Raw genomic sequence first — 72089 nt, forward strand, 5'->3', positions numbered from 1 at the left:
AACTTTAAATCAAACACAAAGAAACTATTCCGCGACCGAGAGAGAGGCACTTGCAGTTCTGTTAGCAGTGCAAAAGTTCCGAGTCTATTTTGGAAAGGCGCCAATAACAGTGTATTCTGATCATGCAACGGTAACTAGATTGTACTCAGGGAAAAACTTATCCCCAAGGTTAATAAGATGGGCACTCAAGCTACAAGAATATAATCTGGTAATCAAGCATATCCCCGGAAAGGAAAATATCGTAGCAGATGCCCTATCAAGAATTAAAATAGATGAACAAGGTAATACTGTAAAGGTGGCAATGCTCACAGCATGTACAATAAATTTCCGAGAAACTGTAATAACCGAACTGGGTAAAGATCCTGAGTTTGGAAGCATTTATGAGTATTTAAAGGATCCTGAAAATTTTAGCCACCAAGATATTCTGGCGATAAGAAATAGGGCGGCCCATTACGAACTAATAGATGGTCTATTATTCTATACAAAAACTACGAATTCCAACAACGAATTTCGACTTGTTATCCCAGCTAGTCTTAGATTAAATATCCTGCAGGAGCTCCATGACAGCCCTTTAGCTTCTCATGCTGGTATTCGAAAAACTATCCAACGCGTACGCGAGGCAGTCTATTTTCCTGAACTGCAAAAGTTAACAAGGGCGTATGTCCAGTCCTGCCCGACATGTCAAGCAGTTAATTATATTAATTTCCGCCCGGCCGGGTTTCTAAATAGTATTAAATCCGAATTTTCAAATGAAATAATTGGCATCGATTTATTGGGCCCTTTCCCAAAAAGTCAGTTAAATAAAAGTCGTAAATAATAAAAGTCGTAATAAAGTAATAAATCTCCTTGTTATGGTTGATCATTTTAGTAAATGGACCGAAATTGTTCCCTTAAAACGAGCCTCCGCGAAATTAGTTACTGATTCTATTTTAAATAAATATATTTTAAAATAAGGGGCGCCCCTAAAAGTTATATCGGATAATGGTCCTCAATTTGTAAGTAATATATTTGAAGACATGTGCCAAAAACTGGGCATACGTCATTTAAAAATGGTCCCGTATCGGCCGCAATCAAATATAGCGGAACGGGTCAACAGAAATATAGTGAAAATTATCCGTAGTTATGTTAAAAATTTTCATAAAAGCTGGGATAACTATGTCAATGAATTTGCTTTCGCCCTTAGGACCGCAAAACATGATACAACGGGGAAAACTCCTGCTGAGTTATTTTTAGGCAGAAAGATTATAACGCCGTTAGATAAATTATTTTATGTGCAACAAAGAGCCCCAGAATTTAAAATGGGTGATACAGAAAAACTAATTAAGGAAGCAAAGAAGAATACTGAAGTAGCACAGAGAAAACAAAAACTCTACTATGACTTGAAACGACGGGGAGTAACTTATAAAGTAGGGGATGAAGTTTTAAAAGTTAAGCATTCACTTTCTTCAGCACCAGAAGATAAAACTGCCAAATTTTTCCACGATTTGAAGGACCATATGTTATAGAAAAAATAACTCACGCTGTAGTAGTGTTAAAAGCTAGAAATGGTGAAACCTGCTCCGCAAACATTGATCAAATCAAACCCTACTATGATCGTAATAAAATGCAAATATTTTCAGATCTTTTGCAGGATCCGGCACGGCAGACACCGCAGGCACAAGCTCCAGAGGTGGAAAAACGACAAGTACAAGGGCAAGCCATTAAGAGGCAGGAGCAAGTGAAAAGAAAGTTTCCCCGCGGAAAAATTGAAGGTGGCAAGAAAAAGAAGCCGTTCCACCGTCCAGAAAAGAGAGCTCACGAACACCCCCAGAATGAAGAAGGGAGAAGGACGACGTATGCAAAGAGAACCAGGAGAAATGACGGCAACTATAACCTGGCTCTAAAACGGAAGATCTACTCATCCGACAGGACTCTCCGCAGCAAATGTCACCGAACTGCGGAAGGGCCAACAGCGATGGAGGAAAAGTTACAAGGAAAATTTGAACGGCCAGCAACGAGGTCCAAGCAGGAACACGAAAGAAGTTTCCCTGTTCCGCCAAGACCAGCTGCCATCAAACGACCAAGACCACAGGCAGAAGCGAAAAAGAAGGTATTCAAGGGTGACCGAACTGGTGGAAAAAGGAAGCTTCTAGAGGAAGGCACTGAAGGGCGAGCCCGTACAAGAAGGAGGATAAATCAAACAACTATCTGCACTACCTTTAAGGACTGGGCCCAGAAAAGAATGTCCGAATATCACAAAGATAAGTAAAATTTTATGTTACTTTGCAAACTTAAGTTAATCTTTCATTCTTACTGCAAGTGGCAGATTTCAAGAAGTTTTATCTCATGCGAGGTCTACCTTTATCGCCAAAAGGGCGAGAAATGAGTTGTTACCGATTTTGGTATTATGTTTTTCAATTACTCGCGCGTAAAACTAAAGTTGATGTATAATAGCGTTGTGTAAAGACTTAAATATTGTAAAAAGTTATTGTATAAATATTATTTAAAACATTTTGGCAAGAAAGAAGTTTTAGCCTGAAAGACTTTTTGAAATGTATTATTTCAATGTAGAAAGAATTGGCATTTGCTTTGAAAAGAATAGAAGTTAACAATGTACTACTAATGTATGTTTTCAAATGTATAAAATTAACGGCATGTTAATATGTTCATATATACAATGTGAACTGTTATTTTAAATGTTAAGAAATACCGTGATATGGTAAAAGTGAAAGTAATGTTAAAATTTGTTTTATTCGTGTGACTGTAAAAAGACTAAATCATGGTGAATATGTGTTAAAGGTTGAATGATGTAGTTAGGCTCTCTGACGCTACAGTTCAGAGTTAGCCACTTTCAGAATAGTACCTCAGGGTTTAGAGTTGAAATTAGGGTGTGTTACGAGGTCTTGGTATGTTGAATTTTAACACGTTAGTGTTTTGATTGTAGGAGGAAGTGTTGAACACATAGACATAAACACATTCGTGTTTGGTATTCTTTTACAACACATGTCAGAGAGCACGGGGACAGATAATTAAAATAGTCAGGAATGAAATAAGAATGTTAAGAGAAATATAATTATACATGTTACTTGCCATTTCATTGTGTAACATTTCATTAAACTAGTTTTCCTTCCAGATCTCTGGAAGGAACCAGATTTGAATAAAAGCTCCTGTTTAGATGCAGTACAGATGAAAAAAAATTGTGTGTCCTGGGAGCTGCTATTGTAAAAACAAATTTCTTTCTTTTAAATTTCTAGTTTCTAGCGAAAAATGTTTGTAAAAGATTGGCCTCGCGTTAGATTCTAGAGCTAAAAGTTTTCAACAAGGTCGTTTTAGACCTCAGTTTCAAACTAATTAACTCTGGCGGGAAGTATGTAAGGATCTTAAGTTTTACTAACGTTTATTTTATTTTAAATCTTTACTATCACTTCTTATTTTCTACTTCCGGCCAGAATTATAAGCATTAAAGTATTTATGCAAAGTTTGTCTGGCGAACGCCAAGTATTTAAGTTGTGGCTTTTTGCCAAGCGAGAGAGAGGAAGCAGTTAGTCGAAGCAGGCCGCTTACCTTAGAAGTTTACTCAGTTGCTGGTTGCCTTCCAGGCTAGAGGTTTTAATCCTCTTGATAATTTTTAAACGTATTGTAGTGTTCACAGTTCTCTGTACTACATACGGCTTCCTGTTAATATAAGGCCAATCTTCCACGTTTATTATTTTAAAGTTAAATTAGAGTTTAGTTCTATTTTTATATTTTTACGTTAGACCCCAAGTAGCGGGTCTGTGTATTCCGAAGTACGGAAGTTATTGTAAATAGAGAAAAATAAAGGGTTTTGTATACCCTTCTTGTGTATCCTGTCTACTTCCCACAGTTTTGAACATAGCTTTAGTAAGCTCTCTGTTCCGAGTCAGGTCCTTGCATGTTCCCGAAGAAGGTAAGACGGAACATTGGACCTGATAGTGGCGCCCAACGAAGAAGAATAACCATGGCCGACTTTCAAGAAGAACCTGTGCTGCCTGCAGAAGCGGCTCAGAATTCAGAAATGCCAGCTGCCGCCCTGGAAGGATTTGGTTACATCGTCCAGAACATGCGCGCTTCGATGAAACCAGAAGCAACATTTAATGGAAACTCACCGGTAACCAGTTTTTTGGAAAAATTGGATGACCACTTCATGCTCTACCCCGTGCACGAATTTCAAAAAGTTACCTTAGCTACCAGCGCTTTGAGGGGCCAAGCGCTTAATTGGTTCAAGTGTATAGGGAGAAGTCTCTTGGGTCAAGCAGGAAGTCCCACCTATACTTACGAGAATTTCAAGACTGCCCTACTAAAAGCCTTCCCTGTCGTAAGGGATCGTGCGAAATTAGAAACGGAACTTTTCAGCATATATCAACAAAGAATCGAAAATCTCTCAAGTTTTATTTTAAGAAAAATTCACGTCTTCAAACTCTTGTATGGAAACCGTCCGGATCCTCAAATAATTCAAGTGATTTTGCCGAGGTTACTGCCCCAAGTGCAAGACTTTATTGAATTAGGAAATCCGACTACACTGGAAAAGTTATTTGAGCTAGCAATCCAGTTTGAAAGTAGAAGAACGGCGGACGTTGAAAGAAGACGCCAATATCAACAGCGAAACCAATTTGGTGCGCCAAGACTACAGCAAACTCAAGCACACGGCTACGGAAGCAAAGCGAATCAGTGGGCAAGGAAACCCGAGCATTCAAAAACAGCCGGCAAACGTCGACAGTTCAATAGCAATCCAGGAAAATAGTCTCAAGGCCAGTGGAAAAAGAAGGAAAGCACGGAAAGGAAAAATAATTTAAACTAAAACGGATTTCTGCTGATGAGAGGGTGCGGAAATCCGAAGGCCACGAAAACCCTCTTCCTTCAAGTTAAATACAGTAATGGTGAAAAATTTGACTCTTCCGAAGATTGAAGTGTTGGTGAATAATAATCCCAGCCACCGCACTCCTGGATACAGGCGCGCAGTGTTCCTGTGTGGCAGAAGATTTTTTTAGGAAGTATTTTCGGAAATACCGCATATATAATTCGGATAATACGACAGTGTTAGCGGCGCAAGGAGAACTATGTAAGTGTATAGGTAAAGTACCGCTATATGTCCGTATCAAGGACGAACAAGTAAAGGTGATGTTTTTTATAGTAAAGAATCTGCAAGCACATATAATCTTAGGAATAGATTTTCTTTCAGAGGCACAAGCAACGCTGGATTTTAATGAAGCGTCCCTTAAGCTGACGATGAAACCAGTTCGTGCAGAAAAGGCTGAACCGCCGATGTTAAATCTTGACCACCTGCCTAATGACGAGCAAGGAAGAATCCGACAAGTGGTAAGTGAATTTGCTTCGTTATTTAGTGATATTCCAGGATTTACTCAGGTTACTAACCATAGTATTGACACCGGAGATTCATTGCCAGTTCGCCACAAAGCATACCGGTATGATAAGAATAAGGAAAAAAATATAGACTGGCATATCACCGATATGCTACGTAAAGAGATCATAACGCCCATTTCAAGTAGTTATGCTAGCCCGGTGGTTTTATGTAAGAAAAATAATGACTATCCTTTGACACATCCAAAAAGGTGGAGATTCGCGATTGATTACCGTAAATTAAACTCCATAACTAAATATCCGGTATATCCGTTACCTATTATTGAGGAAATTCTAAGGAACATAACATCCACCAAATATATGACGACTTTAGATTTAACGACTGGTTATTTTCAAATAGGGGTTAGGCCTGAGGACGTGCCTAAGACTGCTTTTATAACCAAGTCTGGCACTTATGCATTTTTGCGTATGCCGTTTGGCCTTTCAGGGGCGCCGGCAACATTTCAGCGATGTATGGACATTGTGTTAAGACCTGTTCTTGGAAAGTCCACATTTATCTATTTAGACGATATCATTATTACTAGTGATAATCTCGACCAACATGTACAGGATTTAAGACAGGTGTTTTCTTTAATAAATGAGGCCGGTCTAAAAGTTAATGTCGAAAAGTGCAAATTTGCAGCCCCTGAATTAAAATATTTAGGTTACAAGATATCTCAGAAAGGAATAGAGAAAGACGAATCAAAAATAATCGCTGTACAAAAGTATCCGACTCCAAACACGGCAAAGAAGCTCTCTTCTTTTCTAGGACTTTGTTCATATTATAGGTCCTTTATAAAAGATTTTGCAGCTATCGCTGAGCCATTGTTAAAATTAAAAAGGAAAAAGGCAAGATTCTCGTGGACGGCCGAGGCCAATAGTGCTTTCGAAAAATTAAAACAAGCATTAACGCAAGCCCCTGTGTTGAAATTTCCTGAAAAGGATGAGAATTTAGAAATTTCAGCGGATGCTTCGGATTATGCGGTAGGAGCGGTACTTTCGCAAAATCAGCAGTCCGTGGCATTTTTTAGCCGAACTTTAAATCAAACACAAAGAAACTATTCCGCGACCGAGAGAGAGGCACTTGCAGTTCTGTTAGCAGTGCAAAAGTTCCGAGTCTATTTTGGAAAGGCGCCAATAACAGTGTATTCTGATCATGCAACGGTAACTAGATTGTACTCAGGGAAAAACTTATCCCCAAGGTTAATAAGATGGGCACTCAAGCTACAAGAATATAATCTGGTAATCAAGCATATCCCCGGAAAGGAAAATATCGTAGCAGATGCCCTATCAAGAATTAAAATAGATGAACAAGGTAATACTGTAAAGGTGGCAATGCTCACAGCATGTACAATAAATTTCCGAGAAACTGTAATAACCGAACTGGGTAAAGATCCTGAGTTTGGAAGCATTTATGAGTATTTAAAGGATCCTGAAAATTTTAGCCACCAAGATATTCTGGCGATAAGAAATAGGGCGGCCCATTACGAACTAATAGATGGTCTATTATTCTATACAAAAACTACGAATTCCAACAACGAATTTCGACTTGTTATCCCAGCTAGTCTTAGATTAAATATCCTGCAGGAGCTCCATGACAGCCCTTTAGCTTCTCATGCTGGTATTCGAAAAACTATCCAACGCGTACGCGAGGCAGTCTATTTTCCTGAACTGCAAAAGTTAACAAGGGCGTATGTCCAGTCCTGCCCGACATGTCAAGCAGTTAATTATATTAATTTCCGCCCGGCCGGGTTTCTAAATAGTATTAAATCCGAATTTTCAAATGAAATAATTGGCATCGATTTATTGGGCCCTTTCCCAAAAAGTCAGTTAAATAAAAGTCGTAAATAATAAAAGTCGTAATAAAGTAATAAATCTCCTTGTTATGGTTGATCATTTTAGTAAATGGACCGAAATTGTTCCCTTAAAACGAGCCTCCGCGAAATTAGTTACTGATTCTATTTTAAATAAATATATTTTAAAATAAGGGGCGCCCCTAAAAGTTATATCGGATAATGGTCCTCAATTTGTAAGTAATATATTTGAAGACATGTGCCAAAAACTGGGCATACGTCATTTAAAAATGGTCCCGTATCGGCCGCAATCAAATATAGCGGAACGGGTCAACAGAAATATAGTGAAAATTATCCGTAGTTATGTTAAAAATTTTCATAAAAGCTGGGATAACTATGTCAATGAATTTGCTTTCGCCCTTAGGACCGCAAAACATGATACAACGGGGAAAACTCCTGCTGAGTTATTTTTAGGCAGAAAGATTATAACGCCGTTAGATAAATTATTTTATGTGCAACAAAGAGCCCCAGAATTTAAAATGGGTGATACAGAAAAACTAATTAAGGAAGCAAAGAAGAATACTGAAGTAGCACAGAGAAAACAAAAACTCTACTATGACTTGAAACGACGGGGAGTAACTTATAAAGTAGGGGATGAAGTTTTAAAAGTTAAGCATTCACTTTCTTCAGCACCAGAAGATAAAACTGCCAAATTTTTCCACGATTTGAAGGACCATATGTTATAGAAAAAATAACTCACGCTGTAGTAGTGTTAAAAGCTAGAAATGGTGAAACCTGCTCCGCAAACATTGATCAAATCAAACCCTACTATGATCGTAATAAAATGCAAATATTTTCAGATCTTTTGCAGGATCCGGCACGGCAGACACCGCAGGCACAAGCTCCAGAGGTGGAAAAACGACAAGTACAAGGGCAAGCCATTAAGAGGCAGGAGCAAGTGAAAAGAAAGTTTCCCCGCGGAAAAATTGAAGGTGGCAAGAAAAAGAAGCCGTTCCACCGTCCAGAAAAGAGAGCTCACGAACACCCCCAGAATGAAGAAGGGAGAAGGACGACGTATGCAAAGAGAACCAGGAGAAATGACGGCAACTATAACCTGGCTCTAAAACGGAAGATCTACTCATCCGACAGGACTCTCCGCAGCAAATGTCACCGAACTGCGGAAGGGCCAACAGCGATGGAGGAAAAGTTACAAGGAAAATTTGAACGGCCAGCAACGAGGTCCAAGCAGGAACACGAAAGAAGTTTCCCGGTTCCGCCAAGACCAGCTGCCATCAAACGACCAAGACCACAGGCAGAAGCGAAAAAGAAGGTATTCAAGGGTGACCGAACTGGTGGAAAAAGGAAGCTTCTAGAGGAAGGCACTGAAGGGCGAGCCCGTACAAGAAGGAGGATAAATCAAACAACTATCTGCACTACCTTTAAGGACTGGGCCCAGAAAAGAATGTCCGAATATCACAAAGATAAGTAAAATTTTATGTTACTTTGCAAACTTAAGTTAATCTTTCATTCTTACTGCAAGTGGCAGATTTCAAGAAGTTTTATCTCATGCGAGGTCTACCTTTATCGCCAAAAGGGCGAGAAATGAGTTGTTACCGATTTTGGTATTATGTTTTTCAATTACTCGCGCGTAAAACTAAAGTTGATGTATAATAGCGTTGTGTAAAGACTTAAATATTGTAAAAAGTTATTGTATAAATATTATTTAAAACATTTTGGCAAGAAAGAAGTTTTAGCCTGAAAGACTTTTTGAAATGTATTATTTCAATGTAGAAAGAATTGGCATTTGCTTTGAAAAGAATAGAAGTTAACAATGTACTACTAATGTATGTTTTCAAATGTATAAAATTAACGGCATGTTAATATGTTCATATATACAATGTGAACTGTTATTTTAAATGTTAAGAAATACCGTGATATGGTAAAAGTGAAAGTAATGTTAAAATTTGTTTTATTCGTGTGACTGTAAAAAGACTAAATCATGGTGAATATGTGTTAAAGGTTGAATGATGTAGTTAGGCTCTCTGACGCTACAGTTCAGAGTTAGCCACTTTCAGAATAGTACCTCAGGGTTTAGAGTTGAAATTAGGGTGTGTTACGAGGTCTTGGTATGTTGAATTTTAACACGTTAGTGTTTTGATTGTAGGAGGAAGTGTTGAACACATAGACATAAACACATTCGTGTTTGGTATTCTTTTACAACACATGTCAGAGAGCACGGGGACAGATAATTAAAATAGTCAGGAATGAAATAAGAATGTTAAGAGAAATATAATTATACATGTTACTTGCCATTTCATTGTGTAACATTTCATTAAACTAGTTTTCCTTCCAGATCTCTGGAAGGAACCAGATTTGAATAAAAGCTCCTGTTTAGATGCAGTACAGATGAAAAAAAATTGTGTGTCCTGGGAGCTGCTATTGTAAAAACAAATTTCTTTCTTTTAAATTTCTAGTTTCTAGCAAAAAATGTTTGTAAAAGATTGGCCTCGCGTTAGATTCTAGAGCTAAAAGTTTTCAACAAGGTCGTTTTAGACCTCAGTTTCAAACTAATTAACTCTGGCGGGAAGTATGTAAGGATCTTAAGTTTTACTAACGTTTATTTTATTTTAAATCTTTACTATCACTTCTTATTTTCTACTTCCGGCCAGAATTATAAGCATTAAAGTATTTATGCAAAGTTTGTCTGGCGAACGCCAAGTATTTAAGTTGTGGCTTTTTGCCAAGCGAGAGAGAGGAAGCAGTTAGTCGAAGCAGGCCGCTTACTTTAGAAGTTTACTCAGTTGCTGGTTGCCTTCCAGGCTAGAGGTTTTAATCCTCTTGATAATTTTTAAACGTATTGTAGTGTTCACAGTTCTCTGTACTACATACGGCTTCCTGTTAATATAAGGCCAATCTTCCACGTTTATTATTTTAAAGTTAAATTAGAGTTTAGTTCTATTTTTATATTTTTACGTTAGACCCCAAGTAGCGGGTCTGTGTATTCCGAAGTACGGAAGTTATTGTAAATAGAGAAAAATAAAGGGTTTTGTATACCCTTCTTGTGTATCCTGTCTACTTCCCACAGTTTTGAACATAGCTTTAGTAAGCTCTCTGTTCCGAGTCAGGTCCTTGCATGTTCCCGAAGAAGGTAAGACGGAACATTGGACCTGATAAACTAACTGAATGTTTTGGTCACGACAAAGGTATCGCCAATCCTTCAAAGCAGTGTGTGGGGAAAACTGGTTAAGGCCTCTCTTTCTTACTACCACAATGGTAGAAGCTAATTTTTCATTTCTCCGACTTTTATGTTTAATTCAATACCCTGACACAACTAGTGCACTGCAAAAATCTAGTATAAAATGCGCATTCTACTGAGAATATTTTAGGTATGTAAGAGCTATTAAAATGTACTTGTAAATTAAAAAATGAGTTTTAAGATCAGTAAAAACAGCATTTTCGAAATGCACATAAAGCTTCAATAAACACAATCAGTATAAGAAAGCAAACTTATCAGAAAATCTACTGCTAATAACATTTATAGTATATTTATTTATTGTAAATTATAATAATTGCATAATATGATCAAAATTAAATTACAAAGCATCTTGTATTTCACACAGTTTGCACAAAATATAAAGCTAAAAAAGTATAACTCATCAGAACAGGTTTTTGGCAAATATTTATTTTTATCTCTTTTTTTATTAAACATTTTTTGATTTTTTCTCTCACATTTCGAAATTTAGGTTCATTCCAAATAAAATTTACCCCTTTTTTGTGTTTTATTTTTTAAATTTCTATTTTTGAATAATTTTTATAAATTTTTCGAAAAAAATTTTGAATTATAACCTATAAAATTTTTACCATCATCTTAAAGTAGGTATAATTTTAAGCATATCTGCAAAAAATTAGACTTTTTTATTCAACATTTTCTAAGATATACACAAATTTACATATTTTCTCGTTTTGAAATTTGGCATCTTTTTTTTTTGAGCGATAATAACGCCAAGGAGTTTGAACAATTATGTACAGACAAATGCCAAATGTTTACGGGAAAGTGTACTTTGCTGTGATTGGTTGGAGGGTTATCTTTTTCACGCCAAACTGGACACTGGCGCCAAATACGTAAATCTAGTAAAAATAGAAATCGTATTCCGCCATTTTCGTCGGTGAGTGTTTTTACTGCACGTGCTAATTCTTAATTTGATTTTGTTATTTGTATTATTTTTATTATGTCTTTGTCTAAGCAAACAGGAAAAATAAAAATACTTATAATCGGAGATTCGATGATAAAATATTTAAAAGAATATTTATTGCTGAATTTACTGGATTATGAAGTTCATTTTCATTGTTTTCTGGGTGCTGCGATTGAAAGGTTGACACGCAAGATAACCTTGATAGACAATCAATTTGAGTTAGTTTTGGTTCACGTTGGTACCAATAACTCTTGTGACACTTTGGATGATATTTATCATAAATATGATTGTCTGTATAAGGTTATTGAGTATTTAAACCCGAAGATCATTCTCTTTTCAGGTATCCTCCCGCGTGAACGAAATTTATTCGAAAATGGTTTCAACCCGTACAGTTTAAAGAAGCTGAACAGAAAATTAGCTCGGATAAACACTAATCTCTTCAAAGCATTCAAAGGCCGAGAAGCTTTTTCTTTTTGCAGATCTGGTGAGTACTATTGGAGTACTTGTCTGTCAAGAGACGGATTGCATCTGAACCGTAAGGGTAATGCACAGCTTGGGAGAATTTTTGTGAAGGACATAAAGAGCGTTTTGAATGCGAAATCCCTTCCAAAGGTAAGTGCTACATCTTTTTCCTCTGGCTATTGAGTTTCCAGCTTTATCCACTGTTTCAGGAAAACATCCTTCTGTACCTATCAAGATTGTGGATAATTATCCTCGTGCTTCTGTCATTTCAGATACTTCAAGTACTCACTCTAAACCTCTTTATTCAAGTGTTTTGAAACGGGTTTCTTCTGTTTGCAGCACTTTGGATAGTCATCCTGATACTTTAGGCTTATCAGATTCTAGTGTTTCAGTTTTGTGTGCTCCTTCAAGTGTTCCTTCGAAACCACTTTATTCAAGTGTTTTGAAACTTTCGCATGTCTGTACTACATTGGATAGTCGCCCTAATGCTTTAGCATTACCAGGTGTTTTGACTGATTTGGATAACCATCCCAGTATTTCAGTATTGTTGGATTCTCCTGATGTTCTTTCTAAACCTCTTTATTCAGATGTTTTAAAATATGGTTCTACCAACACGTCTTTGGATAATCATCCCAGTGGTTTCTTGTTATCGGATTTTCCAGTTCTTGAGCCTATAGCCGACACTGTTTCGAGTATTCTTGACATCGCTGCACCAGTTTCTCAGAATTCCAGTACTCCATCTGTTTCTCATTTTTCTGCTGATTCAAGTGTATCTGTTTCTCAGCTTTTTGGTTCTTTGTATCCTGTTACAGTTGCTTCTGAGCTTGCAATTAATTCCATTTCATCTGCTTTATCAGATTTTCCATTTCTTGAAAGTGCTGTTAACATTGGTCCAAATAATGTTGATGCCATTGCATCTGTTCCTCAATTTTCTGTTGCTTCTGTGCTCAATTCTGAATCTTCTGCTTTTCAGGTTCTCACCTATTCTAGTTCTCCTGTTTCAGACTCGGCTTCTTTCATCTCATCAGATCTTACAGTTGTTGATCTTCGATCTGTCGGCTGTTTTTCAACCATTTCATCGATTTCACTTTTTGAAGATGATAATGAATGTTCAAACTTTAAGTTTAGGGGTGCTAAGAGTCCAAATAAATCTGAAAATAACAATAAAATTGAACTCGTGAGTAATTATGATAAAGAAAATTGTGCTTCTAATGGAAAATCTAAGATTTGCCCTAAATGTAAGAAACCTTTTTCTTCTAAACAGTCCTTATCTAATCATAAACGTAACTGTAAAGGTATTGTAGAAATGAAATATCCCAGAGTGTGTGAAGTTTGCATGAAGTCGTACTCCACTAGACAATCATTTTCCAATCATAAAAAATGTTGCAAAGCACCATCAGCTGAATGTATTCCAAAGGCATATATTTGTGACCGGTGTGAGAGAGATTATAAAAGCCGCAGTAACCTTTTTCATCATAAAAAGATCTGTAGTATTAAAAATCCTACATCTAATAATTCTAAGCCATGTGTTATTCCTGATTGTAAGGAAACATTTTGTTCTGATAATGAATGTAATAAACATTTGGCTGAATATCATGATTATGAGATGGCTGTGCAAGAACTTACATTTTCATCAATAGGAGAATTTCAATTCTAGTTAGAATCGCATAGTAAGCAAGACATTCAGTTCTTATAAAAAGTCTGCTGGAAGTAGATGTAGGAATGATAAAACTTTTCATTATTACTGTTGTCAATTTAATGTAATGCATAAAAAGAAAGTTCCTGTTTCTAGTAGAAAAAATCTAAAAGCTACGTTACCTTTCAACTTTAAGTGTCCGTCAAAAATTTTAGTTTGTGAAGAATCGCACCTTGTCACAGCCATATTTTATTCGAATCATAATCATGAATTGTCTTTTGAAAATAGCAGGTTCCACCAACTTAGAGTTGCCGTAATAAAATTAAAGCTTATCCACAGTTCAAATTCAAGAATTTATCAGAGATGGAAGTGGACTGCGGGATAATAGGGAGGGCATATATGATAAAGATGTCTTTGTAACACGAAGAGTGATAAACACTTACAAAAAGCGGTTAGTATGTTCCTTTCCTGGTGATGATTCACTTTCAGTTGCCACAATAGCTGAAAAACTCAGGCAAGAATCATATGATCCAGTACTTATTTATAAACAACAAGGAAAGCCAACATTGTACGGTCCAAAAGGGCTTGATGAACTTTCTTCTACAAATGAGTCTTTTGCATTAGGATTGCAGACTAAACAGCAGAAAGTATGATGATTAAAGGTTGCTCCAGGATTTTATGTATTGATTCTACTCACAAAACAAATCAATATGATTTTTATTTATTAAATTTAATCGTTCCTGATGAGTTTGGTAGTGGTTATCCTGTAGCGCATTTCATTACAAAACAGTTAGACCAGGATACAATGTATAATTTATTCCTTAGTATCAAATGTGTAATACCGGAACTTTATGTCAATTGTCTTATGACAGATGATGATAAGACTACCCATCCTGCATTTGATAAAGCATTTGGTCCTGGTATTACACATTTGTTATGTAAATGGCATGTGCATTGTGCTTGGCAACGTAATTTGTGCCGAATGGTTTCTAATCAAAAACTTAAAGATGAAATCTATTTTAATATGGTAGTATTACTTGAAGAAACCAATTCTGCTCGATTCATAGTGATGATGGATAATTTCCTTCAGAAGTTTCGAACTATTGCACCATCTTTTATACAATATTTTGAAGAACATTACTATAGCCGTGCTATTGTTTGGTCAATGGCCCATAGAAACTTCCCTCATGCGTTCACAGATACCAATATGTATTGTGAATCATTTCATAATAAATTAAAAACAACATATTTTAGACGAAAATTTAACAGGCGTTTAGATAAATTAATTGAAGTACTTTTTAAAATTGAAGAGGATACATACATGGCTCACAGCTATAAAATTAAAACTAATTACAAGCAGAGTACTTGTCCACCAACATATAATAAGCGACATGATTCGGGAATAAAAATTTTAGATAGTGATGTAACAGGGGCTGGTTTTTTGTTGTGGACTGTAAAATCACAGACTTCTAATATTCAGTATACAGTTAAATGCTTATATGAGTTATGTCCTCAAACTGATCACTGTTACTCTAAATGTATTAGCTTATCTTGCCTTAATTTGTGTAGTCATTTATATAATTGTAATTGTCCAGATTTCAGTCCATTATGTAAACACATTCATAAAGTACATTCAGTCAGACAAAGAGATCCATCCTTCTTCGTAACAGATACTCATAAAAGCGAAAGCTGTTCATCAGCCATACAAACAGGTACAAAGTCTGTTATTTCGAATGCAGTAGCATGTAACTTAGAACATAAAATTGATAATTGTAAGACTTTAATATCTGAATTACAGGTTATGCTGCCTAATCCAACAGTTAAAAAAATATTGTTGCCTACTATAACAAAAAATTTGAAAGAAATTGTTTCTAATTGTAAAGGTGTAATAGAGTCGAACTATCTGAAAGAATTTCCTGACAAAATGCCATTTGTCAGTGTTCCCCCAAATTTAAAATTAGCCCGTCAGACTTTGTTTCGTACAACTGCTTCAAAAAGTGCAAAGCGTAAAATTTCAACTTATCTGAATATTCAGATTAAAAAAACCGTTAAAGAAGATTTATTAGGCATTTATTTAGCGTGCACAATTAATAAAAGTACTTTTACTCCCAAGCTTATTGATGAGGATATTCCAAAATGCATTTTATATGTTGGAGAAACACCGCTAACATTTTTGGATGTAAAATCTCTGGATCCATACATTCCATGTGAGGAAATTCAAACATTAAAATCTGCATCTTTAAATTTTCAGCCTGGTTGGCTCAGTGACAATGTTATTGATGCTTTCCTTTTTATTAGTCTTTGTGGTTCTTCTTCAGTAGCAGCCAAGTGTTATCATACACCTTTCTTTCAATCAGGTAGTAAAGATCAAACTATATGGCAAAAAGAGGATTTAGCTTCTGTTGATTTCTTTTTTATTCCAGTTCTTGTAAAAAATAATCATTGGGTTTTACTGGTAGCAAGAATTAAAGATAAAATGTTTCAATTTTATGATCCGCTTGGTTTTAACTCTGTTCAAAATTCAGTATCTTCATTAATTCAGCTGTGGCAAAAAGTCATAAATAGTATTTTAAACTTTAATGATAGTTGGTGTGTTTCATTTCCAAGTCACACTGTTCAAAATGATGGCATGAGTTGTGGGGTATTTATATGCTATTTTGTGCATCAACTTAGCCGACATTTGGATATTGATCAGCCTTTTAATACATATGATTTCAGAAAGTTTATTTATACTAGTTTAGGTGGGAAGATAAATGAAGGAAAGTAAGTTCGGGAAATAATTTTGCATGTTTTAATGATAAGACAAGATTTTTGAGTTTTTATTCCTACACCAAAGTACATTAGTCAGGTTATATGGTTTCATCTTACACAGTTTTAATCTGTTTCTTTTTTAATACCTTCATTATGTTCAAATAACAGTGGCTTTCTGAAGCTTCCCAAAATCTTCTGCAAGTCATGATTTAAAATGTTTAATGATTTTTTTTAGTACAATTTAATATTCATGTAATAAAGTTTGTTTTAAGAAAATTTATTTTTGCTTTATTTGTATAAAAATACTGTGTCTGTATAAAAAAAACCATGAATCTGTTTAACCGTAGTTCTATTGTTTGTAACCTTTGTTTATAAAATTTTAGTTTTTTGTAATTTTTTGCCAAGCCATTGGAAATGATAAAAAAAATTTAAAGATTGAAAACTCAAGTAAATGGATGTGTCTGAGATAATGAGAGCTAAAGTTTTAACTAGTCTGGTTTTGAATGATATATTTAGTGTATTTGTTTTTTAAAAATTTTAATTCTCTTGTAGTATTAAATTTATGTAAGTGATGTATTTTACCGTGTTTTTCATATTCAAAAAAATTAATATGTCCTAAACTTATTTTTTTGATTAGTATTTTATATCATTTAAGTAAACACTTTTTAAAAAATTTAAACAGCTTAATTTTTTTTTTTTTTTCCCTGAAACTTTCATTGTAATCCATCTCATGAAGTTAGTTTATTATAGGCCTTTAACAAACATTTTTACTTTGGCTAGCTACAAACTTTACTTTTAAAACCTAAATTATAGTAATTATGTAGAACTGAATGTAAAAATGCAAGTTTTGGGGAACCATTATGGTAACGAGCTGACACAGTACCTCCTGGGTGGCATGGAAACCTGTCTATTTTTATGCTATGCTATTTCTAAACATTAAATTTTGTAAGATCTATCTACTTTTCTACATACACTGACGTAGATCCTACAATGAACCTGGCAAATTATCACACAGGCGTGAAATAAATATAGAAGGGTGCAAAATAACCCTTTATTCACCTTCTAAAACTGGGCCGAAATTCTCATAAACCTTCAGACCGGCGTGATCCGAAACAGTTTTGCCTCCTCTTTGACATTTTCCTAATGAGAAAAGTCGTTAGTCCCCCTCCATGGATACAGTAAAATTTACATGTTTGTCGGACGCTGTCCCATAGTAGATGGGTTGCTAGATTTGTGATTTTTTCAATATTTATTTTGCTTTCATTTAAATGAAGTTCTAAATAAATATGCAGTACTGGATGCATATCTAGTGCACTATTTATTTAGAACAAAATGTATGCAATGTTTATATTTCACTCACTATTTCTGATCAATCTCGTAAATAATTTGTGAATTTTTTAACTTTGTTTTCACTCTTCATTTATATTCGCGTATTTTCGTATTAGAAATAAGAAAACAAGAGAAAAATTTAACAAAACATAATAAATACAAACTAGCTTTGTAAGTCTGCAGGCTGGAATGTGATTTTTAATAACATATTTTCGTTAACAAAATAATGGTAATGACTAATTTAATGAAATAATAATAATAATATTTATTACCATTAGACGATTAGAATGAGATTCAATACAGTTAGATTTTAAGATGAACTTACAGCAATAATAAAGCTTTACATAACAATAACAGAGCTTTAAATCTGCTTTTTTTCGATAATTTTGTTATTATAAATCACAGAATTCTAATTGGTGTGATACTAAACGGATAAGGCCAAAAGGCTTACTTGAGTGACCGCGAAATTACGAGACGTGTGCTAGGCTAGCGAAACACGCTCTGAATAAACTGATATAATCACACTTTTAAATAGCACTTCACTTAATTTTAAATTTATGTCCTGGCGAGAGAATGTGAAGGGAAATTTGAGAAGTTGTGAACAGGAAAACTTAAAATAAATATGTTATGCAAATTAAGAAAAACCCTACAATTTGGTACATTCAAAATATTATATATTGAAATTTAATAATTAAATTGCTGTGATGAATCTTGTTTCGATTTCATATTTAGGACTTGATGTCTGTCAGTGTTGGGACTGTTTCTAATGTTAATGATTATAAATAGTCTCCTAAAACTAGTTTAAATTTTTGTTTCAGGAGGGATTTTTTTTATAATCAATTTCTTTTTCTCTGTTAGCCATTAAAATCTCTGCTGACATTTTTTTATTATTAATATTGAAATAAGAGCTTACATGATGTTTTTGTGTCTGTTTAAAGATATAAATGTAAATTAATTTACATAGATTTCAATATAGTTTTGACCATATTTCATGAAATATCAATGGCACTTGCTTTTATGATTGTCTATGTAGTACATTTGGATAGCTTTCAAAAAATAAGTGCTTTTAGGATATTTTCAGATTTCCCTTTTGTGAAAATTAGGACATCTTAGTTCTATGTCTGGTGTCTGGACCCTCTTTAGGATAGCAAGTTCACCTATGCTCAGTTTTGCTTTATTATAGTTTTTCTTGATTGTTATTTTATCATCTGTTGATTATTATATGAAATAAAAATATTTTTTTAATATAATGATACAGTCAAAAGTCGTTAATTCGGACACCCATAATCCGAACCTCAAAGCTAAAAACTTTCTGCGCATGCGCCGCGTTGACACATGCGCATTGGCGTTTACGCGTGCGCGTAAGACCTTTACGCGCATATGCGTGTGTGCAAGTGCAGAATACGTTTTCGCGTGCGCGTTTAACGTATAACGGACGGTATATGCTAAAATTATACAATTATCTATTTCATTAATGTTGATGCTTGCGTTATTCCTTAATCTTCGAATTGGATGCAGCTTATTATTTTTTGCAGAGTGTAAGAGCAATTTTATAAAAGTAAACTTGAACTTTCGATTATGTCAATTTCCGATTCTGGAGCTCCCAAAGGATCTACAAAACGAAAGTATGTCTCGATGTCCGTCAAACAAAAAGTGGAATTGCTGCAAAAAATGGATAAAGACATGAAGGTGACAGAGAGGTTAGTGAAAACGAAAAAATTTCGATTGACAAGTTAGTCGGTATTCTCGACACAGCAATTACGGGACTTGAACAGCGGAGCTTTTTAACTGAACAAGAAATTATATCTGTTTATAGAATTAAAGAGAAAGTATTATCACATAAAACGAAACAACTTACATTGAAAGAAATGTTTAATAAAGTAAACAAATAAATATTAAGCTTCTTTTTTTTGTAAATTTTGATACCCTTTAGATCATAATTGTTCTTTATTTCCTAAAATACGGTTTCATATTTTTAATTTTAGAATTTGTGCATGCCATCTTACGAGATTTAAACTGATGATCTATAATCCGGAATCGCCGAAGTCTCGAAGAGTCCGGATTAACGACTTTTGACTGTATTTGTCAAACATTAGTTACACATGTGCATTTATTACTAACAACTGTGTTTTATAATGAAATTTTGGTACTGTTTTGTTACCGGGACTGGATTCAGAAATGTACATGTATACACACATACATTCATGTGTACATATATATATATGCATACATGAACACATACATTTCTGAATCTGATCCTGAAAATAGAACAGTACCGAAATTTTTGAAGGAATTGATTTTAACAGATGATAGACAAAAAAATATGTTAGTTTTTGCATGGGGTGAAAACAAAAAATGGAAATGTGTAATCACTACTTTCAATTAAAGTAGCACAAGGGAAACACTACATTTCAGGACATAAAAGAAATGGTAAGATTTATTTCATAATTATAATATGTTTTGAAAATTACATAATGCTTTTTTTTTTTTTTTTTTTTGACATTCTGACAAGGAATTGCAGATATTCCATTTTAAGTGAAGACAGTTTTTTTAAGATTGCTTGGATGTGATTTGCTGTGGATTTTTGAAAACCCTTTGGTAACAGCTGTTCTGACAAGAGAGATTGGATTGATGTGAAGGTGCTAAGATTCTTGGTGTAATGAAATGAATGGCTCAGGACATTATTAACTAAGGAATAATTTTTGTTGTACTAAACAATAGTCGCAATGTCCGAGTCTAGTTATAAAGAAAAAGTGAATCCTGTTGCAACTGTCGAATGTCGTATTGGTGATCAATATGATATTAATAGCCAGTCATCTAATTCGTGTAAAAGGTACAATGATGGCTTGCTGGTATGTGGCTGAAAAGCTGCAACTAATCACATTTCCCTGCTTTCCAGTTGCAAATTGCTGTTCTACAACAAGGTAGTGAAATAGCATCTAATGGAAAATATTTGTAGGAATTAATAAATTTCAAAATGTCTGGCATACTTTCTGTATAATATAGCAAATCACAATACATGCTTTTGATCAATTTGCATTAAAATCTGTCTTGTTCATTCACAAATGCTACATAATTTTTCCTTTTATTTCTTTCCTTTCTCTTTGAATAATTTTCCCCCTAAATTAATTGTTTTTAGAGCAGAAAATGCCTTAACTAACTACTCATTTTCCTATGCTATTATTTTTTGAAAGAACTGTTAGTTTTCCATCATTTGTTGAAAATCGTGAATATTTTTTTATTGGCTTCACAAAACTGCATTCTTCTGAGGCTTTATATATTGGGATGCACTGATACGCACCGGAGGAAAAGTTTCCCAAATTATTTTCATATTTGTAATGTAGTATAGTTAGACAGCTGCTGATAATTTATTGAAATATTGGGGAAAACAGCCTTAATTCATCTGCAAAATCTGATACATTTTGGTGCCATGTTTTTGTTTTTTTGTCTTTTATGACCAGGGTTTAGTTTCTAAAATGCCGAACCCCTATGCAAGACCATCAGGAAAGAGGAACAAAAGTAAATAAATAAATAAAATGGCTATGAGAATCATTAATAATTTAAAAACTAAGTAGTTATAATAATAATATAAAATAGCCCGGATAAGCTGGACCCAACCAGAATTTTTGGTTATAAATTTCGTTAGAAAAACTATAAATAGTTTTGTGGAAATAATCCACGCCTCTCACCTGCACATCCATGTCCATATTGTTTGTCTATATCAAATTTGCGGCTCCGGGTGGTAAGAGTGGGATGACAACTATAATGAGTCTTACATCAGGAAGCAGGCAGATGAATTAGACTACAGACAGTACCTTACCAAATATGTAACACGACACAAACATTATAAATAAATAATGGAGTGTGGACTGCCAGAAAAACAAAACGATAGATTACTGTACTGGTTTGCAAGATAGCAGATAGTAGTGAATAAGGTAAATTATTAGTAGTAGTACTAGCAGAGCTACCCGTTCTGAGAATGGATTTTATAGTATTCATCTTTAAAAGTTTTTTTTAAGTATATATATTTCATAAAAAGTATTGCTTCTTTTAATCTGGTTACAATAACTCCTTGTAAACTACATTTGTAATATGTTCTTTTGAATCTACGGGCAATGCGATTTTTAAATTGTATCTATTTCTTACTCTACTTAATGTGACAAAAGGTTCAGCTAAGTATATACCTACACTTTTTTGAATGATTGTCCTTGTGCTTTATGTGTAGTCATAGCAAATGCTGGTATAATTATTATTTTTTTTTTTTAAGAATACTGTTTATTTTTATATATATTTTTACAATAAAAATTAAAATTTTGTTTCATTTGTTATTGCTTCTCCTTGGATCTGCCAGTGCCAAGGCCCCCCCCCCCACATCCTCTGCGCACAGCGCCGGAAATGAGCTTAAACCAGCACTGAAATGTACAGAGATGAATTAAAATTTAATAAGCAATTTTTAATATAATTTTATTGCTAAAAATAAAATTTTCGAGACCATATTTCTACTGAAATTATTGTTCAGTTACATAGAAGTGCCGGAGCGTTCTTATTTAGGACTCCGGTGCGCTCCGTCTAGAATTATGATTCATCTCAAAAAACCAAGCTTATACAATTTTAGGTCTGTTTATGACTATATACTGTTGGTTAGTTGGTGGATATTTTGGCACATGACTATAATGGGCCAAAAGCATGATAATCTATTCTCTCCTTTAGAAATGGTACGAAATTATAAAAATCAGCTAACACATGTTGAAAATGCATTATGTAATGAGAAAAATGCAAAACAACATAAAAGCAACAAAATAATGAAACGCCTCGTAGTAAAACCATGATGTGAAGGGATGCATAAAATTTACAAGATCAAATAAAATATAAAGCCAAGTAAAATCTCTAATTATTAAAGTACATTAAAACGCTTTACAACCACTTCAGATTAAGGAATAAAACCCAGTCTCCCTTAAAAACTTAAATGGATTAATATCTGGTTAATGTTTTCATTAAAGTTAGGGAGAAAACATGAAACCAGTACCTTTAGTGCGGGCAGTAATCACTTCCCAAATCTATGATTTTCTGCCAAAGTTTTGGTAGTTTTTCGGCATAGAAACTTGTTGGCCGAGAATCCAAAAAACATCACCCTCATTTCAGACGTCCTGTGCAGAATGGAAGATAGCACCAGCAAGATGTAACTGCAGATGTGAAAAAAGGTAGAAATCCGAAGCAGCAATGTCAGGGCTATATGGGGGGGGTGACGAAAGATTCCATTCGAGTCCTTACAGAGTCCAGTCAGTGAAAGCAAACACATGTGGTCTTGTATTATCTTGATGGAACATTACCTCTTTACTCCGGAACTCAATTCGACGTTTGCCCTTAATAGCAGCGTCAACACAGACTAGCATCTCGCTCTTTATCTTTTTCCAGATACATATTGTAGATAATACCCCGGCAATCCCATCAGATACAAAGCATTATCTTTTTGTTAGCCAAATTGCCCTTTGCGATGCTGCCGATGGGCTCGTCGGGTGCAGACCAACCCCTCTTTTTGGCCTGTGTTGTTGAAGTCCACTTTTCATGACAAGTGATGATCCGGTACAGAATTTTATCCTTGCGTTGATATTCGAGCAGATTAGTGCAGGCCCAAACACGTCCGTCCTTATCTGCTTGAATCATCTCATGCGGCACCCAGCGATTCAACTTTAACGTCAAGTGTATGAGATGCATACTGCGACCAATGGACATGGCACTAACTCATTAACAAGCTCTCAATTGGTTGCATACTGCACTTCTTCCACATACTCTCGCAGGCGGACCTCATCAACATCAGTAGGCCGACTCGAATGCTCTGCCTCTTGAATGTCGTAATGCTTGTTTTTGAAATTTCGATACCAAACCTTCACCAGCACCAGATTTAGATTTGACGAGAGCCTAAGCTATTTGAGATATGGGGCCCTTTATGAGGGATATCAGTCAATTTTTTTTATATGGAATATGCTACAATATTTCGGAGGGCCCTAAGCTATGTTCACCTTATACATAAATCCGGCACTGACCTTAACAATGTCAAACATTAGTAGTACCTAAAGCTATACGAGGTTCGAATCCCGCGAACGGGCTGGCTGCATGGGTGTTTTCGTGGTTTTCCCCATGTGTAACATGTTTACGAGACAGTTTCCCTTAGAAAGTCCTCCACGAAGGCATTCCTCCCCTTAGGCAGATAGCCCTCGAGGCTTTGCCATAGTCACACACACACCTAAAGCTATACACACGATTTGGTGACATTCTGTAGCTGACTTTTTGCAATAAAACTGGAAGTAAATGATAGTTTAAATCTCGTAGCGTGATAGTTCCATTTCAGACATCTTGTACATAATAATAATGATATTTTTTTTACAAATTTCACAATACAGTGTTCTAAAGCAAGTCTCTTCCTTTCAAATGCCAAAAATCGTTTGACAAAATATGATTCAACACGTCAACGCGAACTATTTGCTCAAGCGATATTTGCGGTGGCAGGAAATTTTCGTGAGACCCGATTGGTTTTCCAATTAAAAGTCGAGAGAAGTACCTGAAAAAGTGAAATAGTATTTCCTGAAGTCTATCAAAACGTGAGCATTTCTAACAAAATCTGTCATATAGAACATTAACTCCGATTCGGGCAACATTACCTGGCTGCTTCTAGAGCGCCTTAACATGATACAGAGGCCTTCCTCAGTTGACTGCGCTGGCGGGGCGCCAACCTTCCGAACAGCCCGCAGGGACTTCTCATGTTCATCGCCATAATCCATCACACTGAGGGCTACGCGGGGAGCCGTCCCCCCTCGGCACAGCACTCAAAATCTACATGAGAGCGCCCCCACAGCAAAGGCAACGGATACGACAGTACCAGTACGGTCCCTGCCAAGCCCGCGCCTACCATAGGATGGACCTGTGGTTCTAGTCCTGTGAAGTCTGATTATTTACCCAACAAATCGAAGCTGGCAGGACACAAGTCCAGTCAGTGGTCTGGGAGAACCCCGGGTCTCCTCCCATAAATGGTCGGTTCCGGAAATTCCCACCAGTCGATCCCCTGGGATTGGTTGCTTAGCGTCATTAGCCTATACGAGCCAAGGCTTGGACCAAGGCACAGTATAGTTTCTAGCGGGACCACGAGGAGGCTGACGCTGAGCTGTGGGAGACGCATTTACATTCAAGTTACTTCAGCTTTAAATAGTCAGCAAGCACATTGCAGCCTTCTTTTCTCTACGTGACGTCGAAACGCAAATGATGCTTCCACATGACCTGCTGTTTTTGAGCCATTAATGTATATTGGAATGTAATTGCAGTGTTCGTTCCTTGTTCATAGAAAAGCTATTTGTAAGCTAACTCGTTCGTTTTTCTGTTATCATAATCGTAAAAGTTTCTATGAGCCGAATTTCTGGACCATCTCACGGTAGGATATCACGTCATTCTGCTCGGGGCACGGTTATTTACATCAAGCACTGAATATTTTTCTATCAAAGGCTCAGCTCTTGCAGGGAACGTAGGAATGCAGAGAGGTCGTGCTGCAAATAATAAGCTATAGCAGTCATCAAGAGTACTCAGACAAGGATGTTTAGGTTGCGACATTATACGAAACTAGTGATGAAGGGTCAATTGTTCACGTTTTAATTTAAACGATGATTCTAAGCAATAAATGTACTGTTTTTATACAGGAAATATTCTAAAGGCTCTAGGGCAAATTCGCAGAGCTCAATGATGAATCGAATCAAGTTTCAATAATACAGAAGTCTGTACCGAATCATTAACTTCTGAGCCTATAGTCCAGTCTAGACATCGCTGGTGGCTCTTGAGGCATCAACCACTAGGAGTTTTGACCTCTAGTTGGCGTTGTGCTCTGAGGCCTTTGGCTAGAAATAGAAGGATAAACGCTTTTGCGCGACTTAGATTAGTATCTAAGTTAAACAAACATGAAAATATTATTTGCTATATGGAAAATGCAAAATAAAGTTGAAACATAATAAACATAGATGAAATAGATTAAGACACTGTATTCTAGCGATGAGAATTGAAAATTATATGCAAAGTATATAAATGCGCTAACACTAGAATAATAAAATGTGTTGAGAGTAATAATATGGGTTGAAATAAGATACAAACAAAGACCTAATCACGTTTTATCGGGAGTCCAGTCTAGAGCGGATGAATGGCCTATATATGCGGGACAATGATCCCATCCTCTGCACCCCAAAAGGTGTTCGCCAGGACCTTTGAGAAGGTAAGAGTTCTGAAACGTTTCTTCCTCAGGTACATCATTCGTGGAAGGAAAGTAAGTTTCCGATTGAACAATCACTCCTAGGAATTTCCCTTCGGGCGTAGTTGGAATTAATGACCCGTCAAGTTAAATCTCAGGATGCAGATTTCCCTTTCTGCAAAAGTGCTTGTGACAGCCTTCCGTTTTGAAGACGCAAATCCATTTTTCTTTGACTATATCTGGATCTTATTAATAGTGATCCCTAATTGCCTCTCCACATATCTCATATCTGCCCCTTGGTAACTTGAAGATTGTCAATGTACAATTATCCTGAAACAGTAAGAGGAAGTTCCTTTAAGATACGGTTTATTTTTAGCGTGATTAAGATAACACTCAAAACACACCCATGAGCAAACCTCGTCTTGTTCAAAGTTATACAAAAAAAAAAAAAAAAAAAAAAAAAAAAAAAAAAAAAAAAAACAGAGCCAATTCTAACTTGAAAACTTCTAGCCTTAAAAAAATTTTGAGTGAAAATTGGAATGTTTTCCACGTCACAGAGCATTTATTTAATTACGGATAAAAGTTAACAGACTAAATAGAGATATAACAGTTGTTTAGCGGCTCCTCGCGCTAGATAAACACAAGGAAATTTTTCATTTTTTTATACAGTCACTTCTTGCTCTCACGGAATCAGAACAAAATCGGAAGTCGATAGCCTCCACCTTCGCATAGTGTCTATCCTTGTCTGTCTCAGGTACGCAGGCGATGATCTGCCTATCAGGTACTGCCCTTTGTTGGCTGCAGAACTTAGCGTTCTTACACACACACATTAAAAACGGTGTCACTTTCTGAAGATTTCCTGATAGATTACTAATTATCAGAAATTGCAGTTTATTTTTTATTCTTGTCAGAATTTGCATTTGTCTTAACTTTTATAGAAATAGGACAATTTTCATTTTGTTCATTTGTTTGTGTATTAGAAACCATATTTAGTGAAATAAAAGATTCAGCCCCGGCAACAGACCAGCCCACCACAGAGTCCAACATAGGGATGCAAATTCCTGCGACAGGGTGAACTGACTTTATACGCAATCTGAAGCCCCACAGTAAGCTTTTCAAAAAGCGGAAACACCCGAAACCACTGATACCAAGGACTAGTGACCAACCGACTGACACTACAAGGGACAGCTAAAAGCCTCCTGTTTTAATCTGAAGCAGAGGGCAAAGTAGTGTGTTGGGGACAGTACCCCACCCCTCAACTACCAGGATCCTCCTTTCCAGCTTTATGGGTGACAAGGCACGGCAAACGCGTAAGCGGTTTCCTGTTCATGAGAAACTGAAAAGAAAGTGATGTAACAGAATCAATCACACATTCAGTCCCAACACCCGAAAAGGAAACCCACTAAGGTGCAAGAAACGAAAATAGAACAGAAAAGCAGAGACGAAAAAGAAAGGAAGAAAGATCACTAGGGCTCCAGGATCGCGAATCCCATTTCACCAAGAGGGTGATCTTCTGAAGGATTAGGATACTTTGGGATTGCCACACTCACAACAAGCTCTGAGGGTGCTGTTCAGCTGTTATCATTGTTAAATTTATAAGGTATTTCTCCCGCTTTCCTAGCGTGCCTTCGTGGTGTAGTGGTTCTGCACGCTGGGCTGGTATTCCAGAGGTCCGTGGTTCGATTCTAGGCGGAGACGGTTGCTAATTTTTCATCTCTCTGGCCTCCAGAAAATACCTAATGTCTCTACAAATTGATTAAGACAAAGCACTAGAGGCTATTTCTCCAAAAGATTTAACTTTGTAGAGGACTTTAAAAGGGACTCTGGTGAGACATGGGAAAAACACGAAAATCATAAACATCCAAACCAGGTCAAACTACTGGTATTCGGTGGTCCTATCCATCCAGCCATTGGTGGGTGTCAACTGCTGTTCATAGCTCGTTCACTGTGAATTTCTTATTGTATCAAATGATTCCCAGCACAACACAGGATGACTTATATTGTTCAAGCTTCTATCTCCAAGATATAAAAGGTAAAAACGTTTACTCATTGATGATTTTCTTGCCTAAAATAGGCATATCTCTGCTTTTCTTAAAGAAATGCCTTTAGAGAGTTCTACACGTCATATATGTAGAATCTCAAAATTAAGTTACACTATAAGGTATTTCTCCCGCCTTCCTTGCTTCCTAGCACGTCATATATGTAAAATCTCAAAATTAAGTTACACTATAAGGTATTTCTCCCGCCTTCCTAGCGTGCCTTCGTGGTGTAGTGTTTCTTCACGCTGGGCCGGTATTCCAGAGGTCCGCGGTTCGATTCCCGGCGAAGGCGGTTGCTAATTTTTCATTTCTCCAGCCTCCAAAAAAAAAAAAATCCCAATGTCTGTCTCTACAGTGGCGCCCAAACTAAAAGGGTTGTGGATGATGACTCTCCATACCCAGGATTTGACGATTGTCCCCTAAAAACCCCAGTCGCCCTTTAAAAGGGGGGAGTATATAAGGTATTTCTCCCGCCTTCGTGGTTCTGCACGCTGGCCCGGTATTCCAGAGGTCCGCGGTTCGATTCCCGGCTAAGGCGTTTGCTCATTTTTCATCTTGCCTGCTTCCAAACAAAATCCTAATGTCTCTACAACGCCTGCGAAAAGTGTTATCAATCATATGCTCTTTTTTGGGGGGGGGCGGAACTATTGATCTAGAAATTTTCAGTTCTATCTATCATCGTACAGTCTTAATGTAGAGTCATTAGGATATTTTCAAGCAGGAGACGTGAGAAATAAGCACTGCTCTCACCGGGGACTCGAATCTGGACTTTTCAATGCACCGACTGTGCTAACTGTTACACCACAAAGGCATGCTGGAAGGAGGGAGAAAATACAAATGGTTCATTAGGTTGTAAGATTCTGTAAGTAATCAAGAATATGTGATCGATGACTCATATATTCTTGATATTCAAGTAATGAAAAAAAAGTCTTACACTTCAAAATTTGTGCATGGAAACTTGCTTGTGATATGTAACAAAAATATATGCTCTATTTTGAAAATGTGAAGTTACAGTAGAGAAAAGCTTTTGTTTTAGTAAAAGCAAAATAATTATAAATTTTTACTATGCAACACACATGTCAAAGACAAGCATAATTGATATACACTGGTGTGCAAAAATTAAGGACAAGACGGTTTTTTCAATATAACTTTGTACAAAAGCTTTCCAAATCAACACATTTAATACCGTAAGATCCCCAATACGTAAGGACATGAGTAATGTACGCAACACTTACTAAAAGAGAAATCAGAGGGATAAAAAGAAGCTTTATTGAAAAAGTAGCATGAAGCGCAATGCAACTGAAGGCCGAAACATCCCTGTGATGGGTGTCCAGCAAGAAACATCCGGTCTTTAATAAGGGATATGATCTCCCCTGACTGCTAGGCAGGTTTCACAGCGTTTGCCCATGCTGAGAATGAGGGTGTCAATGAGTTGTTGAGGCATTGCTGCCCATTCGTCTTGCAGCGCCAATCAAAGCTCCGGAATCGTTACTGGTGGTAAGATACGAGCTGCCAAGCGTCTGCCTAGAAAATCCCATACATGCTCGATGGGATTGAGATCCGGAGATCATGCCGGCCAATCCATACGTTCAATATCCTCACTCTCTAAGAGCTGTTTGGCAGCTACTGCGCGATGACATGGTGCATTGTCGTCCATGAAAAGGAACTGCGGACCCATAGCGCCTCTAAACAGACACACATATGGAAGAAGAATCTCGTTACAATAACGAGTCCCGTTGACTGAACCTGCATCGAAGATGTGAAGGTCTGTACGACTACCAAGCATGATGCCTCCCCAAACGAGAACACCGCCACCTCCATACCTGTCCCTTTCAATGATGTTCAAGGGATGATTGCGGCTTCCCCACTCTCTCCAGATGAGTATGCGATGAGAATCGCTACTCAGACTGAATCTGCTCTCATCTGTAAAGAGTACTCGTCCCCATTCATTGTCTCTCCAATTCCGGTGTTCCCGGCACCACAGAGAACGCCTTCTCCGATGGGCAGGCGTTAGAGGTACACACCGTACAGGGCGTCGTGCAAACAGACCACCACCGTGCAGTCTTCTGGCCATGGTAAAACGCGATATCGGTCGTCCAGTCACCTGTGTCGTGTGTTTAGCGATGCATCCAGATGTCGTCTAACAGATTGATTATTTGCCATTTCTCGCTGAGGCAGCAACTCGGTGTGATTTTAACTGCTATACGGCGTGCAATCTCTTTGCCAGAAATACTGATCTTACACCGACAACATGCTTTATACTACTCAGACACTCCCCCATTACGTCTACCTGCATATCTGCGCATGTGCTACCATACATCACCTTACTTAATCTCCTGATTGGTCTTTCTGTCCGCTCTGCCTCTTCGTTCAGCTGATATGCTAATTTTTCGACTTCATCCTTAATTTTTGCACACCAGTGTACACAAAGCATCCTATGATTCTAAGCCTGCAGAGTATCCTATGATGGTATTGACAGTTCAAGAACACTGGCTACTTATATAAAGGCAAGAACCCCAGATGGGCAGTCATTTCCAATGAAACAGTGCAAAAATTTAGTTTCACATATAAATTAGTAACTGAGCTATAGGAAACTTGCATTAGCCCCTTATTAAATTTATATCTAAGCTATAATAGATACAACTTATTCTTTTTGTTTAGACTCAGAAAATGCTGCTGCTGAATCTACACATGCATGTATAATGAATGGTTAACATTCATACCTATTTTTTTTTAAACTATTTGAAGAAAGATTTAATTGCAGTTTGTTCACATACAGCTGGTGTGATATTAAGAAGGGGAAAAAAGTAGCTGTAATCAAACTTTCAGATATTTTTCTTAATATTGTAATTTATCACTGTATACTGCTTAGCTTCTTATTTACAGTAGTATCACAAGATTCAGTAAGTAAAACCATTAAAGAAATCATTTTGAAATATTTCTTGATACATTATATGCATTTTGTCACCAATCAATGAGATTAACCCTCCAAAATCAATGAGATTAACCTGAGACTGGTAATGGTAAACGTATTGAAATATTTAAAAATTGATATTTTGTGATTTATTGGTAAAAGATATTACGTTTTTCTCATTCATATACAATTATTAGTATTTTCTGTTTTTGTAAAAAATATAACAGTTCATTAGAATTGCATAAGTTGTTTATATAGAATAAAATGCAAACTCTTTGTCAAGTTTTTCATAGCTCACCACTGCATGTAATCCACAAACAGGATAGGTCTACAAATTACATTAGTGGCAAATATGTGTTCTATAACCAAACATAGGGAAGATTTTGCAATGTCGATTACAACTAAAACCATATTATTTACAGATGCTGCAATATAAATTTTGCAATCGTATGCATGGAAGACAATTCTACCACTATCTAGTGGTGAAGCATTTGTTGGATAGGTACGTTTGTGTACTGGACATGGAAAATTGTCATGCTGTTACTGAATAGAAATTATATTCACTTGAACATTTTATATGCCATTTCACTGATAAAGGTACATGGGTCCTTTTTTTTCTACATAAACACTGTAAAAGGTATGTCAGATTTTAAATACGTTATAGTTGTTGTTATTTCTCTAAATGAAATATGATTCAGAAAAATACACATTTCCTCTCTGAAAGACTGTTGTACATCATTACCTAATAATAAATTTCTATCTTTTTTTGGATTGATCAATATCACAAGATGACTCAATGTTGTTCAGATGACCATGAGATCATTGACCATACACTCCTAATCTTTTGCTTTTGGAATGTGCTTTAGACTATATTTATATGCTCCTATTGCTAATAATATTAAAACTCCAAGACTGCATTATATCTCCTTTGGTGACCATCAGCAGGGAAATTTTACTATGTTTATGGATAGAATTGTGATACCCGGTGGATATGTGTCCTGTACCAACAGGAACACACAATGACCTTTATGGTATTATGTCAAATTTGATGAACTTTTATTTCATTTCATGTAGTAATCATTTTTTATTTGTAATATGTTACAGAATAAAACATTTTAAAACTTACAAATCATGTAATATCTGTGTATTTATTAATTTCATTGTACTATAGCTCACTGTATGACTCTCTCTTGAATTTTTGTAGTAATTTAATTGATTTGATTAAAAAAACTGCACCAAATCACAAGGCAAAAATAAAATCCAAATATTGTAATCTGTTTTAGCAGAGTGAATGTACCAAGAAAACAGATAATTCACCCATTTAAAATTTTCATTCAACTCATTTAAGAAATGAAATATGCTCTTAAGTTTGTGTACGATAATTTTAATATTCAATCCTCATACCTTTCACAAAGTAGTTTCAATCTGAAGTATACATGACTAATCATAATTTATCAACAGTTCATATGAAAGAAAATAAAAATAGCAAATTATGTATCATATTAAATACATTTAGTGCAACTTTTTGAGTGACATCTCGTGTAATTACTCATCCGTTTCCAATTCATCAGGTCTGTTTTACTTTTCGTTTCGGAACCAGACAGCAAATTTCATTTTGTGAAACCACCAAGTCATTTATCTGAACATGATCAACCATTGACTACTTTTTGAAAATAAATAAATAAATAAACTGAAAGCTTTCAGATTTTATATTATGCCCTGAGGTTTTTTTTTTTTTTTTTTTTCCCAGTTTGTGTTATCTTTATTTATTAAATATCATGTTCTTCACACTTAAATCATAAAATTCAATTCAACAGCAATATCACAAATATTTAAAAGAGCATGTCTTTCGAATTCCCAGTACACAGTCTCGCACATCGGAGATAAAAATGTTCCCTTCCCCCATACAGAGTTGCTATTGCTCACTTTGAAATCACTGAGTTTCTTAATCAAAGACTTATAAATGCATTATAAGATATGAAATAGATAATAAAACAAATTTCAAATTAGGGTTTCCAGATGCCCATATTCTGGTGGAGACATACATTATTCAAAATTTGATGGCCCTAAAAACAGTTGTTTTATCACAATGTGAGAAACATACATACATTTATGGAGATTCTTCATTATTTAACTTCTTTAAATATAATACTCTAATATTTGGTAGCAACAATTGAAAAAGTGATTCACCATTTATAATGAATCCACGCAAAATGCCAAAACAAAATTAATAGCCCTTCTGGGCAAACTGCCCCTTTGAGCTTCAAGAAAGCTGAAAATAAAAAAGCAGGAAAAAAAAGATTGGCCCACTTTGAGAACAGCACATGACACTTTAGGAGACATTAATTTTTCCTCCCAAAGACCCATCCTTTAAGGAGTTGGAAAAAAAAAAAAAAAAAAAAGAGGAGGAAAAATATTTAAAATATAAAGCAGATGTCAAATTAAGCATAGCAATGCATATCATAAAGATGAGGTAAATAAAGGTACAGTGTGGACTATACATGCTCTTAATAGAAAAGAAAATAATTATTGATAAAATATTGTAAGCAAAAGCTACAATATTATTTCATCAGAAGTACAGGCAATTATATAAAGCATCGGTTAGAGTAGACTGAAGGGTACTCCTTGTATTATTGCGAAGATGTTGTTTCATTTATTGCCAAGTTGTTGTTTCATTTATGTTGATTGTTGAGTAGTTGAATGTTCTGTACATCCGTAAATATACTCAGTCAGTAAATAAAGTCAAGGGAGTGAACAATGCCAAGTTTCTGCAATTCTCTGGTGATTTTTTAAGTGAAAATAGGTCAACGTGTACATGACTAATTCAAAGTCAAGGCAGTGCACAATGCCTAGTTTGTGCAATTCTGTGATGTTTTTTCCCATTAACAAATGTATTTGTTATACCAATGTTTTATTATAACTCTCTTGTTCTGATCATAATTTGTAATTTTTCATGTCGCATTTATGTAGGTCAATGTGCACAAACTCGGTATCCATGTGCCGCCAAAAATCGCCAATGGGTACTCGTAAATATTTTTACCAAAACATCACTGTGCAAGTAGTAATACTTTATTGATTACGCCAAAGCATTCAACTAGTTGATTTATACATGTATAATGGACAGAAAATTTATGTGAAGAGGTCCTTTGCAAATGATTAGCATACTTGATATAAAATAAAATAATGGCTGATAATAGAACATCACTAATAGCATATTTCCTTAGATAACCACTCCCATAAGACAAATCTATTTAAGTAAGAGGTTATTCTCTTTGGAAAGTTCGATTGCATTTTCTACAAAAAAAGCACACACTGTTTTGCATATCATTACATTCATCCATATCTGTGTTGATAGCAAAAACTGAATCATAATATTAAATGATGAGAAATATGCCCAAGGAAATTGCAATACAGTTTAACTAAATAAATGAATGTATAATAGAAATATAAAATTGCATGTTTCCACAGGACTTTCATTAAGAAATAAGAGCTAAAAATTCAATAATAGTGGAGAGCATGCAGTTGTCATGAAAAATTTCATTCATACACAGTTTATGAGCACTGAGTGAGACAGTTTTGAGGAATAATAAGTAAGAAAGTTTTCTCATCATCATATTCAAAGACATTTTTTTCATATTTTGTACTTGGATCTGTTTGTGGAAGTGACTGATTTTGCCATCAGTAAAAGTTATCCTGCTTAAAACAGTTTTATTATTGTGTTTTCTGAAACATGGTTTCAAAATATGTATTTAGAAGATGCAGAAAATGCACCAAGGAGGTTAGTCCTTATTAATTCATTTGCACTTTCATCCAAAATTTCCACATTATGAAGAATACAGCTCACCTCATGAAGATCATATTCTTTCATCGCTCTATAAAAATTCCTTAATCACAAACTGGAATAACAGATATCATGTTTTCTGCAAGGAATAAAATTCCAAATTTTCCTCATTATGAAGAATACAGCTCACCTCACAAAGATCATATTCTTTCATTGCTCTATAATAATTCTCTGATCACAAACTTGAATAATAGATATCATGTTTTTTGCAAGGAATAAAACTTCGGCATACTTTATGAAGTATGTTTTGTGACATGCAGTTGTGAATCAGATCAAAGGTAAAATTCTTTTCATCTTACACTTTCTAAATTCATTCATTAAAAATTTCTGTCATCATCTACACCATACGTTATTTTTTCATAATTTCAAATTCATCAAGGAAAAAATCAAATACATTGCAACATTTTGCTCATATTAAATGACATAATAATTACAACAAACGACGAGTCAATTTCCCATGTTTCTGCACAAGTGCCGATGGAACATTGACATTTTGATACACTTAAAAACTCGCAAAACATTAGAATAAATTTTTATTTCAGAGGCAGAAACAATTAAAAAAATTATCACATCTGAAATTTAATGTCATTCACTTCACAAATGATGTTAAATTATGCGAAAGCACAGTCATTTTATTAATTATATTAACTAAATTATCAACAGAAAAAATGCGTTCAAAATTCAGTATTAAAATAGTATTTTTATAATTAAACAGTTTCAGCTTTCGTAAGGAAAAAAAAAAAAAAAAAAACTCAGTTTTGTATCTGATTTTAAATCAAAATGCACAAAATTTTTTCATACCACTAAAAAAATTATATGAAGTGCTAACAGATATTAAAAATTAAGATTGTTTTGTTCTTTTATTTATAATATGTTTAGCAGGAAATAAATGTTAATTCAAAGAACACTGCAATGGAAGTTCTTACATGTCCTATCAAACTTTTGTCAGTGATTTTAACTGAATTATCACCAGAAGAAATTTATTAATAAGCGAACACTACAATCAACGAATATCTAAGATATTCTTTGACTACAACAACATTTGCACCCTAACACGAAATCTTCGATGTTTGTTTACATCGCACGATAAATTGTTAATCTTTGCCATAATTCACCGCGAAATATGATAAAAAGCCAAATATTGTAACCCATCCAGAAGCCCGTGACGTCATGGTACACTTTTCCGTACACCTTTGGCGTGTGTCTGTACATAATTGTGACGGACTAATAACGCCAAATGTGGTCTATGGATTTTGTTACACTGTATTGCCACAGCTATTTTTAACCTTAAATTTCAAGTAAAATTTTACGGAGAATTAATTATATGACATTTTTTCCCTCAATGATGCGTAATAAATATTTATTAATACTATATGAAAAGCTATTTTTTTAAATAAATTTTTTAATATTTTTTTAAATTTCTATCTTTTTTTTTTAATAAGAGTAAATTTTTGTAAGAGTAAATTTTTACCTTCGGCGTTTTATCGTCTGCTACTTTACTTCGTTTAAATCGAATTGTCTAAAACTGAGAATTTTCGTTTGATGTTTATTTGAATTTTATGACATTAACTGCACAATTTATTTCTAAACAAACTGCTTTTGAAGTGGCTGAAAGAGCGGCTAGTACTATCATCCATATTTTTAAAGCACAGTATATTTTTATAGAAACATAAGATTTAGAATAATCATTTTTATAAAAGTCAAATTATGATATAAACATACAGCCCTCTAGAGACTGAATTAATGGAAGTTCAATGGTTATGTAGAAATGATCTGCAGCTACTTAATCGCTGGATAAGTCAGCAGATTCTGTGAACAAGTAAGAATAATTATATAAACGACACCCAACATTCTGAATTCAATTAATAACGAGGATACGATGTTTTTTAAATGAATTCAAGAAGTTTTAAAACATAAAAAATCAACTCATTTTTTTATCCTAAAATGTATTTTTGTGCGTAGTGTATTTTCATTATTCTAATTTAAAATTCTAATTTAGAATGTAATTGTCAAGAACTGAATCCTAATCATCAGTAATATAATAAGTAATTATTACGGTTATTAATAAATCCTTCTTATAAAGTAATTGCAGATATTTCAAAAAACCTTCTGTCTCAATGCAAATATTTTTCTGTGCAAATATTTCGTGATAAAAATGTTTTGTGATACACGGACTGCACTAACGTGGCATTTTAGATACTAGGATTTTTATGCAGGGCTGGGCTTCACCTCACATATATCGCACAGTTACTTAGGCAACATTTCACGAATGAACGTCTTATAAGCCGACACTTCCCCTTTTCCCACCAGACCTCATCCTTTGTGACTTTTGGCTATGGGGTTATCTCAAAAGCACTGTTTATGGTGATAATCTAAACAATTTGGCAGAAATGAAAAATGTGATACACTGACATGTCCGTAACATTCCTCCTGATATGCTAAGAGCTGCTGTTGAGAATGCAGTTACAGGAATTAACTTGCTTTCGGAAAATGCTGAACGCTACATTGAACATGCTTTGTAACACGTTTCGGAAAATATTAAACACATTTTAAACAGATGTTTTTGTGTCTTATTTCATTTAACAATATTGTAGACAGCGCCATTTTTCCCCTGGTGGTGAGTTTTTGAACTCTTTTTTTTTTCCGCGGAAAATAAATTCTCATAACCTCCTTTACACGATTCCCAAGTTTGATAACATTTGGTCCGGTAGTTTTCCTTTTATGACCATTTCAAATTGAAATTTTAATTATAACCACCATGTAAAAAAGTTTTAAAATATTAAAGTTTTTAAAAGATTAAAGATTTTAAAGCTTTAAATGACTGACAGTTTGGTTCAAGTTCCAGCTTTAAAAATATATATATAAATATAATCTTTTATATTAATCCTCTTAGAAAGAATGTTTTAAGAAGCTAATTTTTCTCTCGAAAAGCTAATTTTTCTTTCTTATAGATTGTATAAAAAAACATGATCTTTAATACGATTTAGATTGTTTCAGCCGATATAAGAATCGGGTCATCCGGTGGTACAGAATAAACCCTGCTGGACTATTTTATTTCTTTGTCTTTAGCAAAAATCTTTTAATTAAAATATTTATCCTTTGGACTTCGCTTTAAACTTTATTTATAGTTAAAATAACTAGAAAATGAAAAGCTGTCTTTAGCTGAAACGCAATTCATATAATTGATATTTTAAAAAATTGACAAGAATACAAAATTTATGGAAGTCTAGCAGTCGAAAAATCTTAATTTTCTTGTGTGAGCACTGAAAATAACTGTAGAAGGAAAGAAGAAAATTAGGGAGAAAAGTAAGCAAAAATTTGCAGGGAAATTTGGCTGTCAGACATACCAAGATGTTCAAAAAGTTGGACGCTTTCAAATATACTTTCAGGATACTTCAAAGAATTTAGGTGTTCAAAGAGAAAACACTTGGACGTGTACACCAGCAAATACCATCAATTGAGCTTGTGTTAACAGAAAAGACAAAAACGATATCATTGCAGATTAAAGTGAAGAGTGACTGGTTTTAAACTATATGGTTGTGTAAATTACGTTACAGAACATCATATCATAAATGGAGAATCCCATGATTTTCTCAGTCGAATTATTTGAAGATTCAGGAGTTTATCCAGTGATGTATGTGGATGTCACCTAAAGATGTTTTTTTTCCCCCTTTCTGATGAAACAGCGGCCAGGCGGTAAAGTCGCTGAACACTGGTAGTTCGGTCCGAGGTTCGAATCCCGCGAACGGGCTGGCTGCATGGGCGTTTTCGTGGTTTTTCCCATGTGTAACGTGTCTGCGAGCCAGTTTTCCTTAGAAAGTCCTCCAGGGAGGCATCCTTCCCCTTAGCCAGATAGCCGTAGTGTGCTTTGTCATAATTAAGGAAACCAAAACCTTTTGATGAAACCAGTCTTTCCTTTCATCTCATACCTTCAAAATGTTTAGCCTCTAAAGACTGATAAAGGCTCTGACGAAATACTTCGTGAAGAACTTTCTAAGGTGAAACCAGCTGTCATATGCGGTACACATGAGAAAATCCACGAAAACACCCATGCAACCAGCCCGTTTACCGGGGTTCGAATCCCGGAGTGAACTACCAGTGTTCAGCGACTTTACCGCTCAGCCGTTTATGGGCCTTTATGAAATGGAAGGCGATAACTTTATTTAAAATGATTGTCAGAAATACCAAAATGTTTCGAAAAGTTGGATACTTTTTAATATACTTTCAGAATGCTTAAAGAAAAAGAGAAGAAAAATAAATTTTTTCGTAAAATTTAGTATTCGTATTTTTTTAAATTTAAAACTTTTCAATCTTATGATATTTGATTCTTGCGATTTCAAAAATAAAATATTTGACTAAAATATGAATAACATTTTAAGAAACCAAATGTAGGATAAAATTGTGTAAAGCAATGGGCACAATGATAAAACTGCTTAAAGCAGTGTATGCAAGTCATCCTAAGTTAAAACCCTTTAACTGTCAAGTTATTTTGATGATTTGGGTACACAAATTGTCAAATTTTTTTATTGGAAAAACCAAATGTAGCCGAAATAAACATCTCCCGATATATATTCGGGTATGACAATACGATGCACTCAAAAAAAAAAAAAAAAAAAAAAAAAAAAAAAATTACCCCGAGAAATACTCGGGCGTGACATTTTCGAACACCAGTGCTATCTCGGGCATGACAGTTAAAAGGTTAAAATGTTGGTTATATATATCTTTTCTGAACGAAACATTGAAAAGCGTGTAAAACTGTGCTTTACTGTATTTTATGCAGTTTTCAAACGCATCATAGTCTGGGTTACAAAGTATTCTTCCGAAAGAAACGCAGTTCAAATAAATAAAATCAAATTCTGGAAAATTGATATTAATAAATATATTTAAAATGCTCAGTTCGAAGGAATAAATAGAAAATTTTAAAACAATTATCTGAAGAGACAATGCAACACAAACAATTAAAATAAAAGTATAAAAATTTAAAAATTACCTAAAATAATAACTATGACGAAATATATATATAAAGAAAACTATTTGAAAAAAAAATAATTAACGCTGCACCATTATTTACGCAGTTCGAATAGGTAAATATAAATTTTTAAAACAGTTATTCGAAAAAGAAAAAAAATTCAACTTAAACAATTAAAATGATATTCGAAAAAGAAAAAATTACTTAAAATAATAAGTTATAATTAAAAATATAATATAAAGAATATTATTTGTAAAAAAGGAACGATGGTGACTTTTTTTCCTCTCACGGGAAAGGAAACTAGGTTGCCATTTATTAAGAAGTTCGCCAAGTAAAGTATTCTTGGCGCAAACTGACAAAAAAGTGGACACATAAATTTGTGAATTTCTCCGTAAATTTTGCTCCAAATTTTACAGTTAAAAGGTTAAAATGTTGGTTATATATATCTTTTCTGAACGAAACATTGAAAAGCGTGTAAAACTGTGCTTTACTGTATTTTATGCAGTTTTCAAACGCATCATAGTCTGGGTTACAAAGTATTCTTCCGAAAGAAACGCAGTTCAAATAAATAAAATCAAATTCTGGAAAATTGATATTAATAAATATATTTAAAATGCTCAGTTCGAAGGAATAAATAGAAAATTTTAAAACAATTATCTGAAGAGACAATGCAACACAAACAATTAAAATAAAAGTATAAAAATTTAAAAATTACCTAAAATAATAACTATGACGAAATATATATATAAAGAAAACTATTTGAAAAAAAAATAATTAACGCTGCACCATTATTTACGCAGTTCGAATAGGTAAATATAAATTTTTAAAACAGTTATTCGAAAAAGAAAAAAAATTCAACTTAAACAATTAAAATGATATTCGAAAAAGAAAAAATTACTTAAAATAATAAGTTATAATTAAAACTATAATATAAAGAATATTATTTGGAAAAAAGGAACGATGGTGACTTTTTTTCCTCTCACGGGAAAGGAAACTAGGTTGCCATTTATTAAGAAGTTCGCCAAGTAAAGTATTCTTGGCGCAAACTGACAAAAAAGTGCCAACATAAATTTGTGAATTTCTCCGTAAATTTTGCTCCAAATTTTACAAAATTTTGTATTTAGGCGTAATTTGAGTCGTAATATGTAAAAAAATTGGTATGTTATTTCAGAAAAAGTCCGATTTTGTGTCAAAATACCTATGTTAGAATAGTGCTATATATAAATCTAATATATATCCTAAGTCGCGCTTTCAAGACATGAAGAACGCAATTCGAATTTTGTCAATTGGCCCAGTAGATCGGGAGATATAGAACTGTCCTTTTTTTTTTTTTTTTTTTTTTTTTTTGAGCAGTGTACATGTACAGAAAAACAAATGATTACAGTTTGAGAAAAAGTGGATGATTTACTGAAGTGATAGAGATTCACAAAGTGAAAAAGTCAGTAATGCGTTTGTCCACCTCTGGCCCTTATGCAAGCAGTTATTTGGCTTGGCATCGATTGATAGAAGTTGCGATCTCCTCCTGAGGGATATTGTGCCAAATTCTGTCCATAATGCTCCAAACGTGCTCAATAGGAGAGAGATTCGGCAAACTTGCTGGCCAAGGTAATGTTTGGCAAGCACTAAGGCAACCAGTAGAAACATGTGCAGTGTGGGGGTGGGCATTATCTTGCCGAAATGTAAGCCCAGGGTGGCCTGACATAAATGGCAACACAATGGGCCTTAGAACTTTGTCGACAAAAACCCCTGTGTTGTAAGGTTGTGACAGATGACAACCAAAGGGGTCCTACTATGAAATGAAATGGCTCCCCAGACCATCACTCTTGGTTGTCGGCCTGTCTGCCAGAAGACAGGTTGGTAACACACCGCTGTCCGGGACGTCTCCAGACATGCCTTCGCTGGTCATCAAGGCTCAGTTCAAAGCGGGTCTCATCACTGAAGAATATTCTACTCCAGTCAGTGACATTCCAGTGCGAATGAGCCCGACACCACTGCAAACGGGCTCCACGTTGTCCAGAGGTTAATGGTAGTCAGCCCCCTTTCTGTTAGCCATCTATGAATGGTCCTTGTGGTCACTGAAGTACTAGTTGCATGTACAATTGATGATAATGATGCATCTGGGGCTGTGAGTGCCACTCCGATGATTGTTCGGTCTTCACGTTCTGTCATTTCTCTAGGCCTACCGCTTCCTTCTTGACGCTGTGTGCAGCCATGGTTCACCCATTCCTGCCAACATCGTCTAATAGTAGCATCGCTCCTGCTCAAATGTCGAGCTATTCGCCGATAAGACCAACCAGCTTCTTTGGCCCAACTACACGACCTCTCTCAAATTCTGACATCTGCACATATCTTTCGCACGCCTGTATGCGAGGCATAGTTACTGTCTACAAGAGTACATGGAATGAAATTCATGAAGAATTTATGACCTGGAATCATAATTTCTCCTCTTAAATATCCTGCCAGTTGCACAGATCAGATGCGCTGTAGCAACAACTATTCATTCACTAGCAGCCAAAATGTAAAATTTTTAATTTTCCATCGAAACCTGTATGCATATCAATTTGTGTCCAATTTGCTTTATATCTTCTCGGTGTGTCGTAGAGAGTCTTTTTCTTTTTTTTGTCTGAAAGTGTACATGATTAATAAAATTCCTTAGAAAACACAGGCTATTATTGTCTTTATTACATCAGTTTTCAGTATTCCAGCTCAGTATTCACGACAGAAAATATAGCTATTAAAAAATGTTTCTATTGGTAAATAGCTTTGAATGGGCATAGTCACATTAAAAATACAAAATCTAGAAGACAATGTATGTATTCAAACACATCTTATACCTATAGAAAGTCACTCAAGACTAAAGAAGAACAAATAATATTTTATTTGCGTATAATGCCGAAATACAAAATTTTTAAAAAATACAACAGGTAAAACATTTTTAGCAGTCCAAATGTAGAAACAATGAGAATGGATGAAAGTGATCTTCACTGAAGTACATCTCACTGACATTTTTCAAATGCCTTGCGACCTGCCATACAAGAAAGACAAAATATATATCTTATGCATTAAAAAAAAAAAAATAGAAAACCCAAATAGTGTGAAAAATAAGACATCCATAAACATAAATCCATTAAGAATCTAGCACACAGACACAGTTTTAAATAAAAATGACAGCTTTAAGCCAAACCGCATGATTGTACACTCTGATTAAAGATTAGTAATAAATACTTGATCTCATGTGCACTGACTTACTGTTTTAAGTGCATAAATATGACATCACATATTAATGTTATTTCTTCTAATTAATAAAGTAGTGCAAAATTTAGGGAGACAATTGGTTTTCATTACCTGCACGTTTTTTTAAGGATGGAGTTGTTGAGCTCTGCCCCACTAATGCCGAGTTCCGATTTCTGGATGATCTCATTGAACAACGGACTTGTTCTGGTCTTCCACCTACTGCACAAGAAAAGAGAAAATATGTATACTACATCTTACAAAACATTTGAACTTGCATTTACTATATATATATATACAAATTTTTAAAAACTGTGTAAAATATAAATAGTACGAAAAATAAGACATCTATAAACATAAATCCATAAGGAATCTACAACACAAACACAGTTTTGAGTGAAAATGAAAAAGCTAATTCAAACTGCATAGCCACTGCATTCTTGTACACAAACTCTAAAAAGATTAGTAATGAATAGTTGACCAATTGTGCACTAACTTACTGTTTTAAATGCATAAGTATGGTATTTCATATTAATGTTATTTCTTCTAATATATATAATGCAATGCAAAATCTAAGGAGACAACTGGCCTCAATTACCTTTTAAGAATTGAGCTGATGTGCTCTGCCTCACTGATGCAGACACTGAGTTCAGTTTTCTGGATGGTCCTGATAAAGGACAGAGCTGTTCATGTGTTCTTTCACAAGCTGCACAAGAAAGTCAAAATATGTATACTAGATCTTACGGAATATTTGAAACTGCATTTACTATATATATATATATATATATATATATATATATAATTAATTAATTTACTAAAAAATATTGATTATTTTATCTCCTAATATAAATTTAGTAGAAGTATCAAAAAAGCTTGGATGTAGGAAGTTTAATTCCGAAAATTGTGTTTCAAAGTAACTGAGTTGTAAATTATGAATAAACGTTTTTCGGGGACTTGAATTGAAATCAATAATAACAAAATTTCAAACTTTGAAAAAGAAATTAAAAATTTAAAACAAGTAATTATTGCTATTGATCGGAAATTAATTCACTTTTCAAAGGGAAACAAACCAACTCCCGTTCAATGAACAATAATTAAATAAATGCGAAAGTGTTTCGTCTTTACTCAAATAAGAATGAAGATGCCAAACTGGCAAATTAAGTTAGGCCAAAATTTTAGTTCCGTGAAGTGATGGGATTTATAACCAAAGTAGAGTACCAAAGAACTCATTCTGAATGAAGCATTTTCGCTAATACAAGATTCTTTATAAATTTTGAGTGAAAAGCAATTTATGTAGTAAAATTTACAAAATACTGGAGTAAATGTACCCCGACACCTTCGCTTTATGCATGTTAATTCAAGACTATTTGTATAAAAATAACATGAAATAGGCTCATGTTATTAGTAACAGAATAAGAAAAGTCTGAAAACAATTAGCTTTTTACATTATATACAATTTTGTAATTACACTATGTACAACTGATAGTCATCCAACTGATACCACCTTCACATGTTTAGGAACAAATTATCATATCCCTATCAGTTATATGATTTAGCGTGAGTATTTAACGCCTGCCCTTTTAAGACAATGGTTAATAAATCGATTAGGTATTAGATTATTTTTGAGAATTTTAATAAGGGGCAAAATTTTGCATTGTAGATCTATGGTATCTGCGCAAATATTTTTAATACTTTGTATTTGAAATAATATTGTATTACTAATGACTTTTTTGGAGACGTTGGAAGTCCAATTAATTAATTTGTTAGTATTGAAATTGACATTTCTTGTCTTGTCAAACAATAACTCCTTTTTTTTTCTATTTAATGATTTCACGATCGAGATAGTCGATGCTATTTTGTGAATGATTAGTTTTATTAAGTGTAAGGCATTCTGGATAAATCTTGGAGTATTCAATCTTATTAAAATTATTAAATGCAATAAGATCATCTATATATCTGTAAGTGTGCTTGTAGCAATTTAATTCTTGATGTAAATTTTTTTGGAAGATAAATTCTTTGATAAATAAAAGGAGATTACAGATCGAAGTAATGGAATGTGAGCCCATTGGAAGACCTTCAACTTGTATAATAAGTTGATTCTAAAATTTAATGTAGTTTTGAAAAAGGGTGCATTTTAGGTAGGTTTTCCATTTACTAGGATTCATAATTGTGACCAGAGTATGGAAGAGTTTAAACAGATCTAGGAAACTAGCATAATTTCTTCTAAAGGAAATCATAGCAGTTAATATTTTGCAAGTCAGTTTTTTGAATGGCATTAATGACAGGAGTGTTATTATGGATGATCCAGCAATAGTTATGATTAGTGTTACAATCAATAAATTTACAAATTATTTTAAGCAGAATTGCAATATAATAGTCTACATTTTTTTGTAGCTATTAGTTCCATTTCCTATAAATCTGAATTTTAATGGTGTTTTATGGAATTTGGGAAGTGCATAGAGGTTCGTAAATCTGTTGTAGCTTGGATTTAAAGAGATATTTAGTTTTTTATGAAAAGTTTAAATTGTGTTTATTATAGATGTTTCTGAAAGGTTTGCTAATTGATAAGTAGTTATGTTGAAAAGTTCTTTATTAATAATTGCTGTACAGAATTGTTGTTATATAATGCTAAAGTTATTATTTGCTTTATCTATTTTTGTAATAGTAAAAAGTTTTTAAAAATTTCTTATATCAGACAGTAGTTGTGACCAATTTAATGTACTTCGGAACTAGACGTGATTAAGTGCGGTGTAAATGCGTTTAAGTATTCCATCTTTCCATTTTAAAAAGGTACCTACAGGTAAATTGAGTTGATAGCCTGCTTTAAATTCGTTGATGCTGTTTTCAAAAGTTTTGTTACAGTAAATTTTGTATATGTGTCTGACTGGTCTAAATTTTACTCATAACTCATTATTTTTAACTCATTAGTGTTTTTAGTTGATTGTTTTGCATGTTATCCAGGTTGCCAGTAATTAAGTGCTGGTGACGAGCATCTATGTAAGTACTGTAAATTGGTAATTTGCAATGTCATTTTGCTGACTCATCTATTTCATGGTGGTTAGTAAGCAAGTTGCTTAATGTCTTTTGGTATTTAAATACAATTATTGGTATAGTGTCCACACCTGGGAAGTAAACTTTACATTTGTTGAAGATTCTAGAGAATCAAATATTGCCAAACTGAGAATGCAGAAAATTGACATTAAAATAAATTTTGCATAGAGTCAGACAATTAGAAAGTTTGAATTTACAAAAGTCAAGAACAATGTCTTTAACAATTTTCGAACTAAGTGAATTTAAGATAATTCAACATAGTGTGTGTATGTCTATATACAAATACACACAATTTCAAAAATTATACAAAATATAAATACGGTGAAAATAAGACATCTATAAACTTAAATCCATTAAGAATCTAGAACACAAACACAGTTTTAAGCAGAAACGAGAGCTCTACGCCAAACTGCAATTCAACTGCATGCTTGAACACAACCTCTAATTAAAGATTAGTAATAAACACTTGATCTGATGTGCACTGACTTACTGTTTTAAGTGCATAAATATGACATCTCATATTAATGTTATTTCTCCTAATACAAGGGTTGGAACTTTAATAGTGGCAACTATTTATTTACAAGGAATACAAAAGTGATTCACGTCACCATGTTTTACAGTCTTTCAATATAGTCGCCAGCATTGTGTACAACTCATTTCCAAGGATGTGGAAGTAGCAGAATACCTGTAGCAGCACCTGTTTTGTTGATAGTTTGAATGGACTTGTCTACTGCCGTAAGAATCTCAGGAACAGTTTGGAAGCGAGTGCCACGAAGTGGTTCCTTCATCTTAGGAATTAAGTCATAGTCACAAGGTCTTAGATCTGGGGAGTATGGTGGATGGTAAAGCACTTCTTAGCCCCATCGCTTGAACAAATCAGTCACAGCTTGCGCTGCATGCGGCCGAGCATTGTCATGCAAAATGAGAGGAGCGTTCTGCAGAAAGTGTCAACGTTTTTTTCTCAAAGCTGGTCGGAGATTGTGCTCCAAAAATGAGCAGTAATACTGCGTAGTGACAGTCTGCTGTGGGGGAACGGTATGCGTTAGGATGACACCATGACAGTCGTACACAAGAATCACGATAACTTTCACAAATCAACCATTCGTTTGATTGGCGTTTCAGTTCTGGCTGGTACGATCGGGCCCAAGTCTCATCCAGCGTAATGATACGGCGTATAAAAGCATCTCCTTCGCGCTCATAGCGCTCCAGGTGGGTTCGGGCAGCATCGTATCGTAGCCATTTCTGCATTTCCATCAATTGATGTGGAATCCATTGTGAAGCAATTTTTCTCATGGACAGGCGTTCCTTCAGAATGTGCAGCACAGTCGTATGCGGTAATCCTGTTTGTCCGGCCAGCTGACGAATCGTTTGGAGGCGATCACTGTCCATTAGTGCGGCAACAGCTTGCACGTCTGCATTGCTGACACTCGGATGACCTGGCCGCAGCATGTCTGCCACGTTTTGGCGTCCTTCATTGAATGCTTTCACACATGTTGCTACGGTTCTGTAAGGCAATGCAGATTCCACGCAAGCCTTCTTGAAGCCCTTGATGACACTGTCGTGCTGTACGACCTCTGGCACATTCAATTTTTATCCAATATCATTGTTCTTGTTTTGAAAACATCCTAACAACACTTACTTTAGACCACGAGCTAATAGAAGGATTCGTTCTTCGCGTCACTCCGAGTGCACGTGACGTAGGCAGGACAAGTCTTTTTGCTGAGAGGTAAGGTAGGTATGTAGTTCACGTGTGGTATACGCGATATTCTTTGGTTTTGTTGTGTAGCGTTTTTTCAGCTGAGTTGCCACTATTAAAGTTCCAAACCTCGTTAATAAAGTATTTCAAAATGTATGGAGGCAATTGGTCTACATTACCTGCATGTCTTTTTAAGGATGGAGTTGATGAGCTCTGCCCCGCTAATGCCGAGTTCCATTTTCCGGATGGCCTCGTTGAACGACGGACCTGCTCTGGTCTTTTACCTGCTGCACAAGAAAGACAAGATACGTATATTACATCTTACAAAACATTTGAACTTGCATTTACTATATATATATATATATACAAATTTTTAAAAACTGTATAAAACATAAATAGTATGAAAAATAAGACATCTATAAACATAAATCCATTAGGAATCTAGAACACAAACACAGTTTTAAGCGAAAATGAAAGAGCTAATTCAAACTGCATACCCACTGTATGCTTGTACACAAACTCTTAAAAGATTAGTAATAAATAGTTGACCAATTGTGCACTGAGTTACTGTTTTAAGTGCATAAATATGATATCACATATAATTGTTATTTCTTCTAATAAATAAAGTATCACAAAATTTAAGGAGACAACTGGTCACCATTACCTGCACGTTCATTTACGAATGGAGCTGATGAGCCCTGCCCCACTAATGCATCCACTGATTTCTGATTTACGAATGGTCCCGATGAAGGAGAGTCCTGTTCTGGTCTTCCACCTGCTGCACAAGAAAGACAAAATATGTATATTAGAACTTATGGAACATTTGAAATTGCATATAAGATATATATATATATATATAGTACAAAGTCATTAATCCGGACATCAAAGCTACAAATTTTCTGCGCATGCGTAGCATTTATGCATGCGCATAATACATTTACGCATGCGCGTTTAATGTAGAACGGATGGAATAAGCTAGGCTAAGATTATCTAATTGTCTATTTCAGTTAATGTTGCAGATTGCGTTGTTCCTTAGTCTTCTAATGGTATCCGGCTTATTATTTTTTGCAGACTGTTAGAGCAATTTTATAAAAAGTAAGTTTGAACTTTAGATTATAACAAAAAGAGTTCCTGATTCTTGAGCTGCCAAAGATCTATAAAGAGAAAGCATGTTTCGATGTCCATCAAACAAAAAGTGGAATTGCTGCAAAAAAATGGATAATTGCATGAAGAAAGTGACATAGAGGTTAGTGAAAATGAAAAAATTTCGATTGACAAGTTAGTCGGTATTCTTGGCACAGCAATTACAGGACTTGAACAGCGGAACTTTCTAACTAAACAAGAAATTATGTCTGTTTATAGAATTAAAGACAATGTATTATCACATAAAAAACAAAACAACTAACATTGAAAGAAATGTTTAATAAAGTAAACAAATTTTTTTTTTTTTTTTTTTTGTAGAATTTGATACCCCATACATCATAATTGCTCTTTATATCATAAATTACGGTTTCATATTTTTTATTTTATAACTTCTGCATGCCATCTTACCAGATTTAAACTGATGATCTATAATCCGGAATCGGCAAAGTCAAAACAAGTTGGGATTAAAGACTTTTGACTGTATATATAGTAAATGCAATTTGTACTGTATATACACACACACTCAAATACTATACCAAACATAAATACTGTGAAAATAAGACATCTAGAAACATAAATCCATTACGAATCTAGAACACAAACACAGTTTCAAGAAAAAATGAGACCTCTATGCAAACTGAAATTCCACTGCATGCTTGAACACAAACTTTGGTTAAAGATTACTAACAAATAGCTGATCTGATGTGCACTGACTTACGAAATCTCATATTAACGTTATTTCTTCTAATAAATAAAGTATTGCAAAATTAAGGGAGACAATTTGTTTCCCTTACCTGCACGTTCTTTTAAGAATGGAGTTGATGAGCTCCGCTCCCCTAATGCACCCACTGAGTTCCGATTTCCGGATGGACCTGATGAAGGACGGATCTGTTCTGGTCTTTCACCTGCTGCACAAGGAAAGTAAAATATGCATATAACATCTTACAAAACATTTGAATTTGCATTTCCTATATATATACATATATGCACATTCAAAGACTATTCAAAACATAAATAGGGTGAAAATAAAACATCCATAAACATAAATCTATTAGGAATCTAGCACATAAAGACTGTTTTAAGCGAAAATGAGAGCTCTAAGCCAAAGTGCATTTCCACTGCATGCTTGTACACAAACTCTGATTAAAGATTAGTAATAAATGGTTGAACTGATGTGTACTAACTGTTTTAAATGCATAATTATGAAATTTCATATTAACGTTATATCTTCTAACAAATAAAATACTGCAGAATCTAAGAAGACAATTGGTCTCCATTACCTGAGTGAGCATTTAAGAATGGAGCTGATGAGCTCTGCCTCCCTAATGCAGCCACTGAGTTGAGACTTTGTGACGGTGCTGATGAAAGACACAGATGTTTAGTTATTCCATCTGCTCCACAAAAAAGTGAAAATGTGAAAATTTGAAATTGCATTTACTATATATATATATATTCACATTTGCAAAAATTATACAAAACATAAATAGTGTGAAAAATAAGACATATATCCACATAAATCCATTAAGAATCTAGCACACAAACAGTTTTAAGGAAGAATCACAGCACGAAGTTAAACTGCATTTCCATTGCATGCTTGTACACAAACTTTGATTAAAGATAATTAATAAATGGTTGAAATGATGAGCACTGACTTACTGTTTTACATGCATAAGTACGACATTTTATATTAATGTTATTTCTGCTAATAAAAAAGTATTGAAAAATATAAAAATATAATTGGACTCCATTACCTGCACGTTCTTTTAAGAATGGAGCTGATGAGCTCTGCCTCCCTAATGCAGACACTGAGTTGAGACTTTGTGACGGTGCTGATGAAAGACAGAGATGTTGTGTTATTGCATCTGCTCCACAGGAAAGTGAAAATGTGAAAATTAGATCTTAGGGAAAATTTGAAATTGCATTTACTATATATGTATATCCACATTTGCAAAAATTATACAAAACATAAATAGTGTGAAAAAATAAGACATATATACACATAAATCCATTAAGAATCTAGCACACAAACAGATTTAAGGAAGAATCACAGCGCGAAGTTAAACTGCATTTCAATTGCATGCTTGTACACAAACTCTGATTAAAGATTATTAATAAATGGTTGAACTGATGTGCACTGACTTACTGTTTTACGTGCATAAGTACGATATTTTATATTAATGTTATTTCTCCTAATAAAAAAGTATTCCAAAATTTAAAAAGATGATTGGACTCCATTACCTGCACATTCTTTTAAGAATGGAGCTGATGAGCTCTGCCTCCCTAATGCAGCCACTGAGTTGAGACTTTGTGACAGTGCTGATGAAAGACAGAGAAGTTTAGTTATTCCATCTGCTCCACAGGAAAGTAGATCTTAGGGAAAATTTCAAATTGCATTTACTATATATATATATATCTACATTTGCAAATATTATACAAAACATAAATAGTGTGAAAAATAAGACATATATACACATAAATCCATTAAGAATCTAGTACACAAACAGTTTTAAGGAAGAATCACAGCGCGAAGCCAAACTGCATTTCCACTGCATGCTTGTACAAAAATTCTGATTCAAGATTGTTAATAAATGGTTGAACTTACTGTTTTGTATGCATAAGTATGACATTTTATATTAATATTTCTTCTAATAAAAAAAGTATTGCAAAATTTAAAAAGAGAATTGGACTCCATTACCTGCACGTTCTTTTAAGAATGGAGCTGATGAGCTCTGCCTCCCTAATGCAGCCACTGAGTTGAGACTTTGTGACAGTGCTGATGAAAGACAGAGAAGTTTAGTTATTCCATCTGCTCCACAGGAAAGTAGATCTTAGGGAAAATTTCAAATTGCATTTACTATATATATATATATATATCCACATTTGCAAAAATTATTAAAAATATAAATATGGTGGATATAAGACATCAATAAACATAAATCTATTAGGAATCTAGCACACAAAAACTGTTTTAAGCGAAAATGAGAGCTCTAAGCCAACCTGCATTTCCACTGCATGCTTGTACACAAACTCTGCTTAAAGATTAGTAATAAATGGTTGAACTAATGTGTACTAACTGTTTTAAATGCATAATTATGAAATTTCATATTAACGTTATATCTTCTAACAAATAAAGTACTGCAGAATCTAAGAAGACAATTGTCTCCATTACCTGAGTGAGCATTTAAGAATCGAGCTGATGAGCTCTGCCTCCCTAATGCAGCCACTGAGTTGAGACTTTGTGACGGTGCTGACGATAGACAGAGATGTTGAGGTCTTCCATCTGTTCCACAAGAAAGTGAAAATGTGAAAATTAGATATTGGGGATAATTTTAAATTGCATTTACTATATATATATATATATCCACATTCGCAAAAATTATACAAAACATAAATAGGGTGGAAATAAGACATCCATAAACACAAATCTATTAGGAATCTAGCATATATACACATAAATCTATTAAGAATCTAGCACACAAACACTTTTAAAGAAGAATCGCAGCGCGAAGCCAAACTGCATTTCCACTGCATGCTTGTACACAAACTCTGGTTAAAGATTATTAATAAATGGTTGAACTGATGTCCACTAACTTACTGTTTTACGTGCATAAGTACAACATTTTATATTAATGTTATTTATTCTAATAAAGAATATTGCAAAATTTAAAAAGAGAATTGGACTCCATTACCTGTACATTCTTTTATGAATGAAGCTGATGAGCTCTGCTCTACTAATGCACCCACCAAGTTCCGATTTCCCGATGGTCCTGATGAAGGATGGACCTGTTGTGGTCTTGCACCTGCTGCACAAGAAAAACAAAATATGTATATTACATGCTACTAAACATTTCAATTTGTATTTACTATACATATAGACATTTTTAAAAACAATATAGAACATAAATAGTACGAAAAAAAACATCCATAAACATAAATTCATAAAGAATCTAGAACACAAACACAGTTTTAAACAAAAAGGTGAGCTCTACGCCAAACTGCAATTCCACTGCCTACTTGAACAAAAATTCTGATTAAAGATTAGAAATAAATACTTGATCTGATGTGCACAGACTTACTGTCTTAATTGCACAAATAGGACATCCCATATTAATGTTATTTCTTCTAATAAATAAAGTATTGCAAAATTTAAGGAGATAATTTGTTTCCATTACCTGCACGTTCTTTTAAGAATGGAGTTGACGTGCTCTGCTCCCCTAATGCACACATTGAGTTCCGATTTCCGGATAGTCCTAATGAAGGACGGACCTGTTCTGGTCTTTCAACTGCTGCACAAGAAAGGCAAAATATGTATATAACATCTTACAAAACATTTGAATTTGCATTTACTATATATATATACACACTTTCAAAGACTATTCAAAACATAAATAGGGTGAAAATAAGACATCCATAAACATAAATCTATTAGGTATCTAGCACACAAAGACTGTTTTAAGCAAAAATGAGAGCTCTAAGCCAAAGTGCATTTCCACTGCATGCTTGTACACAAACTCTGATTAAAGATTAGTAATAAATGGTTGAACTGATGTGTACTAACTGTTTTAAATGCATAATTATGAAATTTCATATTAACGTTATATCTTCTAACAAATAAAGAAGTGCAAAATCTAAGAAGACAATTGGTCTCCATTACCTGAGTGAGCATTTAAGAATGGAGCTGATGAGCTTTGCCTCCCTAATGCAGCCACCGAGTTGAGACTTTGTGACGGTGCTGATGAAAGACAGAGATGTTGAGTTATTCCATCTGCTCCACAAGAAAGTGAAAATGTGAAAATTAGATCTTAGGGAAAATTTGAAATTGCATTTACTATATATGTATATCCACATTTGCAAAAATTATGCAAAACATAAATACTGTGAAAAATAAGACATATATACACATAAATCCATTAAGAATCTAGCACACAAACACTTTTAAAGAAGAATCGCAGCGCGAAGCCAAACTGCATTTCCACTGCATGCTTGTACACAAACTCTGGTTAAAGATTATGCAAAAATTATGCAAAACATAAATACTGTGAAAAATAAGACATATATACACATAAATCCATTAAGAATCTAGCACACAAACACTTTTAAGGAAGAATCGCAGCGCGAAGCCAAACTGCATTTCCACTGCATGCTTGTACACAAACTCTGGTTAAAGATTATTAATAAAAGGTTGAACTGATGTCCACTAACTTACTGTTTTACGTGCATAAGTACAACATTTTATATTAATGTTATTTATTCTAATAAAAAATATTGCAAAATTTAAAAAGAGAATTGGACTCCATTACCTGCACGTTCTTTTATGAATGAAGCTGATGAGCTCTGCTCTACTAATGCACCCACCAAGTTCCGATTTCCCGATGGTCCTGATGAAGGATGGACCTGTTCTGGTCTTGCACCTGCTGCACAAGAAAAACAAAATATGTATATTACATGCTACTAAACATTTCAATTTGTATTTACTATACATATAGACATTTTTAAAAACAATATAGAACATAAATAGTACGAAAAAAAACATCCATAAACATAAATTCATAAAGAATCTAGAACACAAACACAGTTTTAAACAAAAAGGTGAGCTCTACGCCAAACTGCAATTCCACTGCCTACTTGAACAAAAATTCTGATTAAAGATTAGAAATAAATACTTGATCTGATGTGCACAGACTTACTGTCTTAATTGCACAAATAGGACATCCCATATTAATGTTATTTCTTCTAATAAATAAAGTATTGCAAAATTTAAGGAGATAATTTGTTTCCATTACCTGCACATTCTTTTAAGAATGGAGTTGACGTGCTCTGCTCCCCTAATGCACACATTGAGTTCCGATTTCCGGATAGTCCTAATGAAGGACGGACCTGTTCTGGTCTTTCAACTGCTGCACAAGAAAGGCAAAATATGTATATAACATCTTACAAAACATTTGAATTTGCATTTACTATATATATATACACACTTTCAAAGACTATTCAAAACATAAATAGGGTGAAAATAAGACATCCATAAACATAAATCTATTAGGTATCTAGCACACAAAGACTGTTTTAAGCAAAAATGAGAGCTCTAAGCCAAAGTGCATTTCCACTGCATGCTTGTACACAAACTCTGATTAAAGATTAGTAATAAATGGTTGAACTGATGTGTACTAACTGTTTTAAATGCATAATTATGAAATTTCATATTAACGTTATATCTTCTAACAAATAAAGAAGTGCAAAATCTAAGAAGACAATTGGTCTCCATTACCTGAGTGAGCATTTAAGAATGGAGCTGATGAGCTTTGCCTCCCTAATGCAGCCACCGAGTTGAGACTTTGTGACGGTGCTGATGAAAGACAGAGATGTTGAGTTATTCCATCTGCTCCACAAGAAAGTGAAAATGTGAAAATTAGATCTTAGGGAAAATTTGAAATTGCATTTACTATATATGTATATCCACATTTGCAAAAATTATGCAAAACATAAATACTGTGAAAAATAAGACATATATACACATAAATCCATTAAGAATCTAGCACACAAACACTTTTAAAGAAGAATCGCAGCGCGAAGCCAAACTGCATTTCCACTGCATGCTTGTACACAAACTCTGGTTAAAGATTATGCAAAAATTATGCAAAACATAAATACTGTGAAAAATAAGACATATATACACATAAATCCATTAAGAATCTAGCACACAAACACTTTTAAGGAAGAATCGCAGCGCGAAGCCAAACTGCATTTCCACTGCATGCTTGTACACAAACTCTGGTTAAAGATTATTAATAAATGGTTGAACTGATGTCCACTAACTTACTGTTTTACGTGCATAAGTACAACATTTTATATTAATGTTATTTATTCTAATAAAAAATATTGCAAAATTTAAAAAGAGAATTGGACTCCATTACCTGCACGTTCTTTTATGAATGAAGCTGATGAGCTCTGCTCTACTAATGCACCCACCAAGTTCCGATTTCCCGATGGTCCTGATGAAGGATGGACCTGTTCTGGTCTTGCACCTGCTGCACAAGAAAAACAAAATATGTATATTACATGCTACTAAACATTTCAATTTGTATTTACTATACATATAGACATTTTTAAAAACAATATAGAACATAAATAGTACGAAAAAAACATCCATAAACATAAATTCATAAAGAATCTAGAACACAAACACAGTTTTAAACAAAAACGTGAGCTCTACACCAAACTGCAATTCCACTGCCTACTTGAACACAAATTCTGATTAAAGATTAGGAATAAATACTTGATCTGATGTGTACAAACTTACTGTCTTAATTGCACAAATAGGACATCCCATATTAATGTTATTTCTTCTAATAAATAAAGTATTGCAAAATTTAAGGAGACAATTTGTTTCCATTACCTGCACGTTCTTTTAAGAATGGAGTTGACGTGCTCTGCTCCCCTAATGCACACATTGAGTTCCGATTTCCGGATAGTCCTAATGAAGGACGGACCTGTTCTGGTCTTTCAACTGCTGCACAAGAAAGGCAAAATATGTATATAACATCTTACAAAACATTTGAATTTGCATTTACTATATATATATACACACTTTCAAAGACTATTCAAAACATAAATAGGGTGAAAATAAGACATCCATAAACATAAATCTATTAGGTACCTAGCACACAAAGACTGTTTTAAGCAAAAATGAGAGCTCTAAGCCAAAGTGCATTTCCACTGCATGCTTGTACACAAACTCTGATTAAAGATTAGTAATAAATGGTTGAACTGATGTGTACTAACTGTTTTAAATGCATAATTATGAAATTTCATATTAACGTTATATCTTCTAACAAATAAAGAAGTGCAAAATCTAAGAAGACGATTGGTCTCCATTACCTGAGTGAGCATTTAAGAATGGAGCTGATGAGCTTTGCCTCCCTAATGCAGCCACTGAGTTGAGACTTTGTGACGGTGCTGATGAAAGACAGAGATGTTGAGTTATTCCATCTGCTCCACAAGAAAGTGAAAATGTGAAAATTAGATCTTAGGGAAAATTTGAAATTGCATTTACTATATATGTATATCCACATTTGCAAAAATTATGCAAAACATAAATACTGTGAAAAATAAGACATATATACACATAAATCCATTAAGAATCTAGCACACATACACTTTTAAGGAAGAATCGCAGCGCGAAGCCAAACTGCATTTCCACTGCATGCTTGTACACAAACTCTGGTTAAAGATTATTAATAAATGGTTGAACTGATGTCCACTAACTTACTGTTTTACGTGCATAAGTACAACATTTTATATTAATGTTATTTATTCTAATAAAAAAGTATTGCAAAATTTAAAAAGAGAATTGGACTCCATTACCTGCACGTTCTTTTATGAATGAAGCTGATGAGCTCTGCTCTACTAATGCACCCACCAAGTTCCGATTTCCCGATGGTCCTGATGAAGGATGGACCTGTTCTGGTCTTGCACCTGCTGCACAAGAAAAACAAAATATGTATATTACATGCTACTAAACATTTCAATTTGTATTTACTATACATAAAGACATTTTTAAAAACAATATAGAACATAAATAGTACGAAAAAAAACATCCATAAACATAAATTCATAAAGAATCTAGAACACAAACACAGTTTTAAACAAAAACGTGAGCTCTACACCAAACTGCAATTCCACTGCCTACTTGAACACAAATTCTGATTAAAGATTAGGAATAAATACTTGATCTGATGTGCACAGACTTACTGTCTTAATTGCACAAATAGGACATCCCATATTAATGTTATTTCTTCTAATAAATAAAGTATTGCAAAATTTAAGGAGATAATTTGTTTCCATTACCTGCACGTTCTTTTAAGAGTGGAGTTGACGTGCTCTGCTCCCCTAATGCACACATTGAGTTCCGATTTCCGGATAGTCCTAATGAAGGACGGACCTGTTCTGGTCTTTCAACTGCTGCACAAGAAAGGCAAAATATGTATATAACATCTTACAAAACATTTGAATTTGCATTTACTATATATATATACACACTTTCAAAGACTATTCAAAACATAAATAGGGTGAAAATAAGACATCGATAAACATAAATCTATTAGGTATCTAGCACACAAAGACTGTTTTAAACAAAAATGAGAGCTCTAAGCCAAAGTGCATTTCCACTGCATGCTTGTACACAAACTCTGATTAAAGATTAGTAATAAATGGTTGAACTGATGTGTACTAACTGTTTTAAATGCATAATTATGAAATTTCATATTAACGTTATATCTTCTAACAAATAAAGAAGTGCAAAATCTAAGAAGACAATTGGTCTCCATTACCTGAGTGAGCATTTAAGAATGGAGCTGATGAGCTTTGCCTCCCTAATGCAGCGACCGAGTTGAGACTTTGTGACGGTGCTGATGAAAGACAGAGATGTTGAGTTATTCCATCTGCTCCACAAGAAAGTGAAAATGTGAAAATTAGATCTTAGGGAAAATTTGAAATTGCATTTACTATATATGTATATCCACATTTGCAAAAATTATGCAAAACATAAATACTGTGAAAAATAAGACATATATACACATAAATCCATTAAGAATCTAGCACACAAACACTTTTAAGGAAGAATCGCAGCGCGAAGCCAAACTGCATTTCCACTGCATGCTTGTACACAAACTCTGGTTAAAGATTATTAATAAATGGTTGAACTGATGTCCACTAACTTACTGTTTTACATGCATAAGTACAACATTTTATATTAATGTTATTTATTCTAATAAAAAATATTGCAAAATTTAAAAAGAGAATTGGACTCCATTACCTGCACGTTCTTTTATGAATGAAGCTGATGAGCTCTGCTCTACTAATGCACCCACCAAGTTCCGATTTCCCGATGGTCCTGATGAAGGATGGACCTGTTCTGGTCTTGCACCTGCTGCACAAGAAAAACAAAATATGTATATTACATGCTACTAAACATTTCAATTTGTATTTACTATACATATAGACATTTTTAAAAACAATATAGAACATAAATAGTACGAAAAAAAACATCCATAAACATAAATTCATAAAGAATCTAGAACACAAACACAGTTTTAAACAAAAACGTGAGCTCTACACCAAACTGCAATTCCACTGCCTACTTGAACACAAATTCTGATTAAAGATTAGGAATAAATACTTGATCTGATGTGCACAGACTTACTGTCTTAATTGCACAAATAGGACATCCCATATTAATGTTATTTCTTCTAATAAATAAAGTATTGCAAAATTTAAAGAGATAATTTGTTTCCATTACCTGCACGTTCTTTTAAGAATGGAGTTGACGTGCTCTGCTCCCCTAATGCACACATTGAGTTCCGATTTCCGGATAGTCCTAATGAAGGACGGACCTGTTCTGGTCTTTCAACTGCTGCACAAGAAAGGCAAAATATGTATATAACATCTTACAAAACATTTGAATTTGCATTTACTATATATATATACACACTTTCAAAGACTATTCAAAACATAAATAGGGTGAAAATAAGACATCCATAAACATAAATCTATTAGGTATCTAGCACACAAAGACTGTTTTAAGCAAAAATGAGAGCTCTAAGCCAAAGTGCATTTCCACTGCATGCTTGTACACAAACTCTGATTAAAGATTAGTAATAAATGGTTGAACTGATGTGTACTAACTGTTTTAAATGCATAATTATGAAATTTCATATTAACGTAATATCTTCTAACAAATAAAGAAGTGCAAAATCTAAGAAGACAATTGGTCTCCATTACCTGAGTGAGCATTTAAGAATGGAGCTGATGAGCTTTGCCTCCCTAATGCAGCGACCGAGTTGAGACTTTGTGACGGTGCTGATGAAAGACAGAGATGTTGAGTTATTCCATCTGCTCCACAAGAAAGTGAAAATGTGAAAATTAGATCTTAGGGAAAATTTGAAATTGCATTTACTATATATGTATATCCACATTTGCAAAAATTATGCAAAACATAAATACTGTGAAAAATAAGACATATATACACATAAATCCATTAAGAATCTAGCAAACACTTTTAAGGAAGAATCGCAGCGCGAAGCCAAACTGCATTTCCACTGCATGCTTGTACACAAACTCTGGTTAAAGATTATTAATAAATGGTTGAACTGATGTCCACTAACTTACTGTTTTACGTGCATAAGTACAACATTTTATATTAATGTTATTTATTCTAATAAAAAAGTATTGCAAAATTTAAAAAGAGAATTGGACTCCATTACCTGCACGTTCTTTTATGAATGAAGCTGATGAGCTCTGCTCTACTAATGCACCCACCAAGTTCCGATTTCCCGATGGTCCTGATGAAGGATGGACCTGTTCTGGTCTTGCACCTGCTGCACAAGAAAAACAAAATATGTATATTACATGCTACTAAACATTTCAATTTGTATTTACTATACATATAGACATTTTTAAAAACAATATAGAACATAAATAGTACGAAAAAAAACATCCATAAACATAAATTCATAAAGAATCTAGAACACAAACACAGTTTTAAACAAAAACGTGAGCTCTACACCAAACTGCAATTCCACTGCCTACTTGAACACAAATTCTGATTAAAGATTAGGAATAAATACTTGATCTGATGTGCACAGACTTACTGTCTTAATTGCACAAATAGGACATCCCATTATAATGTTATTTCTTCTAATAAATAAAGTATTGCAAAATTTAAGGAGATAATTTGTTTCCATTACCTGCACGTTCTTTTAAGAATGGAGTTGACGTGCTCTGCTCCCCTAATGCACACATTGAGTTCCGATTTCCGGATAGTCCTAATGAAGGACGGACCTGTTCTGGTCTTTCAACTGCTGCACAAGAAAGGCAAAATATGTATATAACATCTTACAAAACATTTGAATTTGCATTTACTATATATATATACACACTTTCAAAGACTATTCAAAACATAAATAGGGTGAAAATAAGACATCCATAAACATAAATCTATTAGGTATCTAGCACACAAAGACTGTTTTAAGCGAAAATGAGAGCTCTAAGCCAAAGTGCATTTCCACTGCATGCTTGTACACAAACTCTGATTAAAGATTAGTAATAAATGGTTGAACTGATGTGTACTAACTGTTTTAAATGCATAATTATGAAATTTCATATTAACGTTATATCTTCTAACAAATAAAGAAGTGCAAAATCTAAGAAGACAATTGGTCTCCATTACCTGAGTGAGCATTTAAGAATGGAGCTGATGAGCTTTGCCTCCCTAATGCAGCCACTGAGTTGAGACTTTGTGACGGTGCTGATGAAAGACAGAGATGTTGAGTTATTCCATCTGCTCCACAAGAAAGTGAAAATGTGAAAATTAGATCTTAGGGAAAATTTGAAATTGCATTTACTATATATGTATATCCACATTTGCAAAAACTATGGAAAACATAAATACTGTGAAAAATAAGACATATATACACATAAATCCATTAAGAATCTAGCACACATACACTTTTAAGGAAGAATCGCAGCGCGAAGCCAAACTGCATTTCCACTGCATGCTTGTACACAAACTCTGGTTAAAGATTATTAATAAATGGTTGAACTGATGTCCACTAACTTACTGTTTTATGTGCATAAGTACAACATTTTATATTAATGTTATTTATTCTAATAAAAAGTATTGCAAAATTTAAAAAGAGAATTGGACTCCATTACCTGCACGTTCTTTTATGAATGAAGCTGATGAGCTCTGCTCTACTAATGCACCCACCAAGTTCCGATTTCCCGATGGTCCTGATGAAGGATGGACCTGTTCTGGTCTTGCACCTGCTGCACAAGAAAAACAAAATATGTATATTACATGCTACTAAACATTTCAATTTGTATTTACTATACATATAGACATTTTTAAAAACAATATAGAACATAAATAGTACGAAAAAAAACATCCATAAACATAAATTCATAAAGAATCTAGAACACAAACACAGTTTTAAACAAAAACGTGAGCTCTACACCAAACTGCAATTCCACTGCCTACTTGAACACAAATTCTGATTAAAGATTAGGAATAAATACTTGATCTGATGTGCACAGACTTACTGTCTTAATTGCACAAATAGGACATCCCATATTAATGTTATTTCTTCTAATAAATAAAGTATTGCAAAATTTAAGGAGATAATTTGTTTCCATTACCTGCACGTTCTTTTAAGAATGGAGTTGACGTGCTCTGCTCCCCTAATGCACACATTGAGTTCCGATTTCCGGATAGTCCTAATGAAGGACGGACCTGTTCTGGTCTTTCAACTGCTGCACAAGAAAGGCAAAATATGTATATAACATCTTACAAAACATTTGAATTTGCATTTACTATATATATATACACACTTTCAAAGACTATTCAAAACATAAATAGGGTGAAAATAAGACATCCATAAACATAAATCTATTAGGTATCTAGCACACAAAGACTGTTTTAAGCAAAAATGAGAGCTCTAAGCCAAAGTGCATTTCCACTGCATGCTTGTACACAAACTCTGATTAAAGATTAGTAATAAATGGTTGAACTGATGTGTACTAACTGTTTTAAATGCATAATTATGAAATTTCATATTAACGTTATATCTTCTAACAAATAAAGAAGTGCAAAATCTAAGAAGACAATTGGTCTCCATTACCTGAGTGAGCATTTAAGAATGGAGCTGATGAGCTTTGCCTCCCTAATGCAGCGACCGAGTTGAGACTTTGTGACGGTGCTGATGAAAGACAGAGATGTTGAGTTATTCCATCTGCTCCACAAGAAAGTGAAAATGTGAAAATTAGATCTTAGGGAAAATTTGAAATTGCATTTACTATATATGTATATCCACATTTGCAAAAATTATGCAAAACATAAATACTGTGAAAAATAAGACATATATACACATAAATCCATTAAGAATCTAGCACACAAACACTTTTAAGGAAGAATCGCAGCGCGAAGCCAAACTGCATTTCCACTGCATGCTTGTACACAAACTCTGGTTAAAGATTATTAATAAATGGTTGAACTGATGTCCACTAACTTACTGTTTTACGTGCATAAGTACAACATTTTATATTAATGTTATTTATTCTAATAAAAATGTATTGCAAAATTTAAAAAGAGAATTGGACTCCATTACCTGCACGTTCTTTTATGAATGAAGCTGATGAGCTCTGCTCTACTAATGCACCCACCAAGTTCCGATTTCCCGATGGTCCTGATGAAGGATGGACCTGTTCTGGTCTTGCACCTGCTGCACAAGAAAAACAAAATATGTATATTACATGCTACTAAACATTTCAATTTGTATTTACTATACATATAGACATTTTTAAAAACAATATAGAACATAAATAGTACGAAAAAAAACATCCATAAACATAAATTCATAAAGAAGCTAGAACACAAACACAGTTTTAAACAAAAACGTGAGCTCTACACCAAACTGCAATTCCACTGCCTACTTGAACACAAATTCTGATTAAAGATTAGGAATAAATACTTGATCTGATGTGCACAGACTTACTGTCTTAATTGCACAAATAGGACATCCCATATTAATGTTATTTCTTCTAATAAATAAAGTATTGCAAAATTTAAGGAGATAATTTGTTTCCATTACCTGCACATTCTTTTAAGAATGGAGTTGACGTGCTCTGCTCCCCTAATGCACACATTGAGTTCCGATTTCCGGATAGTCCTAATGAAGGACGGACCTGTTCTGGTCTTTCAACTGCTGCACAAGAAAGGCAAAATATGTATATAACATCTTACAAAACATTTGAATTTGCATTTACTATATATATATACACACTTTCAAAGACTATTCAAAACATAAATAGGGTGAAAATAGGACATCCATAAACATAAATCTATTAGGTATCTAGCACACAAAGACTGTTTTAAGCAAAAATGAGAGCTCTAAGCCAAAGTGCATTTCCACTGCATGCTTGTACACAAACTCTGATTAAAGATTAGTAATAAATGGTTGAACTGATGTGTACTAACTGTTTTAAATGCATAATTATGAAATTTCATATTAACGTTATATCTTCTAACAAATAAAGAAGTGCAAAATCTAAGAAGACAATTGGTCTCCATTACCTGAGTGAGCATTTAAGAATGGAGCTGATGAGCTTTGCCTCCCTAATGCAGCCACCGAGTTGAGACTTTGTGACGGTGCTGATGAAAGACAGAGATGTTGAGTTATTCCATCTGCTCCACAAGAAAGTGAAAATGTGAAAATTAGATCTTAGGGAAAATTTGAAATTGCATTTACTATATATGTATATCCACATTTGCAAAAATTATGCAAAACATAAATACTGTGAAAAATAAGACATATATACACATAAATCCATTAAGAATCTAGCACACAAACACTTTTAAGGAAGAATCGCAGCACGAAGCCAAACTGCATTTCCACTGCATGCTTGTACACAAACTCTGGTTAAAGATTATTAATAAATGGTTGAACTGATGTCCACTAACTTACTGTTTTACGTGCATAAGTACAACATTTTATATTAATGTTATTTATTCTAATAAAAAATATTGCAAAATTTAAAAAGAGAATTGGACTCCATTACCTGCACGTTCTTTTATGAATGAAGCTGATGAGCTCTGCTCTACTAATGCACCCACCAAGTTCCGATTTCCCGATGGTCCTGATGAAGGATGGACCTGTTCTGGTCTTGCACCTGCTGCACAAGAAAAACAAAATATGTATATTACATGCTACTAAAGATTTCAATTTGTATTTACTATACATATAGACATTTTTAAAAACAATATAGAACATAAATAGTATGAAAAAAAACATCCATAAACATAAATTCATAAAGAATCTAGAACACAAACACAGTTTTAAACAAAAATGTGAGCTCTACACCAAACTGCAATTCCACTGCCTACTTTAACACAAATTCTGATTAAACATTAGGAATAAATACTTGATCTGATGTGCACAGACTTACTGTCTTAAGTGCACAAATAGGACATCCCATATTAATGTTATTTCTTCTAATAAATAAAGTATTGCAAAATTTAAGGAGATAATTTGTTTCCATTACCTGCACGTTCTTTTAAGAATGGAGTTGACGTGCTCTGCTCCCCTAATGCACACATTGAGTTCCGATTTCCGGATAGTCCTAATGAAGGACGGACCTGTTCTGGTCTTTCAACTGCTGCACAAGAAAGGCAAAATATGTATATAACATCTTACAAAACATTTGAAATTGCATTTACTATATATATATACACACTTTCAAAGACTATTCAAAACATAAATAGGGTGAAAATAAGACATCCATAAACATAAATCTATTAGGTATCTAGCACACAAAGACTGTTTTAAGCAAAAATGAGAGCTCTAAGCCAAAGTGCATTTCCACTGCATGCTTGTACACAAACTCTGATTAAAGATTAGTAATAAATGGTTGAACTGATGTGTACTAACTGTTTTAAATGCATAATTATGAAATTTCATATTAACGTTATATCTTCTAACAAATAAAGAAGTGCAAAATCTAAGAAGACAATTGGTCTCCATTACCTGAGTGAGCATTTAAGAATGGAGCTGATGAGCTTTGCCTCCCTAATGCAGCCACCGAGTTGAGACTTTGTGACGGTGCTGATGAAAGACAGAGATGTTGAGTTATTCCATCTGCTCCACAAGAAAGTGAAAATGTGAAAATTAGATCTTAGGGAAAATTTGAAATTGCATTTACTATATATGTATATCCACATTTGCAAAAATTATGCAAAACATAAATACTGTGAAAAATAAGACATATATACACATAAATCCATTAAGAATCTAGCACACAAACACTTTTAAGGAAGAATCGCAGCGCGAAGCCAAACTGCATTTCCACTGCATGCTTGTACACAAACTCTGGTTAAAGATTATTAATAAATGGTTGAACTGATGTCCACTAACTTACTGTTTTACGTGCATAAGTACAACATTTTATATTAATGTTATTTATTCTAATAAAAAAGTATTGCAAAATTTAAAAAGAGAATTGGACTCCATTACCTGCAAGTTCTCTTATGAATGAAGCTGATTAGCTCTGCTCTACTAATGCACCCACCAAGTTCCGATTTCCCGATGGTCCTGATGAAGGATGGACCTGTTCTGGTCTTGCACCTGCTGCACAAGAAAAACAAAATATGTATATTACATGCTACTAAACATTTCAATTTGTATTTACTATACATATAGACATTTTTAAAAACAATATAGAACATAAATAGTACGAAAAAAAACATCCATAAACATAAATTCATAAAGAATCTAGAACACAAACACAGTTTTAAACAAAAACGTGAGCTCTACACCAAACTGCAATTCCACTGCCTACTTGAACACAAATTCTGATTAAAGATTAGGAATAAATACTTGATCTGATGTGCACAGACTTACTGTCTTAATTGCACAAATAGGACATCCCGTTATAATGTTATTTCTTCTAATAAATAAAGTATTGCAAAATTTAAGGAGACAATTTGTTTCCATTACCTGCACGTTCTTTTAAGAATGGAGTTGACGTGCTCTGCTCCCCTAATGCACACATTGAGTTCCGATTTCCGGATAGTCCTAATGAAGGACGGACCTGTTCTGGTCTGTCAACTGCTGCACAAGAAAGGCAAAATATGTATATAACATCTTACAAAACATTTGAATTTGCATTTACTATATATATATACACACTTTCAAAGACTATTCAAAACATAAATAGGGTGAAAATAAGACATCCATAAACATAAATCTATTAGGTATCTAGCACACAAAGACTGTTTTAAACAAAAATGAGAGCTCTAAGCCAAAGTGCATTTCCACTGCATGCTTGTACACAAACTCTGATTAAAGATTAGTAATAAATGGTTGAACTGATGTGTACTAACTGTTTTAAATGCATAATTATGAAATTTCATATTAACGTTATATCTTCTAACAAATAAAGAAGTGCAAAATCTAAGAAGACAATTGGTCTCCATTACCTGAGTGAGCATTTAAGAATGGAGCTGATGAGCTTTGCCTCCCTAATGCAGCGACCGAGTTGAGACTTTGTGACGGTGCTGATGAAAGACAGAGATGTTGAGTTATTCCATCTGCTCCACAAGAAAGTGAAAATGTGAAAATTAGATCTTAGGGAAAATTTGAAATTGCATTTACTATATATGTATATCCACATTTGCAAAAATTATGCAAAACATAAATACTGTGAAAAATAAGACATATATACACATAAATCCATTAAGAATCTAGCACACAAACACTTTTAAGGAAGAATCGCAGCGCGAAGCCAAACTGCATTTCCACTGCATGCTTGTACACAAACTCTGGTTAAAGATTATTAATAAATGGTTGAACTGATGTCCACTAACTTACTGTTTTACGTGCATAAGTACAACATTTTATATTAATGTTATTTATTCTAATAAAAAATATTGCAAAATTTAAAAAGAGAATTGGACTCCATTACCTGCACGTTCTTTTATGAATGAAGCTGATGAGCTCTGCTCTACTAATGCACCCACCAAGTTCCGATTTCCCGATGGTCCTGATGAAGGATGGCCCTGTTCTGGTCTTGCACCTGCTGCACAAGAAAAACAAAATATGTATATTACATGCTACTAAAGATTTCAATTTGTATTTACTATACATATAGACATTTTTAAAAACAATATAGAACATAAATAGTATGAAAAAAAACATCCATAAACATAAATTCATAAAGAATCTAGAACACAAACACAGTTTTAAACAAAAACGTGAGCTCTACACCAAACTGCAATTCCACTGCCTACTTGAACACAAATTCTGATTAAAGATTAGGAATAAATACTTGATCTGATGTGCACAGACTTACTGTCTTAATTGCACAAATAGGACATCCCATATTAATGTTATTTCTTCTAATAAATAAAGTATTGCAAAATTTAAGGAGATAATTTGTTTCCATTACCTGCACATTCTTTTAAGAATGGAGTTGACGTGCTCTGCTCCCCTAATGCACACATTGAGTTCCGATTTCCGGATAGTCCTAATGAAGGACGGACCTGTTCTGGTCTTTCAACTGCTGCACAAGAAAGGCAAAATATGTATATAACATCTTACAAAACATTTGAATTTGCATTTACTATATATATATACACACTTTCAAAGACTATTCAAAACATAAATAGGGTGAAAATAGGACATCCATAAACATAAATCTATTAGGTATCTAGCACACAAAGACTGTTTTAAGCAAAAATGAGAGCTCTAAGCCAAAGTGCATTTCCACTGCATGCTTGTACACAAACTCTGATTAAAGATTAGTAATAAATGGTTGAACTGATGTGTACTAACTGTTTTAAATGCATAATTATGAAATTTCATATTAACGTTATATCTTCTAACAAATAAAGAAGTGCAAAATCTAAGAAGACAATTGGTCTCCATTACCTGAGTGAGCATTTAAGAATGGAGCTGATGAGCTTTGCCTCCCTAATGCAGCCACCGAGTTGAGACTTTGTGACGGTGCTGATGAAAGACAGAGATGTTGAGTTATTCCATCTGCTCCACAAGAAAGTGAAAATGTGAAAATTAGATCTTAGGGAAAATTTGAAATTGCATTTACTATATATGTATATCCACATTTGCAAAAATTATGCAAAACATAAATACTGTGAAAAATAAGACATATATACACATAAATCCATTAAGAATCTAGCACACAAACACTTTTAAGGAAGAATCGCAGCGCGAAGCCAAACTGCATTTCCACTGCATGCTTGTACACAAACTCTGGTTAAAGATTATTAATAAATGGTTGAACTGATGTCCACTAACTTACTGTTTTACGTGCATAAGTACAACATTTTATATTAATGTTATTTATTCTAATAAAAAAGTATTGCAAAATTTAAAAAGAGAATTGGACTCCATTACCTGCAAGTTCTCTTATGAATGAAGCTGATTAGCTCTGCTCTACTAATGCACCCACCAAGTTCCGATTTCCCGATGGTCCTGATGAAGGATGGACCTGTTCTGGTCTTGCACCTGCTGCACAAGAAAAACAAAATATGTATATTACATGCTACTAAACATTTCAATTTGTATTTACTATACATATAGACATTTTTAAAAACAATATAGAACATAAATAGTACGAAAAAAAACATCCATAAACATAAATTCATAAAGAATCTAGAACACAAACACAGTTTTAAACAAAAACGTGAGCTCTACACCAAACTGCAATTCCACTGCCTACTTGAACACAAATTCTGATTAAAGATTAGGAATAAATACTTGATCTGATGTGCACAGACTTACTGTCTTAATTGCACAAATAGGACATCCCGTTATAATGTTATTTCTTCTAATAAATAAAGTATTGCAAAATTTAAGGAGACAATTTGTTTCCATTACCTGCACGTTCTTTTAAGAATGGAGTTGACGTGCTCTGCTCCCCTAATGCACACATTGAGTTCCGATTTCCGGATAGTCCTAATGAAGGACGGACCTGTTCTGGTCTGTCAACTGCTGCACAAGAAAGGCAAAATATGTATATAACATCTTACAAAACATTTGAATTTGCATTTACTATATATATATACACACTTTCAAAGACTATTCAAAACATAAATAGGGTGAAAATAAGACATCCATAAACATAAATCTATTAGGTATCTAGCACACAAAGACTGTTTTAAACAAAAATGAGAGCTCTAAGCCAAAGTGCATTTCCACTGCATGCTTGTACACAAACTCTGATTAAAGATTAGTAATAAATGGTTGAACTGATGTGTACTAACTGTTTTAAATGCATAATTATGAAATTTCATATTAACGTTATATCTTCTAACAAATAAAGAAGTGCAAAATCTAAGAAGACAATTGGTCTCCATTACCTGAGTGAGCATTTAAGAATGGAGCTGATGAGCTTTGCCTCCCTAATGCAGCGACCGAGTTGAGACTTTGTGACGGTGCTGATGAAAGACAGAGATGTTGAGTTATTCCATCTGCTCCACAAGAAAGTGAAAATGTGAAAATTAGATCTTAGGGAAAATTTAAAATTGCATTTACTATATATGTATATCCACATTTGCAAAAATTATGCAAAACATAAATACTGTGAAAAATAAGACATATATACACATAAATCCATTAAGAATCTAGCACACAAACACTTTTAAGGAAGAATCGCAGCGCGAAGCCAAACTGCATTTCCACTCCATGCTTGTACACAAACTCTGGTTAAAGATTATTAATAAATGGTTGAACTGATGTCCACTAACTTACTGTTTTACGTGCATAAGTACAACATTTTATATTAATGTTATTTATTCTAATAAAAAATATTGCAAAATTTAAAAAGAGAATTGGACTCCATTACCTGCACGTTCTTTTATGAATGAAGCTGATGAGCTCTGCTCTACTAATGCACCCACCAAGTTCCGATTTCCCGATGGTCCTGATGAAGGATGGCCCTGTTCTGGTCTTGCACCTGCTGCACAAGAAAAACAAAATATGTATATTACATGCTACTAAAGATTTCAATTTGTATTTACTATACATATAGACATTTTTAAAAACAATATAGAACATAAATAGTATGAAAAAAAACATCCATAAACATAAATTCATAAAGAATCTAGAACACAAACACAGTTTTAAACAAAAATGTGAGCTCTACACCAAACTGCAATTCCACTGCCTACTTTAACACAAATTCTGATTAAACATTAGGAATAAATACTTGATCTGATGTGCACAGACTTACTGTCTTAAGTGCACAAATAGGACATCCCATATTAATGTTATTTCTTCTAATAAATAAAGTATTGCAAAATTTAAGGAGATAATTTGTTTCCATTACCTGCACGTTCTTTTAAGAATGGAGTTGACGTGCTCTGCTCCCCTAATGCACACATTGAGTTCCGATTTCCGGATAGTCCTAATGAAGGACGGACCTGTTCTGGTCTTTCAACTGCTGCACAAGAAAGGCAAAATATGTATATAACATCTTACAAAACATTTGAATTTGCATTTACTATATATATATACACACTTTCAAAGACTATTCAAAACATAAATAGGGTGAAAATAAGACATCCATAAACATAAATCTATTAGGTATCTAGCACACAAAGACTGTTTTAAGCAAAAATGAGAGCTCTAAGCCAAAGTGCATTTCCACTGCATGCTTGTACACAAACTCTGATTAAAGATTAGTAATAAATGGTTGAACTGATGTGTACTAACTGTTTTAAATGCATAATTATGAAATTTCATATTAACGTTATATCTTCTAACAAATAAAGAAGTGCAAAATCTAAGAAGACGATTGGTCTCCATTACCTGAGTGAGCATTTAAGAATGGAGCTGATGAGCTTTGCCTCCCTAATGCAGCCACTGAGTTGAGACTTTGTGACGGTGCTGATGAAAGACAGAGATGTTGAGTTATTCCATCTGCTCCACAAGAAAGTGAAAATGTGAAAATTAGATCTTAGGGAAAATTTGAAATTGCATTTACTATATATGTATATCCACATTTGCAAAAATTATGCAAAACATAAATACTGTGAAAAATAAGACATATATACACATAAATCCATTAAGAATCTAGCACACAAACACTTTTAAGGAAGAATCGCAGCGCGAAGCCAAACTGCATTTCCACTGCATGCTTGTACACAAACTCTGGTTAAAGATTATTAATAAATGGTTGAACTGATGTCCACTAACTTACTGTTTTACGTGCATAAGTACAACATTTTATATTAATGTTATTTATTCTAATAAAAAAGTATTGCAAAATTTAAAAAGAGAATTGGACTCCATTACCTGCAAGTTCTCTTATGAATGAAGCTGATGAGCTCTGCTCTACTAATGCACCCACCAAGTTCCGATTTCCCGATGGTCCTGATGAAGGATGGACCTGTTCTGGTCTTGCACCTGCTGCACAAGAAAAACAAAATATGTATATTACATGCTACTAAACATTTCAATTTGTATTTACTATACATATAGACATTTTTAAAAACAATATAGAACATAAATAGTACGAAAAAAAACATCCATAAACATAAATTCATAAAGAATCTAGAACACAAACACAGTTTTAAACAAAAACGTGAGCTCTACACCAAACTGCAATTCCACTGCCTACTTGAACACAAATTCTGATTAAAGATTAGGAATAAATACTTGATCTGATGTGCACAGACTTACTGTCTTAATTGCACAAATAGGACATCCCGTTATAATGTTATTTCTTCTAATAAATAAAGTATTGCAAAATTTAAGGAGACAATTTGTTTCCATTACCTGCACGTTCTTTTAAGAATGGAGTTGACGTGCTCTGCTCCCCTAATGCACACATTGAGTTCCGATTTCCGGATAGTCCTAATGAAGGACGGACCTGTTCTGGTCTGTCAACTG

The 72089-nt window shown here is 34.1% G+C and overlaps 1 protein-coding gene across 13 annotated transcripts; it reads right to left on the reverse strand.

Annotated features, from left to right (window-relative positions):
- Positions 1-42368: 42368 nt before the first annotated feature.
- On the reverse strand, positions 42369-52907 carry LOC118180728 (uncharacterized). Of its 13 annotated transcripts, none has more exons than XM_085809022.1 (13): positions 52803-52872; positions 52320-52433; positions 51800-51910; positions 51326-51403; positions 50869-51000; positions 50382-50492; positions 49911-50021; positions 49425-49538; positions 48152-48265; positions 47667-47774; positions 43339-43446; positions 42855-42962; positions 42369-42534 (listed from the first exon to the last, which is right to left on the reverse strand). In XM_085809022.1, exons 1-13 carry the CDS (start codon positions 52855-52857, stop codon positions 42506-42508), a joined length of 1293 nt encoding a protein of 430 aa, XP_085665148.1. In that variant the 5' UTR covers positions 52858-52872; the 3' UTR covers positions 42369-42505. The 13 variants fall into 13 exon arrangements, with proteins under 13 accessions (XP_085665148.1, XP_085665147.1, XP_085665143.1 ...); XM_085809021.1 differs by having other exon boundaries at positions 50869-50979; positions 51326-51457; XM_085809017.1 differs by having other exon boundaries at positions 49425-49535; positions 51326-51457.
- Between the last annotated feature and the right edge of the window lie 19182 nt (positions 52908-72089).

Source organism: Stegodyphus dumicola, chromosome X2 (genome assembly GCF_044657685.1).
Source record: "Stegodyphus dumicola isolate Sdum_Otavi_A_Nest chromosome X2, ASM4465768v1".
Lineage (NCBI taxonomy): Eukaryota > Metazoa > Arthropoda > Arachnida > Araneae > Eresidae > Stegodyphus > Stegodyphus dumicola.

Excerpts from the sequence above, each read along its gene's own strand:
- LOC118180728 (XM_085809016.1), bottom strand. The coding sequence starts at position 52,857 with ATGTGTGCATTAGGGGAGCAGAGCACGTCAACTCCATTCTTAAAAGAA. Across the intron at positions 52,434-52,802 it reads ATTCTTAAAAGAACGTGCAG|CAGGTGCAAGACCACAACAG; the intron begins GTAATGGAAACA and ends TTTCTTGTGCAG. Across the intron at positions 43,447-47,666 it reads ATCCTTAAAAAGACATGCAG|CTTGTGAAAGAACACATGAA; the intron begins GTAATGTAGACC and ends TTTCTTGTGCAG.